General features: G+C 48.4%; 1 protein-coding gene across 2 annotated transcripts; it reads left to right on the forward strand.

Moving 5' to 3' along the window:
- The first annotated feature begins 14,645 nt into the window (after positions 1-14,645).
- Positions 14,646-46,113, forward strand: Thbs2 (thrombospondin 2). Of its 2 annotated transcripts, XM_020186104.2 has the most exons (23): positions 14,646-14,953; positions 17,531-17,602; positions 19,008-19,564; positions 21,255-21,339; positions 23,578-23,774; positions 25,830-25,970; positions 26,664-26,760; positions 28,808-28,978; positions 29,228-29,404; positions 30,340-30,513; positions 31,032-31,159; positions 31,239-31,391; positions 32,207-32,425; positions 34,728-34,835; positions 35,552-35,711; positions 37,416-37,534; positions 38,192-38,426; positions 40,005-40,232; positions 40,685-40,956; positions 41,682-41,779; positions 43,058-43,197; positions 43,655-43,718; positions 44,144-46,113. In XM_020186104.2, the coding sequence occupies exons 2-22, from the start codon at positions 17,551-17,553 to the stop codon at positions 43,699-43,701; spliced, it is 3,558 nt and encodes a 1,185-aa protein (XP_020041693.2). In that variant the 5' UTR covers positions 14,646-14,953; positions 17,531-17,550; the 3' UTR covers positions 43,702-43,718; positions 44,144-46,113. The 2 variants fall into 2 exon arrangements, with proteins under 2 accessions (XP_020041693.2, XP_073926208.1); XM_074070107.1 differs by lacking the exon at positions 43,655-43,718.
- Positions 46,114-71,302: the final 25,189 nt, after the last annotated feature.

Here is a 71,302-nt window from a genome sequence, read left to right on the forward strand (position 1 = left end):
ACCACGGGGAGAAATGGACAAACGGCTTTCCATGTAGCTGAGCAGTGTGTGAGGGTCCAGCTCCCGCAGCCGCTGCCATGCTGGGTCTCACCACCTCTTGACCGCCTGCCGTGGAATTGGGTCTTCGTGTTGGTTGCTCTGAGGATGACTGATGTTCAGCATTTTTCAGCTGCAAATATTCTTCGATGAAGTGTGTGCTCGGCACTCTCTCTCGAAGTTGAGAGGTCTTCCTATGTTATGGACGTGATTTATATTATCAGATTAAAAATTTGCAAACATTTTTTCATCCTGAGGCTTCTTGTCTCTTCATTCTCTAAGCACGATTTTAGCTTAAACATCTTTTTATGAGCATTTATATATTAATTGCACTAGTTAATGAGTTTCACTGTGACATTTTCATACGTGTAGATTTTTTTATGAGCAAAATCATTTCATTTTCATGAAGTCCAGTTTAGCACTGCTTTCATTTATGGATGTCTTTTGAAGCAGGACTGAATTTTCCTCAAAGTCTCAAAGATGTTTTCCAATGATTTTGCATTAATCACTGTATCTGGTACAATGTATGCATCAATTTTTTTTTAGCTATTACATATTGAATTGCCCCAGACTCATTTGTTGGAAAGAGTGTCCTATTTCCACAGAACCCCTTCACAGCTCTGTCAGGAATCAGGTGTCTGTATAGGCATGCTCTATTTTTGGACTCTCTTCCATTCTATTGATTGAATATCTATTTTTCAACAATATCGCATTCTCTTGACTAGCTTTATTCTGAGAGCAACACCTGAGATGAGGGTTAGTCTTCCAATTCATTCCCCCTTTCCATTTTGTCTATTCTACACCATTTCCATACGAATTTTATAACCAACTTGTCCATTTCTACAAAAACAATCTTATCCATGTTTTGATTTGGGTGGCATCGAATCTGGAGATAAATCAGGAGACCCGTGGTGTCTTAGCACTGATTCTTGTGAGGCATGAGCTTGGGCTACGGCTCCATTACCTAGAACTACTTCCATCCCCATCAGCAATGCTTCGCAGCTGTGAGTAGACACAGGCTGCACTCACTTTGTCTGACTGACCTTGAAGCATCTCATATTTCTGTTGCTACTATAAATAATACTTTTGCCATTTCAATTTCTGACGGTTCACTGCTAGTGTATAAAAATGCTGATTTTTGCATGATGGTCTTGCATCCCGAAACCTTGCTAATTCGGTATTTCTGGTAGTTTTTGTAGGTTCCACTGAGTTTTCTATGCAGATGATCATGTCACCTTGTAATGCATGGCTGGTTTTCTCCGACAGTCCTAGCCTGCTGCTCGGTTTTCCTCTCTGTTGCACGATGAAGGATCGAAGCGATGCCCAACAACCTCTTCGCCTGCCTCCGCTGATCCTTGGGACTCCATGACATTGCAGGATTTGGACCATGTTGACAGAGTCCCCAAATCCTGTTTCCATCTTGTGCTATTTTCTTTCTACCCAGTGAGTTTTCCTCCACCTTTTCTATCATGTTCGTCTTCTGGTGATGAAAGGTCTGTGCTTTACTTCTGTATTTGGAAGGGGTCTTTGCCGAGTATGGACCACTGGGCTGACACGTTTGTTTCAGGACTTCAGTGATGGAGCTCTGCTCTGTTCTCATTTACAGCGATTGTTTTTTAGGGAAGTCTCCCATCTCCTTGGCTTTTGTATATAACCTGTCCCCTGCCTTCTGTGATTTTCTCATTGTCACTGGGTGCTGACAATTTGATTACATATCTTTGAATAGTTTTCCTAATTTCATTTATGATTAGGTTTTGGGCTCACTGATATGTTTAGTCAGGGTTGGTCAACACACGTGGAAGTTTGGTCGTCATTACTGCTTTCCCCCTTCCTTTGGGGACTTCAAGTACAAGTGAGTAAGACTGCTTGAAGCTGTCCCATAGCTCGCAGTTATCTGTTCACTTTTAAAACATTCTTTGTCTCTCTGAGTTCTGCGATGGATACAAGTTAGTGCTGGATCTTCAAATTCACCAATGTTTCTTCCACAGTGTCTAATTTACACACCTGTATTTTCTGTCTCACCCACTGAGGCTCTGTTTGGGGTTTACTGAATCTTTGATGGATCTACTGAACTCTCTGAACATATTGAACCCACCTGTAAAGCTGTTTTTAATGACATATTCTGCTAATTCTAACGTCTGCATCAATTTTGGGTCTGCTTCACTGGGCTGAACTTATTCTCACCATGGACTCTGCTCCTTCATCCCCATCACCTGGTGATCTTTGGCCAAATAACAAGGCATCATGAGTTTTAACTTGTGGACTTTTTTTTTCATTCCCATAACTCTTTGTATGATCTATTTTAGGGTGACGCTAGGCTGTGTAAGTGCAGTTTATTCTTATTTGGCCTTGTTTGTAAGACCCATGAGGTGGTGTGAAAGCAAGTAGTTTGTACCTAGTTATTTTCTGTGACAGAGGCCAGGGCTTTCTGGGTCCTCTGCTCAACACTGGAAAAGTGAGTTCCCAGGCAGCAGGGGGTGGTGGGCACCGTGGCTGAGGCACTGTGGTCTCCAGGCAGTGTGCAGGTCACAGGATGCCCTACCGAGGCTGGACTGCACGTCTGAGTGGAACCTCCAAGGGTCTCTGGAACCCTCTCTGCTTGACGCTCTCCTCTTTAGAACTCAGTCCTGTGAATTCTCACCTCCTCACCTCCCAGGATCTCACCTGTATCTGCTCAGCACAAAGTATCCCAGGCTCCCTGTAAGTCTGGGCCCGTCTCTAGGCCAGAGCCTGAGGAGGTTGGGTTTTAGCCCGTTTTTCTTCTCTCTGGGTGTCGCCATCCTTTACTGTTGATGTCTACAGTCTGAATAATTGTTGCTTCATTCATCCTGGGTTTTATATACTTCATATAGTCTGAGTTTTGGTTGCTTCCAGTGGAGGCAAATCTGGTTGCTGTTGTTTAATCTTGTTTGGATGTGAAAGTGATTCCTTTGCTTTTCTTCATTTTTTATTGGCCTTGACAGAAAATCAGTATGTTCTCAGGCAGCTTTTCTTTTTCATGGAAAAGAAGTAGCTCCAAAAACAGGAACAAAGTATGAGCTGCTCCTGACACATTTTGTCCTAGTCGGCTTTAGAAGTCGGGCGCATGGCCCAGTGGCTTTGTCGTTTGTCTGTCTCTTGGGAACAGCCTGGTGGTGGCTAGTTTTAATCCAGCCAGGAACGCAGGATGGTATTTTGCACAGATGTAGGAGGAACCTCTAATAAAAGAATGAGTATTATCAACAGTGCTATAAACTTGAGTGAATGAAGCATTATAAAACACTCGGAAAGGTGGGCCCGAGCCCCAAGCAAGTGTTGTGTACGTGGGCGTAGACACATATTCTATTGTTGGCTTTTACACTAACCTGCGTGATTACATGATCCTGCAAGAAGTCTTGGCTGGCACCTGTGGGAATACTCTGGGCTGCTCTACACAGCAGGATGAGGAGCTGGGTTTGGAGACACTAAACTTCCCGTCCGCAGGCACAGTGCTTGTCTTGTTTGAGTGAGAAGCTGATTCATGGTTTCTGCCTCCAAATTCATAGCTTTCACAGTCATACTAGTCTCTGAATTTTCCCTTCTTCTCTAAGTTCAGCTACCTATTCTGGATTCCTCCATTGTTGTAAACTCCCAGATTGTGAGCACAGGCACTTCCATCCAGCTTCCACTCCAACTGAGAGTCTCCTACCCAGCTTCTTCTCACTTATCTCAGGAAAGCTGGGCTGGGTCCCAGTAGCCAGTGTTTGTCCTTCAGCTGCTAAGCACAGGTGACCTGGAGCACAGTGATGGAACCATGGCTGAGGACTCTGAACTCTGCCATCCCCATGGCAGTCCATCAGGGAAGACCTGGCTCTCCTGGAGGAACAGGTCCAAGTGTCTGGCTCTGCCAGTCACCATCCTCACCGTCAGTCCAAGTCTTCAGGCCTGGTCTCTGTGACCACAGTATTGGCCCACGGTCAGTGGGGGACCGAACTGGGCCCACAGTGGAAAAGACAGCAGGGTTCTGGCCTTGTAGGCTCATTCTGAGCGAGCCCCTAAACTCCCTTTTGAGGTTTCTGAACCAGGTGACAGTGTGCCACCCAGGGCAGATACAGGGACTTCTGTGGGTGTGTGTGCTCTGCCTGTCCCAGGCCGCCGGGCACAGACATGGAAGAAAGAGCAGAAACCCTGTTCTTACGCAGCAATATTGCTTCCTGCAAAAGCACTCTTCACAGACTCCAGAGCTCCGGTGTTGCAGCCATGAGCTCCTCGATGACCTGGTGGAATCCCACAGACCTTTTTGTCCTCAGAGAAGTGGCTGCACATTACATCTGCAGTGTCACACCATACCAGTTTTAGATATTTCGGTGTTGATTCTAACTGAAGAAGCCCTACTGTGTTTTGCTGCTCTTGTGAAGGAATTAAAATGATTTATCAAACTATGATCAGAGAAAATTCTTGTATTTTCCCCGCTTCGATAGCTTCTAAAAACCATAACAAAATAAGCATAAGAAACACTTTCAGAACCAAAGATTTAAATTAAAAACATTCCCTTTGAATGTGCTTTTGATAATCTCAGCTCATTTTGTCTTTCCCAGCCACTGAGGTTTCAAGGTAATCCGGGGGAGTAAATCATTTCAGCATGATTGATACGACTCTTTATCGACCTGTTTCCCCTGGTCCTCACTGAACGCAGCTATCTCCTCTTGCTGTCCCCTCCTTTGGTTCTTGCATTTTGCATATACAAGGTGTCATGTTTGATTTTATGTGTCACCGAGACTGGCCACAGGGTGCTCAGATACTTGGTGAAACATCATTTAGACTAAATCAGAGGGAGGTTCAGATGAGATTATTTGAATCTGTGGCCTGAGTAGGCAGCCACCTTCCCCAGTGTGGTGGTCCTCATTCAATTAGGTGACTACCTGAACAGATAAAAGGCAGAGCCACCCCTGAGGAGGGAGCCTCAGCTTTCCTCCCAACCTCAACTGCAGCAGAAACATCGGTTGTTCCGGCATCTCCAGCCTGCTGGTCTTCTGACAAGAAGGATGCCCTCGGCTCTCTTGGGTCTTCAGTGTGCTGACTGCAGATCTGGTACTTGTCTGCCTTCTTGATCACATCACCTAAATCTCTGTAATGGATCCCTTCCTGTCCACCCCTGCACACACCCTCTTGGTGTGCACTCACTGATGCATATGTTTTGCCAAGCATGTTCCAAAGAAGCCAGAGTCCAGGAGAGATTGAAGAAGCTGGGACATCCTTAGGAGGCTGTGGGCTTCACACATCTGGCAGAACGCAGCCTTGTCACAGCTCAATGACACCGAGAGTAAAGAGGACACTTCTAAACTTTGCAAAAGGTTGTGCTTGCTCAATATTGGAAGTCAGATTTGCCTCTTTGTCATGGTGGCTGAGATGTTTTATGATTACTGGAATTCTTCTGCCCTTCCTGACTAATCGTGACTAAATTGTGGTCCTTCCCAAGGCACACACAACACGCGTGCACAGCCAGTGATCAGAGTGCAGAGGCAGCGGCCGCGTGGCTCCCACTTGCTCTCCATGCGCAAATTCCTGTCTAATGATAAAAGCATTGTGCAAATGTCAGTCGCGTGTGTCTGTTTGTGGAAACCCACTGCCTTGTGCCTATTCTCCCAGGACGCCACGCGTGACTCAGCACTGAGACACTCCCTGCCCAGGGACAGCCCTAACCCTGAGCGAGGCCCTCGGAGGACGAGTCCAAGAGGGCAGGGTCCGTGACACTGCACTGCTCACTCACAGAAAATAGGCTCAGCGGTGCTGAGCCACAGCCAGTGCCTGGCTCTGGATGTTGGGGACACCCCGGTTTTACACCTATATGTCACGTACAGGGAATGACAGCAGAATTCTTGACTGAGTGAAAGAGTGTAGATGTGTTTAAGAATCCTTGCTAGCAATGTGGGCCAGCACTCTCAGCTCTGACAACCGAGGTTGTTCTGCGTGAACCACAGTAAACCGCATCCCATGTGCACATGCTCCAAGACAGCTGTGGCTCAGCTGTTCCGTTCAGAAGGGAAGCGACCAAGTCCACCTTCTCCAGGCACCAGCAGATGCCCTTGTGAGTGGGTGGTGCTGCACACCTGTGCCTCAGCCCCAGGACCTTGGGACCATGGACTCCATTTTTGTTGAGGAAGAGGACACTGCCATAGGATGGCCAGGTGAAAGGACCAGTTGCTGGAAATGTCCCCAATCTGTCTTGCCCTCGATCTTGTTCCTCCTCCGTGTTCATTACCTGCTTCCTCCCAACACCAACAAGCTTCTAGTCATGGGAGTGGCCTAGAGCCTAGCCGTCTTCTACATGGAGTCTGTCTGTAGGTCTGCAGATTCAGCCTTGGTCCCATGGTTTTGCTGCCTCTCAGGTTGGAGTGCTTCATATGACTCATATGAGAGCCCACTTTGGTTTTTCTCACTTGAATTTGGGGTCCTCATGAGGCTTGTTTTTGTCAGCCCTTGTCCTCACTTCCTCTCTCAGGCAGAATCTGGCTCGGGGTCTCCCTCAGTGCAAAACAGCCAGGTCTGTATAACTTGAAGCTTTCCCACTGCCCGAGTTCTCCACTGCGCCCTACTCCTGCTAATGGAAGGCTCTGAGGCCCACACCTCCTACAGGAGGCTGCACTGGTCTGAACTATCTTTTGGGAGGCTCAGGGAGCCTCCTCCCAGGCTGCCTCTCCAATCTCTGTCTGTCTACCTCCAGCTTGTTCTGCCATGGCCTGCTGGCAGGGACAGGCAAGAACCAGAGATCACAGGGATGGCCTCAGGTGTGCAGCAGGTCCACGCTGGTGTGATCAACATCAGAGTGACACCACTCAGGGGTAGGCACCAGGTGGCAGAGGGCCAGCACACCGAAAGAGTCCTCAGTCATCTCTGAGCGAGAGCTGAGTCCTGGCCCTGGGTACAGACGGCATCCTTCCTTCAGGGCCAGCCTTGCTTGTGGGTTGCTGGACAGCTTCAGATGGCTGGCAGAGGTGTGTTATAAATTTACAGAGGTCAGACAGTGATTTCTGATTCCTACCACCTCACCAGTGGGAGTAATTTTCACTTTTTTCTCTCTAGATTCTCCCCTTGATGACTTGATGGCCCTTCAGGACATTGACCTTTGTGTTTCTTTGGACGTTTCTGTCTGTGGGTTATTTTGGGATATTTCCCAAGTTCCTGTGCTAGGAATATGGAGTAGGGGCATGCAAAGACAGATCCTACACTCAGGGGCTCATCCCAATGTCTTGGAGACATATTTTGTCAATCCGGATCAGCTTTAATATTTCTGCCAAAGATTAATGTGACATTTTCCATAGTACATTCTGTCGAAACTGTCCCTAGCATTTCCAGGAATGCCACACTCCACATGGCCTCCAGAACCTGGAGGGCAGGGACAGCCAAGGCCAGGCGCCAGCCCCTACAGCAGGAGACCAGCTCCGAAGCCCCTGCCTGATTTGACCTTGGCTTGACTTGACCTTTTAGGATCTGTAAAATGCAGCTCATCAAGCCCACCCCATGCTTTTGTCCTGGGCACTGGAAGTGACACATTAGATTGTCAATGCTCAAGAAGAGGACGGGGGGTGTCTCTGGGGGGCCTTCTAGAGGGAGAGGCCCATGAGCCCATCTGTAGGAACCCCTGCGACTACTGAGTGGGGAAGGACTGGAGCAGAGGTGGTGGGTTGTACTGCTCTCCTGGTACTTGCGGGTGATCAAGAATTTGGGGGGAGGCAAGAACCAGGGAAGACACAAAGGTCTTGCTTGAGCTTGCTGGCCTGAGGACTCAGGGTGGGAAAGCCTTTGCTCCTGGGCCTAGGAAGGCTGCAGTAGGCAGTTGTACCTTCAGAGCATGAGTTTGGACAGGAGGTGGATAGGTGAGTCCATAGCCAAGTAGGGCGACGTCTGGCTAGAGGTGAAGTTCAACCCACAGTAAGACAAAGTCAATGGAAGGGTGAGGGCAGCAGGACTGCTGAGTCCCACACGGCTGGCCCTGGGGTTGAGCTGGAACCCAGGTCACAGAATGCTTCCAGGTCCAGGCAGAGCTTGATGCTGCCCCACTGAAGGAAGGTCCTCCGGTCATGAGCCCCAGGTCCCCTCATCTGTCCCCAGGGCAGCACTGTCACCACCTTAGTTTCCCTCCATCTTTCACTGGCAAGACAGAGCCAGAAGCCCCGGTGGCCTTCTCTCTTTGAGGCCCTGCAAGAGGGTTTGAGAAGAAACACACAGACTGTGCAAGGCTCAGCCCCTCCAAGTCTCCTGACCCAGAACATCTCACCTGGGCCCAACACCAACAGCTCCAGCAGTCAAACAGCAGGTCCTATCTTAGGCTTTGTGGCCGTCTCTGCCTACTCTGCTCCCAGCCTGAGTCAGCTTCACGAGCCTCTAAGATGACCACATACACATGCAGGCACTGTTCGAGCTTGACGCAGTGGTCAGAAGAGGACAGGGACAATTTCTGTGTGACTTCTGCTGCTAGGGACTGTGCAGACCGTGCCAGGCCCAGAGGCTCCAACTCAGGAGGCCTGGGTGGAGGAGAAGGCCCAGATCCTGCTTCAGGGCCACATTTTAGTCCTTGCAGGCCACAGTACGTCAGCCCCACCTCCGCCCTGGTGGAGGTTTTGCTATTAGGCCTGTATACTGGGAAGCAAAGGCTGCTTGCCGAGACCGTCATGGCTTCACGCTCTGTCGTGGGATGGCCTCGGACTCTGCTTCACCTCCCCCAGAGGAGTCCTCCACACCCATCCAAGTGTGTTTCCCACCACAAGGGGACACAGCGCTGGCCTCATCCCACCTACCTCTGTCTCCAAAGCCTTTTGGGGGTGTTTTCTCCTTTCAGCCCCTACCCCGGGGAGCTCACCCAGGACTCCTATACTGCTGCTGTCCTCCGCTTCTGGTTAGAGCAGAGCTGTTCCTGTAACTCTCACCCAGAGGAGTGGACACGGGCCGTAGCTTACTCACCCAGCTCAGGACAGACTAAGAGGAAACAGATGTCGGTGGCTGTGACTTGCAGCCCAGCAGCTTCTGGGCGCTCAGTGTCTGGCTCTTGAAGTGCCAGGACCCAGGGAGGTGAGGTGTCAGCAACACAGGCTGTTAAGGCCCTCCTCCCACTTCCCTCTAGAGAAAGAGAAGGCACGCTTGTCCTTCAAGTTCACCAACTCACCTCCTTCCTGACACAGGAGCTCTACAGGTCAGACCCTCCCCTAAACAATGGCTAGAGTCCCCAGGCCAGTATTGGTGTCAGTCCCTTTTCCTTTGGTCCCATACAAACTTCACCAACTCAGTGCTCACAGGGAGAGGGGGACATTTTGTTGATTGACTTATGAAAGCTTGTTTATTCTTTTATGAAAAATACTTATTGAGGATGTAATTCACAGTAATTCATACCAGACACAGCTCTGTAGTGCTGACCTGCTGGTAGATGTGACACAGTGTGTCCCTGACCCTTGGGGCTCACATCTGGCCCCACCCCTGCCTGAACCAGGGCCACCTTGGCCACTGGTGGCCACCCAGTGCCTTGCCTGACTCAGCAGTAGTTGCAGTGATGCAGTGAAAGGGCCTGTCTCCTAGTACATAGAAACTGTGTGCGTGTGTGCGTGTGTGTGTGTGTGTGTGTGTGTGTGTGTGTGTCTTTTTTGAGATGGGTTCTCTCTAGGTCACCCAGGCTGGCCTCCAGCTGCCATTCTCCTGCCTCAGCCTTCTGAGTGCTGAGATTACAGGTGGTGTCTCCAGGCCCAGCCTGCTGCTAACAGTTCTTCAGCAGTTGCAATGGAAACCTCAGTCCCATTGCCTGGCCATCTATCTGTACCCTTGCTGTCCTGCCTGTACCCCACCCTCCTGTACCAACAGCCACATCTCTCTTCATCCTGTGTCTAGAACTAAGTGTGAGCACAGGACCATGTCGTCATCACTCTGGATGCCCTGACGGGGCCCTGCCCCATGTGCCCCATCTTCTGCCCAGGACTCCTAGGGGACTTGGCATTTGAAGCTAGCAAGGATTTTTCATCTCACCCCATGTAATCAGCTTCCTGGATGCTTTGTTTTTCCTCTTCATGGCAAAAACCTTTATTTCCAAGGTTTAGACTTGAAAGTCCCAAGCTGCCCTAACTCTGATCTAGTAGCTGGGAAAGTCCATTTGCAAGGTGTTGATGCTGGATCAGCTTTGACCTTGGGTCCCAAAGCAGCCCTCCTGGGCTTTGTGACACACACAGATGGTCTGAAGCTCCCTTTTCCTCCTTTCTTTCTCTTCCCTCCTGTGTGTCATCTCTGCAGGCCTCAGGACCCTTTGTTATTCAGGTGGTGCCTAAGTTATGCCCTTAAGGCAGGCCTGAGTGTATTCTAGATCCAAACCACCGGAGCACTTCTGGCACTTGGAACATCACCCGGTCACCACCTGCCTAGACCCCTTTGCTCTTGCTCCCCGCAGTTCACCATCCTGTCAGGCGCAGGCACTTGGCTTCCAGGTACAGAATTATTGCTCACAGCTGGTGCTCCTGGTGGAGAGCAGACTGCTTGACCTCCAGCCCTGGTGTGGGAGCGATTTGGATGGATCACTTAGGCTCATCTGATAGCCTGCCAAGAATCCTTGCACCATGACCCCATGCCTTAGCTGTCCCTCCCGTGTTAGCGTGAGCCTCAGTCCTGGCCTCAGGATAGCGCAGCTACTTAGGGTCCTGCAAGTCCTCTCCAGTCACTCTCCTGACCCCCCTCCTGGTATGTCACCATCGCAGACCACCCCGCTCCTCCCTTGGGGCTGGACTAGACAATGTGTGTTAGTAGGATGTATACTCCGCTGGGGGATTGTATGACTGGTGTTAAAGTGACATCAGCAATACTGAGGTTCAGGAATTGTCTGCCTCAATTTCCTGGGGCTGCCACAATGAAGCACCAAAAACCAGGAGGCTTAAAACAACATAAATTCATTATCCCACAGTTCTGAGGGCCAGGAGTCTAAAATCCTGGTGTAGCAGGGCCAGGCCCTCTCCAAAGGCTCTGGGGAGGATCCATCTATTGTGGGCTGTAGTGCTGCTGGCAGCCCCTGGTGATCCTTGGTCTGCATAAGTACCACTCCAGTCTTCACCTGCTGCACCACAAGGTGCTCCAAGCAGCTGACTGGGTCCTCTTGCTCTACTCAGAAATTATAAGTGGGTGACGAGTAGCTGTCTACTGTTGAAGACCTGGGCTCTGGAGTGCCCAAGGCTAGCAGACTGGGCTGACAGACTCAGAGGCTTATAGCTCCAAGTCCTGAAAACTACAGGCTACGTTTCCAGGCTCTACAAACCAGAGACTTACTGCCCTAGGTGTTCAGGTTGGAAGCCTATTGCACTGGCCTTTGAGTGCCATCATCCTAGCACTTGGAGTAGTGTAGTCCTTGGGTTTTAGCAATCTCAGCAGTCAGTGCCAGCTACGGTCACAGCTCCTGAGGCTTGGATGCTGGGACCCTTGGCCCTTAACAGTGGCTAGTGTCACAGCACCCAAACTTTGGATGCTGAGACCCTCAGCTCAAGAGGTTTAGCTCATGGGCTTTGCATGTCAGGACCCTTGGCCCTCAGGCCTTGCAGTTCCCTAGAACATTTCCTGCTTCTGGAGCCGGCAGCCCCACACCTTGGCTCTTCACAGTCTTCTCTGTGCTTCTGCTGTCCTGTTGCTCCCACTGCCTCTGCTCTCCTCTCTCTCTGCCCCAGGCTGCTCTCCAGCTCAGTCTATTCTACTTAGGATTAAAATCAAAGTAGGAAAGACAAGACCATTTAGCAGTGCAGGAGAGTGTCTCCTGGCTGACAGGAAGTGAGCCAAGAAGCTTGCTTATGCAGCCAGAAAGGCAATGTGGCCAGGCTGTGTGCACCAATCATGGCAGAGACAGCATCAGTCACAGGCCTGCTTCTGGGCCACCAGAGGAAAGACTCCCCCTCTGGCCTGGTGAGAATTGCTGCAGGTTCATCTAGAGTTGACTGAGGTGTGTTTTTCTTAGAGTGCTGGTGTCCAAAGCTGGTGCAGCCTGTCTGGAGTGGTCATAACTGGAGCATGTCTTCAGCTGAGGTCTGCAGGTGCTGAATTGTCCTCAGAGTGATGGTGAAGTGTGCAAAGTGATGGAGTGCCTTGAGAGCTGTTCAGCTGGTTGTCAGTAAATCTTCTTGGCTGACAGCTCCCTGTACAAGGCTGCCAGGCACAAGGAAAGGCCTGTCAAGTGTCCTGACAGTTTCAATCATTCATAGAAAACATTTATAGGGTGTTTGCAACAAAGAACTGAGGAAAGCACAACATAGAACCAGCAATTCCACCAGCATTCAGCAGTACTGAACAGTATTCAGCAATGCTGGACAGTGCTTCACTCCCACCCAGTGGCCTAGGGAGAGGTGGGTTGCTTCCATCCATCTCATTCCTGTTGCTGGGTCCCTCTTCTAATAAGAACACCAGTCATTAGGTGAGGGCTGACCTTCTCCAGTATTTCCTCATCTCAACTCCATCTCCTGTGTGAACAACCTCTTTCTAGCAAGTGTACACTCATAGGTTCCAGGAGACATGAGGTCCTTGGAACACTCAACCCAACCAACAGATCCAGGACTCCTTTCTCTCTTCCCACAGACCTACGCACATCCCTGCTCCCACGTGACATTCCAGCCGAGTCTCCACAGGCTGGGTGGTTTTGTCATTATGTCCCCCCTTGTCCTTTCTCCGAGGTCCCAAGGGAAAAGGCGTCCAGGAGTCTCCCTACCATGTCACAGTGGGGCCATGGAGTCAGCATCACAGGTCTGTGAATTCCTGCCAGGGGATGTTCCCAAGGCTGTGGCTGGACTCATCTCCAGCCACATCTGGACTCTCACTCCCTCAGTCCTAGAAGGTCGTGGTCCTCTTTACACCATTGGTTCCACACCTTGTCTCTGTCTGGATGTCTCTGGCCCCTTGGATGTCCCACCCAATCACTATACATCATCAGCAGCCCCATGAAGCCTTCCCAAGTGTCCTCACAGAACTCTCTTCTCTGTACACTGGGAGCCCCATTGGCCACCTGCATGCCAGAGTGTAAAGGACCACGGTGCACGGCTCCCTTCCTCCCCAGAACCCTGTCCTCTCCTCTTGTTCCTGGAGCTGTCAGCAGCTGCAGGATTTGGGGCTCAGTGAGCTCGTGAGGGAGGGGAGAAGTGAGGGAGTGTGTGCTCCTCCTGCTGTTGGCATGAGGAGCAGGGGCCAAACCCACACCATTTGGCCACAGGAAAGGCCAGTCTGTGCACAGTAAACTGGCAATTACACTCTGAAACTTCCTCAGTGAACTGTTATGCAATTCTCTTCAGAATTTGAGGTGACAAGCATTTATTCATACAAATTTGAGTCAGGATATTTTAATCCAAGTGATGCCCTTGTCATCAACTAGGTGACCTAAAGCAAAATATCTCTCCTTAAAGAAGAGAGATGTGCTGTTTGAGTCTATTCTCCTTTCTAACTGCATGTCAGAAATTGATATTGTTTATGAGTGATAAAAACAGCATCCGTAAGAAAATGAACAAGCAAACAAAAAACCAAAACAAATGAAAAACAGAAAAAAGAAAATTGCAGGCTTCCCTCTCGTTCCCCCCCACCAGTTCCTTACTGACATGCCACAAGACATTGAAGAGTAGCAGGGTCTTCTCCTGGGGTGGTGCCTCTGCCTCCCTGCCTCTTGCGGCCTCCACCTCACAGGGTTCAGGTCAGTGAATGCCAGGACCAAGACCAAAAGGTCACTAAGTGGTCCTCATGCATTTTCTCTCTAAAGTTCACCATCATGCATCAACCCAGACTAAACGCCCAGCCACCCCAGGTACAGTCTGCAATGAATGAAGCCTGTGCAGGGGCTCTGGGATATGTCACTCCTCCTCTGCACACCTTGGCCAATGGTCCTCCCCTGCTCTATCCACTACTCGCCTCCCCCCAGCCCCCAGTGAGGACCTTCCTTCTCCTCCTTGGTCCACCCTCATTGATGGCCCTATGCCTCCTGTGTCCATAGCCTGTCCATTCTGACCTGAGTAATGTGAGCTGGGGGGAAAGCATGTGTCTTCTGTCCTTACTTTCGTGTTCTTGTTCCTGACTGCATATTACACAGGCCTCCCTGTGGCTGAGAATTTTGCATGTGATCCCAGGTTCTTGCAGCCCCTGGGGAAGTATGTCCCAGGTGGACTGGACAGGGCATCAGCACCCACAGAGAGACACTGTTGCGTAGGCTCCTGCTGAGTGAATAGACGAGGCGTAGATGATCAGTTCTTCCTCTGAGAAGCACTTATCTCTGTGTTCCAAGTGTCGGAAATAACGTCTGTGGACTGTTTCACAGTAAAATTTTTTATCCATGACAAAATTGATTCTTTCACTATAAGAACTTCAGCAGTGCCGAGACTAGTCATTTACACCCACTGACCTCTTTTGTGTCTTACTGATTGCTGTTTACTGAATTTAGAAGGACCAGTATTGCATCGGATAATTTGAAACATATTTAAAGCATAAAACTTGCATATTTTTCTCTTAAGCAAAATGGGGAGTTTCAGCCAATCTTGCTAGTTTTATTTATAGCATTTTATTTCCTGAGAGAAGACAGGAAAAGTGAGTCCCTGCCTTCCCCTCTCTGTCTGGCTCCTCCCCGACCCTGTCTGGCAAGCCCCGGGTGGACGCAAAAGAGGGCGGCATCCAGCATAGAGGAGGCTGGACTTGGACTTAGACACCAGGTACCCAGAGCAAATGGTGGGCCCAGAAGGAGGAATTATGTCATTCCTTCGAAGGAATGAATTAAACGTGCCTCCTCACAAGTCTGATTGACAGGGCCACTCAGGGAAAGGAGCATATAAAGGAGCCGGCTGCTGCCTGGAGGCAGAGCACGCGTCCGGCGGCCAGCAGCGTTCTGCCCTGGCCTGGGTCTCCACTCCAGCAACATCTCCTCGTCCTCTCTGGGCCTGGGTTGGAACACAGTCAGTCAACGCTGGGCTTTCCAAAACAGCAGGTAACGTGTACTTCTTATTTACTGAGTCGATTTGCTGGGCTGTCGTTTTCAGAAAAGGCTCTGGATCTCCATCAGGAAAGTGTGCAGTGCAGATCCACCGTGCCTAACCCACAGAGGCTCTCACCACCTGCTAGTCTCACTTAATTAGTTTACAGTGTTTTTGCTGGAGCCTCAGCCCCGGCTCCCTGCCTGGGTTCTTGCTGGTTTTTAATCTTGTACTTGCCCAGGATGCTAGGCAAACATCTTCAGAATAAGAAGTTTCCAGGCTGAAGTTTGTTACTGAGGGAGGACCATGAAGAAGGAGTTGCAAACAATCCCCTGCATATGACAATAATCCAGGATGACAGAGATTCTAACTTCTCACGTTATTAAGAGCTGACCAGTGTGGGGATATTGCTAGTCGTTTACAGTCAGTCTGTGGGAAGGTCCACACTGCCAGGGTACACAGTTGTTTTTGAACTTTGGGGACACTTTGCATATGAAAGGAGCTGGCAGCTTGCAGGACAGCTAAAGGACAGTGGTCTGGTGGCCAGCAGGAGAGGAAGGCTGATGTCTACTAAGAGAGGTCATGCTTGATCACACTGCCCCTGATGGAGGTACAGAAATAACTCCCAGCAAAGCTATTTTTCATTTGATAGCTCATATAAAAGAATTTTGTATGTCCTTCATAAATTTCAATGATACTCCACTGCAGAAAGACTTTGGACATCTTTATTTCAGAAAAAAATCTAATCATAGATTCCCTAGTGTGGACCTAAGGAAGAAAGCGGCTTGGGGTAAGAAGGGGTTTGCCCATGGAACTCATGCAATTGCATTGTCTGGCAGCACTGGACCATGGGGTGACCGCACAGGGGCCAGCCATGCCTGACCCTTTCCCTCTATGTTTTGGTGTGGCAAGTCCACTACATGAGATGGGACTGTAATTTAACAAATGGCAGGCCTTGATGCTTTGTGGTACTACTACTGTTGGGTTGACTTTGCCCAAAAGAAGTCCAGTCTGCTCGGCTTAAGCCTGTTCTTGCACAGCTGGGCGTCCTGTGTTGTGAAATCCATGTTTCTGGATGCAGCTCGCCTTTGTAGAGCTAGCCATGATGCAGCTGTGTATAAGAGACAGGTGTCCAGCAGCAGGCGCCTGGTCAGGGATGGGTGACAGGGAGGTACCTTCAGATGTGGACCCAGTGGCACTATAAATTCTCCCTGAGGCACTCACTGTTCACATGTATTGCTCTGCATACACCACAGGGGTCTGCCCATAGGATTTAATCCTCTGGGAACTTACCCCACCACCTTGGAAGGTGGTGGCAGGCTCACTCCAGCCCTCAGGTGTGTATAGCCCACAAGCCAATGCCAGCACCCTTGCTAGGCTACAAAGGCTGGCGGGACACTTGTTTGCTTAGTGTATCTTCAAAACAACCCAGCCAGGCAGATGCTTTTGATCTACAGATGAGGAAACTGAGTCAGAGAGGGTAAATAAGTTGCCCAGGTGGCACAGCTGGTGCCCAACTGAGCTGAGGGATAGTTCAGGGCTGTAGTGTGGCTGGGATGCTATCCCACTTCCCACGACATGAACCACGGGGAGCACTGTGTGCAGAGATCCTGTCAGGCATCATTGTCCTCTGGGGAAGCTCTCTTGTCCCCGGAAGGTAACTTTGCAGCTGTCAAATATCTCTGGAGAAGGAGACTGGCTGGATTTCTTTAACAATGAGAAGTGAAGTGGCTTTGATAATCTAAACAGGAGAGGATTTGGGGTGTAAGTCTTAGCTCCCCTTAGCTCAGGCTGTGAGCACTGCTCTGGGTAGTGAAGGGGTCTGGGTGCCATCACCCCACCACTCACAGGGGGCAAGGAGCTGAGAACAGAAGGGCTGGTGGAGGCCACAAGGAGTTAACAGTGGAGCCAGGCTTTCGTCCAGGTCTCCTGACTTCTGGTCCAGTCTCGGGTGCTCCATGCCAACTTAGAATCCCAGAGAATGGAAAAACAGCCTTCAGGAAAATAGAAAAGTAGGGTAAGAATCTTTGCTAAGTAAATCTGTTTTACATAAGAGTGATGCACCAAGTTAAGTTCATTTCAGCGTTAAAATGCTGTGAATATTGACTATTTAATTAAGTTATTCACAACTGTTTCTTTTCTTGGATATTTACACAAAATGTCTTCACAGATTATTTTCTCCAGGCTGATGTTTTCCTGGAACCGACCTTCCTGGAGTTAAGCCCTGGCTACATGTCTTATTAACAGAATTACTCAGAGAGAGCAGCTGCCCTGGCCTGTCCTCCACTTGCTTCTCTGCAAAGTGGGCGTGATTGCAGCCGTGTTCCCCCCAGGTGGTTATTGGGGCTGAGGATCAGGAGTGTTCAGAACGTCTCACACACAGTGCTTGTCAAGGAATGCCGGCCTGGTGAACGCGAGCTCACCCTCGTGTGCAAGGAAAGCCTCTCGTCTAGCGTTCACCTTCCCACAAGTGCCTTTGCTTCTGATTGTCATGTGCAAAGTGCTTGTGAAAGATCACGAGTGCACATTCCAGCCGACGCTCAGAACTGCAGCTGTGTGTTCCTCATTAACAAGGGCTGTTTTCCTCCTAGGAGTCACGGCAGGAGGCAGGATGCTCTGGAGGCTGGTCCTGCTGGCTGTGTGCATGTGGCCCAGTGCTCATGGTGAGTGTGGACAAGCATGGTCAGTGACGAGGAGGGCGTGGCTTAGCCGCAGGCCATGGCAGAGAATCTGACGGTGGAGTCTTCTCAACTCGTTTGCAAATAAAATGTTTATGTACTCTTGAGTCCCTATAACATGGGATGGTTGATTTTTGGAACATGTTAGTATTAGAGAAAAAATACCCCACGGCTGCAGCATTGTACCAGGCACAAGTCAGCCTTTCTCTGCAGGCTGCTCTTAGAACACCCACGGGTCGGGTGCTCGGCGTTTCTTCTTTCCACTTCCTGCTTCAGGTACTTGTAGGAGCTACTGTGCCATGCATTGTCTTCTTCCAACCCAATTTTAATGTCTGTGTAGTATTCCATTGCAGATAAACCCTAGTGTTTTTGGACTGACTCTTCTTAAGACTTACCTTATTTTTACCAGTATATATAAACGATGACATGAAGACCACTGTTGTGAATAAATCTTTGCTAGCATTGGAGAGTCTTTGAATAAGTTATGAAACTAGATTTGCTACTTTTAGTAGCAATAGTCAAAGTTTTAATTATTTTTGCTATATACTGTTGTCAATACTTCTACCATAAGTGGTAAAATTCACTCTTTTGTGAGCAACAGTGGGCATTACAATGTTTTAATGCACTGAGTTTCAGGCGAAGTCTGCTCCGTTTAAACTTTCTTTTCGGTGTGTTATTTTGGACTATTGAAACTTTTACGTTTGGGCAAGAACCGACATCTTCCTTTCAATAGTTGGATAGTGACTTGAAACCTTTCACTTGTAGACCAAAGACTGGTCACAATTTCAAATCCGTATCCGTAGTGTGCATTTGATTTGGAGAGCACATTTTCATAAAAATAAAAAGATGCTGGCTAAATTGTTTAAAGCTGAATAGCCCAGCAAGAGAGCAACATGGAATTTAGTTGCTATCTGAAACTCCATTGCAAAGCCAAAGATCCCCCTCTTTTCTGTGCCCTCCCATGGTAGAGAGGGGAGGGCTTCCCCCACCTCAGCTGCAGAGCAGGAGGCTCAGAGTTCTGCTGTGGAGGAAGATGTGGACGGGGCAGGGGTCAGTGGAGGTGAGGCTTTCTTCAGCAAGGAAGTCATGCTGTGGAGAGGGCTGTGCTCAGATGTGTGCTGGGGACAGTCGATCCACCTCTGGCACGTGGTCCTTCCCAGCCCAGGAGAAAGCAAAGCTGTGCTGTGTGGGAACCATGCTTGGGGCAGCTGGGTGGGGTTTGGGGGTTCCAACAGACATAGGCTCAATGTTCTTGTCCAAGACAGACATGGCCAGGTACTGGGTGTCCTAGGGAGCTTCCTGTGTCCTGGGCTTGGGGCTCATCAGCTTGAGTCCTGGTGAGCCTGGCCCCTGCTGTGATTGACCTGTCCCCTGTGGCTCCCCTTGGCAGCTGGTGACCAGGATGAAGACACTTCCTTCGATCTATTCAGTATCAGCAACATTAACAGGAAGACCATTGGTGCCAAACAGTTCCGGGGGCCCGACCCCGGGGTGCCCGCTTACCGGTTTGTCCGCTTTGACTACATCCCCCCGGTGAACACAAATGACCTCAACAGGATCATCAAGGTCATGCAGCACAAGGATGGCTTCTTCTTCATGGTGCAGTTGAAGCAGGACCGCAAGTCACGGGGCACACTACTGGCACTGGAAGGCCCTGGCCCCTCCCAGCGGCAATTTGAGATTGTCTCCAACGGCCCCAGGGACACCCTGGACCTCACCTACTGGGTGGAGGGCACCCAGCATGCCATCTCCCTGGAGGATGTGGGCCTGGCTGACTCCCAGTGGAAGAACGTCACTGTGCAGGTGGCCGGTGAGACCTACAGCCTGTATGTGGGCTGCGACCTCATTGACAGCTTCACCCTGGATGAGCCCTTCTATGAGCAGCTGACAGCCGACAGGAGCAGGATGTACGTGGCCAAAGGTGCTACCAGAGAGAGTCACTTCAGGGTGCGTATGCACAGCCGTGATCGGGTGAGGGCAGAGCTTGGCCGGGAGCCTGCAGGAGAGGGCATCTCAGGGCAGCTTCTGTGTTGGAGCAGGCAAAGTCTCACCATGGTGCAGCACAGGCTACAGTCACACAGGTGCATACAAACACCATGCATGTGCACACACATTCACACACATGCAATCACACCACATGCAGGCACCCACATTCACATGCACCACACGCACACCCTCACGCCTATGTGCACTTTCACACACGTGTATGCACACAGTCATGCACACCACACATGCACGTGCATAAACTGCAATGCACACCCACACATGTGTATACACACCACACACAGGTATACACAAAGTACACATCACAGATGCATAGCCATGCATAGCCATGCACTTGTTCATGCTTTTGCACACACCATAATGCACACTCACACTTGCACACACAAACACCACGCAGACACATAGAACCACCCAGCATGCACATGTACAAGCACCGCATATAACTGCTTTGCACACACCACACCCCTGTGCACACAAGTTCCTATGCACACATTCACATAGTGTACACAGAGGCACAGAACTTCCTAACACGAAATCAATCAACTCTCTGTGCACGCACACAACGCACATGCTCCTGAGCCATGAGAAGCAGAGCTGTGGTCACAGGACCAGTCTGAGGGTCCAGGAGTCAGACCCCTTCCTGGCAATCTGGAATCATTTTACTTGGACTGCAGCCACTCCTGGGTCTTTGCTTTGGTGAGGAATGGTAGGAGAGCGCACTGAAGCTCTTTCCTAAAGAGGAGCTGCAGGTGGGTGAGAGAATAGCTCATGTCCATCCTAGCTAAGTAAGATGGGGACAGAGCTTCTAAAATTGAGAACATTTAGAACCTGAAGTGAGGAGTCTGTGCACACACCCCTGGCTCACGATGGCGCCCCTGGGTTCTTCCTCCTATGATGGTGAGACGGTCATGCATTTGGTGGAAAGCATGACTTTGAATGTTGATCTTTTCCGACCTGTCCCTGTACCTGGAATCCTCTGTCATGGTGCTGAGCAGGGAGAAGGGAGCTAAATTCACTGTCACCTTGTGATATTTGTAACTTGTGATGAGTTTATCGTACGTCATACTATGGTAGGTCGAGGGACATTTGTATATTCCTGTCTCCCAGGCACACACATTGTCTTGAAAATAAGCATGTTAAAACTCAGCTGTTTGAGTACAAGGCTGGGAGATGCCAGCTGTGTTAGTGAGTGCATCTTTCATGGTGGGTGGGATCTGTGATTGACCCCATTGCATGGCAGGAGGGCTCCCCATGAGTGAAGGGCTTTCTTTGAGATCCAGAGTCTTTCTTCACTGGAACAGGGTTGTTTCTGAGCCCTTAACCACACCCAGGGTCACCCTGCAAGGACAGGCCTAGCATGTCTCTGTGGGCAGAGTACAAAACCCATCACCTCCCTGGCTGCCTTCCTTCTTCTCTCAAGGGCATTTTCTTTTCTAGTTAGCAAGTTTTTCATGTTGAACTCATGTCATGTCTAAAAAGTAATTTTCCAAAGTAACAGACACAGGAAATCTGATTTTAAAGAGATTTCAAACCAGCCATGTTTAAAACAGGAGAAAATATTCTATGGGAAGATCCTGTTCTGCATTTAGCATCTTGTTTTGCTTTGTATCAAACTCTTTGTGTCTTCTCACAGGGCTTGCTGCAGAATGTCCACTTGGTGTTTGAAAACTCGGTGGAAGATGTCCTAAGCAAGAAAGGCTGTCAGCAGGGCCAGGGAGGTGGGTGTGCCACCAATATACCTTTGCCTTTCTCTGACCTGGCTGGGTTTCCTCTAAACCACGTGTTGTGTGTGTGCACTCATACATGTTTGTTGTGTACGTGCATTGCCCTGGGGGATTTAAGTAAACACTAGGAGTAAGTGCTGCTGTTGTCTGTGGGTGAATTTGCTGGTCAGGGTAGACATGGTGACATCTGAAAATGATGAATTATCCAAGGATTAACTTAGACTAGATTTGAATAATAAAAAAATCCATTATACAAGCCAAAAACAAATTGCTGGCATTTCACTCTGAGGATAAAGGTAGGCAGATTTTCTGGGACTGTGTGAAGACCATCCTTGATAAGACAGCACCTGATGTTCGTGAAACTTTATTTTCCCTATTTTCAGAGCCATCTTTTTAGTCACATTAGGAACATGGGTGCTCCTGTTGGCTGACCACATGGGGAATCTCAGTCTAGGGCCATTCGCCCTCATTTGGGGTCTGTAGAACAGCAGGCAGGGAGAGAATGCGTGTGGGATACACAAATATTGTTCTTAGATGGTAGTGTGTACCCTGAGCCAGCAGTGTCCCCATCACAAAATCTCCTGAGCCATGACTACAAGTCAGTTGTGATGGCCGAGAATAAAATCACCTTCCACGACAAACGCAGTCCACGGCCTTATGTGAACAAAGGTCCTCACTTGTTCCTGATACAGACACGCAGCTTCTAAGCAACAACCAAAAGCAAATGCTTTACAATTGCTGAAGCTTTATACTTCTTATAAGGGCTTGTTTTTAAGAAGTCTGTTCCCCTCAAGCTGGCAACGAAGTATGGATTTGTGGATTTATATTCTCACACCCATATGCAAGGGGCAAACCGTGAGTTGGTTCAGTCGAGGCACCAGGGCTGTCAGATCTTTACCAGCAAAGACTTAATTTCACCAACCTGGTTATGTGGAACTTAAGGACATCTGGTCTCATAGAGATAGCTAGCACGGGACTCAGCCCTTGGCAATTGGCATTTCTATTTTTGGTGTTTCTCAAAAATGAGATGAGCACAGAGAAGGGGCCAAGCCATGAAATTTCACAAGTGAAAATATTGGTGCTGTCATGGGAGATGCTGTTTGGGAAATTTTCCTACCACTAGGTTAAACCGATTTATGACAGAGGCAGAGTATAAACAAAGATATAGGCTACTTTTTGCTAAACTATAAACGAATGAAAAATAAAACCTTGGACAAGTGAAAGGTTTTGAAAAGAATTAAATGTGCAGTAAAATCCACTCAGAATCTACTTAAGACAGCGTCTCCTCTATCTACTTAGTCATGATACCTTCCCATTTGCATGGCTTTTATGATTAGAGGTGTAATGAATCTAAGAGGAGGTTCCTAACCTACCATGCAGAAGATCTTAGCAGGACTGTAGCCTGCACAACTCAGCAACAGGATGTCTGAGCGGAACAAAGAATGACTGATATGTGACAGTCTCCCCCCCACCCCAGAGAGAGAGCTGGAGCCAGGATGCAAACGGATGACATTGGCCCATCTCCGAGCCCCTGGCTCCAGTGACTCCATGGCTGGACTTGGCCTCCCAGTCAACTCGTAAATTATGAATTCCACCTACACATGGCATGGGAATCAGGGCATTCAGTGGTTTGCACAGTTTCTGGGGTGGTAAGAGGCAGAGTCCCCATGGTCAGCCAGGATGCTGAGGGTTGTCCATCCATCTTCCCTTTGGGGAAGAACTCAATCTGCAAGCTATGCCTGAAGGCAAGGGGAAGAGGAGGAACCCAAGGAAAGGTGTTCAGGAAGAAAAGGGGGCATAGGAAGAGTTGAGAGGGGGGCTGAAAATGTATGGGGTATGTGGTGGGAGAATGGACAATGGTGGGGTAAGGATAAGAAATGCAACTATTGGTGTGATCCACATCGAAGAGCTGGGGAAATGTCCCCAGCTCAGTGTGACCGATACATGTGACCCAGAATTTTCACGTACAAATGTGTGGGTCTCTCTGCATTTCTCTCTTCCTGAGCTGGAACTCTGTTCTTTCCCTGGACCTTTAAATGTTAAGGACAGTGTTATGAAAGGAGAGAATCCCTTTGTTAGCCAGTGAGTTAGAATCAGCTGCCTCTTGTTCTTGTGTACAATTCAGTACCTTCAGAAACTGTGTGAGCAACCTGGAGCCTGGTGCAGGCATCTGTCTGCAGGTGGGGTGCTGCAGGGGTCAGGGCCCTGCTGACTTTGTTGTCTTCCCCTTAGCTGAGCTCAATGCCATCAATGAGCACACAGAGACGCTCCACCTCAGCCCTCACATCACCACGGACTTCCTGGGCCATGGCGTGGAGAAGAGGCCGGAGGTGTGCACACACTCTTGCGAGGAGCTGAGCAACATGTTCAGAGAGCTGTCTGGACTGCACGTGAGGGTGAACCAGCTGAGCAAGACCCTGGAGAGAGTGGTAGGTGCTCCATGGAGAGAGTGGGGGGTGAGCCAGCTGAACAAGGTCCTGCAGAGAGTGGGGTGCTCAGCAGGTGAAATGGAAAGAGAAATTCTCAAAGGTCACCCTCCTCCAGTCAGCTGGGCTTTCAGGCAACTAATTGTTCATTGGTTTGAAACTCCATTAAGAAGCCCACCATTAAGGGGAGGGGCAGGAAGACCCTTCGGGGATGCTGGTTTATCACACAGGTAGTAAGGGGGAAACTGAGGGGAGACAAGAGGGAGTGTCAAGAATAAAAACACATCACAGCATGCACATTCCCCAGAGTTAATTCTTAATTTTGGGAGATTCATCTCCCCAGAAAACAAAGGTGTCTATGCAGAGGGAGATATTTCACTTGAAGGGTAGACTGCTGCGAGAGTAGCACTCAGGTCTGAGAGGCACTGCTGCCTTATGGACAGGAAACCACGGAGAGGCTGCCAAGGTCAAGTCTGTGCCTCTCCGGGAGCATGGAGAAGAGGGCAGAGCTGTGATGCTCCAGGGAAGCTCAGAAAGAGAGAACAGGAAGAGTGAGGCTGTCCTGCCACGTCCACACGGCTGAGCGATACACAGAGGAAGGCTGGTGCCTGGAGCCAGGGGACACTCAGTAGAGGTCGGCAGGAGAGAATCGAGGAGGGAGTGGGAAAGAAATGCAGGAAGGAGGCTCCCGCCTGCGGTTCTCGTGCTAAGCATTTGGGGGGAGCCATTCTCAGCAGGTGGGGTGCAGGAGGTGGTTTAGAGTCCCCCAAAGCATGGGAGTTGTGACCCAGCTCAAATTATTAGGGGACTAACTTGATTTGTACTCCTTTGGGAGGTGGGTGGAGGAGACACCCAGAATCTATCTCATGGCAAAGGCCACAGCACTGGCCCAGGAGGCACCCCAAAGATAGAGCATGCATTCTAGAACCTTTCTCCAGGAATGTGGCATGGGCAGGGCTGGGAAGAAATGGGGCAGCTCTTGTCTGCTCCTCCATGCACAGATTTCCTGTTGAGTTTTTATGCTTGCTGAGGAGCAATAGAAATAGGGATATCTGTGTGCACAGATGGTCCAAAGGATTGATGCTTCTGTGAGGCCTCTGCTGTGAGGTTGGCTCTTTATCAGTGCTGACCGCTCTGTGGCTGAATTCCTCTGAGCATTGGGAGGACGTTGGCTGGGGCCTGGTGCACCTGACAGTGACCTAGAGAGAGCATGGGAAAGAGAGAGAGGGGAGTAGGTTCATGTCTGGGTGTTCCTCACTCACTAACTGAAATGTACTCCTGGGACAGAGTTACTAGCATGAAGTCAGAGATTACGGAAATCTGTGGCTTGGAACAGGGACATAGCAATGGTGTGTTTCAGTGTGTTTGTACAAGACTGGCTCCATGTCACTCATCAGGTCTCTAGAGGGTCTGTGACCCCAGATCAGGAACTGCCATTGAAGTGGGGGGGGGGGGCAGGGAGCTACACACATGGCATTCAGAAGGAGAGAAAGAGCAACCATTTGGTGCAATTGAATTCATCTGAATTTTAAGCTTCGAATCTTTTGTATGGTCTATGATCCCCACGATGGCAAGAGTCATGGCCACCATGTCCTTGCATTGTCAGAATGGTACCCATTAGATCTGCTATCAGAAGGAAGAATGAGTGGATACCTGAGTTTCACCTTAGTTTTGGCTGCAGTGGACTGGCCTCCCCTCCCTGTTCTTTCCCCTACCTCTGAGTCCTGTTCAGCCAGTGAGCAGCCTGGCTTCCACCCTATGGCACGGTCAGCACTTTAGAGCCTGTGCATGTTACTTTCCCCACTTCAGTGGAGTGGGGAAAGGCAATGGTAATGGGTGAAGACAGTGTGCATGACTCTTCTCTGTGGTGTGGTCTCCTCTGTAGAAGGTTCACTCTAGCCTGTCTTTACCAGGCTCTGGTGTCCCCACGTAGGGTGGCATGAATCTGGATTGTGCACCTGACTTCAGAGCCCCTGGATTAGGGAGGAACCTTCTTTAGGCCTTAACAACCGATATGTCCAACTCTTGCCTGTACCTAACCTTCAACTCCATTTCCAGTTGGACAACAACCAGCTCCTCTTGGAGCTCATCGGTGGCCCTCCAAAGACAAGGAATGTGTCAGCCTGTTTGCAGGATGGCCGGTTCTTTGCAGAAAATGAAACCTGGGTTGTGGACAGCTGTACCACATGTACCTGCAAGGTGAGGCCAAGTGAAGCTCCCCGTGGGGACACAGCTCTCACCACTGTCGAGTACGGGCTTTATTTTACCCATGGGAAAGGACGTGGTCAGTGGCTACTCATAAAGAAAATTCAGGTGCACAAGGAAGGTTGAGTCTGAGAGCTGTACAAGTGGAAGTGACCTTATCTGCCACTTGAATCAACCTCTTTGTTTTGCCCATAAAGAAACCAAAACCCAGGGGGTTAGAGTGGCGAGGTCAATGTCACCAGGTGGTGAGAAACAGCCAGGATTTTCTTTACTTTATGTTTGATTCTGTTCAGTTGAGACAGGGCCTTGAGGCTCAGCAGAAATGTCTGGGGAAGCACAAGTCATTATCAAAAATACTACAGGTGATGTAGTTTCTTCTCATTGCTCAGTTTCCACGTGACTGCCTCAGACGATGATCGATGTACAAGGGTACTTTGCCTGTCCTTTTTCTTCTCCTGCCAGAGCAGGTTGAAGTCCTCGGCTGTAGTCCCCTTGCTTAATGGTGGGAGAAGGGAGCTGTGGGGTGCACAGAGCTACCTCCCTCAGGCCTGCTACTATCACATGTTGTAATGTAGACTCTGTGGACAAAAATGCCAACTTCACTATTGGCCTTTCTCAGTCCAGCCCCAGTACCAATGTCTGCTGCTTTTAAACGAGTGCTCTATGAATACTTTTCTCTACTTACAGAAATTTAAGATCGTTTGCCAGCAAATCTCTTGCTCACCAGCAACTTGTGCCAATCCATCCTTCATTGAAGGCGAATGCTGTCCTTCCTGTTCCCATGGTAAGTCCCTTTGCTGCCCCCACATCTGCACTCTTGGGGTTTGGACTGTTTGTTTATTCCTTTGTTGGTTTGGGCAGAGGACGGTGAGGTCCAGACTCCTGGGGACAGGCAGCTGAGGGAAGCAAAAAGGACATCTCAAGACCTGGTCATGTAATAACCAGGGACCAGGAAGCTGTTTGAGAGCCTGTCCTGTGCTGGTATTCTCAGAGGAGGCTGAGCCCCTGCAATCCTGCAGGACCCAAACCCCCAACGTCCTGGCCCAGAGGGAGGCCATGTGTGGGAACCAATGGTGTCAGAAGCCACAGATGGAGCTGGGACTCTGTGAAGACAGAGGGTAACTGCTGCACACTTTTCATGTAGAAAATAAACACACAGAAAGCAGAGGTCATTAGTGAAATGACGTGTTCTAAGTTATAAAGCTACATCCCAAGAGTCAGAGACCAGGATTCAGGGGGGATTTAGCTGTGTGCTAGCCTCCCTGGGCTCCTGGCACTCTGTGGAGATGGGGCTGAGCTGGCCTGAGGCATCCCCGGGTCTCTGCTTCACCCACGCCTACCTGGAGCGCCCTTCCACAGCTGGATCTCCTGCCCAACCCTGAGTGCTTTGTCCTGGGTTTTCCCTGATCTGTGATGCTGCACGTGTCCAGAATCCCAGTCACCCACTCAAATCTAGTGGTGCCACCACCCTGTGATGTGCACCCGAGCCCTGCCTCTCCCCTTCCTGGACCCGAGTGGTTTTGTATCGCTCTCAGGACTTCTGTCTCTTCTGTGTTAGGAGCACATCTTGCCTGTTGGAACGTGCATGCTTCTTAGTGCTCTGCTAAGTCCCCTGCTCCTTCCCTTCCCCAGTCTCAGCAGGGCTGATTGAGTGCTCCTTCCCAGGGCATTGGTGCTAAAGGACCCTGACCCATCCTTGCTAAGAGTCCCAGATTGGTCATTGAGGTGCTTCCATCTTGACACTCTAGTGTGGTACCCCAGGTGGAGGTGCAGGCGAGGGCTTTGGTGGCTGCCTTATGTGTCCAGCCCCGCCTTCCCCTGAAGGACCCAGAATGAGAGACTCACTGTGTGTTGTGCCTGATGGGGACACAGGCTGGCAGCTGTGTCCCTCTGCAACAGCCTCAGGACTTGTGCATCTTTCTTTGTGTGCCCAACCTCGAGAATGGGTTTGGGTGGGTCATAGGCTGTGCTGCTCTATTATTTCTAGAGTTTCCTGAGTTTCAGATTCATTCTCTGAAAAATGCAGACAAATTACCCCCAACACACAGAACTAGTCTTATGCTTGACGTGAATGGCACAATTCACGTGAAGGTGCTTGTCACCTGTCCTCAGAGCTGACTTCTAGCTGCCTGTGTAGAACAGGGACAGTGATGGTCTGAGGTTTCAGAGGGATCAAAGGGCAGCTTTTTAGGGCTGGGGCCCAGAAGGGCCTTCCTGCCTACTGGAACTTTCCATCACTTCTCAGTTGAACATTTCCTGGCCACAAGTTCATAAGCGTAGCTTGTATTGGTGATCAGAAAGCTCTCTTGAAGCCACAATTAGCTGGGAAGAATTTCTGGCCTTTTTATTTAATTTTTTTTTAATTTAAATTTTCTGGAAATAAATGATGTGACTCATAAGTTATTTCAGCCAATGGTTGAAACATTATCGCCTTATATAGCTCAGCAAAACAACGTTCAAATGAAAAATACATCAAATGAAAAATGACTTTAATAAGACCCGGTGTAGACAAGAGTCAGGATTCTTGTTGGCAAACATTTTTTTTTAATCTGTGGACCAACTTTTCTGGACACACCTGCATTCAGCTCTCCTCTTCCCTTAGACAGTGGACTCTATAATTCACTTTTGTTCTTCCCTTGGATGTCCACCCCCAGGCTCCTACCTATGGCTCTGCCCAGGACACCTACCAATGTCATCCCTGTCAGGAAGTCATGCTCAGCCTCCTAAGTCAGGGGGTGGGGAGGGGAACAGAAGTCTCAAGATCACTGCATGTGCCCGTTCTTGCTGTGGGAAGTGGGGTCTGATGTCAAGTGTTGTGTTTCCTTGGCCAGCGGAAGACAGTGAGGAGGGCTGGTCTCCATGGGCAGAGTGGACCCAGTGCTCTGTCACGTGTGGCTCTGGGACCCAACAGAGAGGCCGGTCCTGTGATGTCACCAGCAACACCTGCCTGGGCCCCTCCATCCAGACGCGGGCATGCAGCCTGGGCAAGTGCGACACACGCAGTGAGTGTCACTCCCTTCCCCACCCTGGGCACGTGTGTTCCCGCAGGGTGTGAGCTGCCTCTGGTTCCTGGAGGCATCAGCTTTGCTGAGTACTCTCGCCAGGCGAGGCACTTTCTCCTTGGTAAAGGCAAAGTGCTCTTCCCTCTTCTCTCCAGTGTGAACTGCCTGGCTCAGAAGGCATTCCCCAGGGGTGGGCCAGGCCCCGGACACAGCCCAAGGAGCTCACCTCTCTGTGCTTCCCCGTTTCAGTACGGCAGAATGGTGGCTGGAGCCACTGGTCACCCTGGTCGTCCTGCTCTGTGACTTGTGGAGTCGGGAACATCACTCATATTCGTCTCTGCAATTCTCCGGTGCCCCAGATGGGCGGCAAGAGCTGCAAGGGCAGTGGCCGGGAGACCAAGTCCTGCCAGGGTGCTCCGTGCCCAAGTGAGTGGGTGATGCCGGGGTTGGGGGGATGGGGGGATGGGGGAGACCAAGGCTTGCTGGGGCACTGATGCCCAAGCAAATGGGTGACATGTAGGGTGGAGGGGCTGCACAAAAAACTTGGTACAAGGAGGAGCTGGATCAGGGCTACCACCACCAGGGTCTGCTCCAGCCCAGCCACATCACTAAGCAAAGGCCAGCACAGCTCTTGAGTAGTGAGGGGGTTGCTGCCCTGGTTCTTTGGGGTTCTTGCTGAAGGCCTGCATACAGCACTGACCTCCAAGTTTGCCCAGCTTCCTTTGTGTCCAGCACAGAGCACAGTCAGGCAGTGGGTACATGAAAGAAAATGAGCCAGAACTGTGCACTTGGGCTGGGGACACTGGATGAGCAGAACATGCTCAGTACAGGAGTTGGCCTTGTCTGGGGAGAGACAGTGTGGCTGAGTGAGCCCAAGGCTCAAAGCTCCATGTCCTTCTCCAGGGAAGTCTTGTATTGATGCAGGGTGACATCTTCAGGGGTGGGTTATCCATGCATGACTGTCTACTGAGTCATCCACATGCACCTGTTTTTTGCATGGTGGCCATGTCCGAGGAGACTTGGTCTCACAAAGCATTTCCTGATGAGGCCAGCATTCAGCTCAGGTGCCGGCTTGGCAAAGAGTCCTGTGCTTCTATTTATGAAAGGTTGTGAGAATTTTCTTTCAAAGGTAAAAGCAAGTTCTGTCACTATTGCCACTCTCTGAATTATGGCCAGGGAAGGACGTAGTGGCCCCATCCCTCCCTTTTCAGCTGTAACTCAAATGAAGGAGAACAAACCAACTTCTCCTGCCTTGGAGGAGCGACCACTTCCTCACTTTGCTCTTCCCTCTGTGCCCCTCAGCGCACATCTTGTCACCCTCCTCACCTCCTTTCAGCCCTCTTTCCTGGTTCTCCCCATAGTTGATGGCCGCTGGAGTCCCTGGTCCCCATGGTCAGCTTGCACGGTCACCTGTGCCGGAGGGATCCGTGAGAGGACGCGGGTGTGCAACAGCCCTGAGCCCCAGTATGGAGGGAAGGACTGTGTGGGGGACGTGAAGGAACACCAGATGTGCAACAAGAGGAGCTGCCCGATAGGTGGGTGCACATGGGGGGGGAGGAGGTGTCAAAGGGGCTGCCCTAGAGGTGGGTGTGTTGGTTCATTAGCTTCTGAAGGAACCACTTGCTTTTATTCTGATGCAAAGTGTAAACATTTTGGGGAAACACAGAAAAACACAGAAACATAGAAAAGAAAAATGTATTTGTGCACAGAGAGAAGTGCTTTTAATATTTGTGTTGCATTGCTTTTAACATCTTGTTTATGTAAAAGCAGAGTCTTTATGTAAAAAGCAGTGTGAGTAATCAGCAGTGAATAGACAGCAGTCGTAATGTGTGTGTGCCCTTGTGACCTATCACGCCTTTCATCATTTGACAGTATTCTTGGTGAGGATAGGTTTTGACGCCTGTCTAGCAGCACACTGTGTGACCCCCCCAGAAAATGCCTAACAGCACAATCTTCAGGCAGCTAAAGCAGGAAGGGTGACAGACACAGGGCTCTGTGTTGAGTGAGGCCAGTGCTGTGAGCCCTGGGTCTTAGTTTGCCCATGACCCCACAGATGGATGCCTGTCCAACCCCTGCTTTCCTGGAGCCAAGTGCAACAGCTTCCCAGATGGGTCCTGGTCCTGCGGCTCATGCCCAGTGGGCTTCCTGGGCAACGGCACCCATTGTGAGGACCTGGACGAGGTGGGTCACCTCTCCCCCCGGGTCACAGGGAGCCTGTGGAGATCAGGAGCAGTGGCTCACGTGTGCTCATTCCCTGCAGTGCGCTGTGGTCACAGACATCTGCTTCTCAACCAACAAAGTTTCCCGTTGTGTCAACACTCATCCTGGCTTCCATTGCCTGCCCTGTCCGCCGCGCTACAAGGGGAGCCAGCCTTTTGGGGTTGGCCTGGAGGTGGCCAGGACGGAAAAGCAGGTAAGCAGGACCGACCTTCCCTGTATACTAGGAAAGGCTTTGAGAAGAATCAGGTGAGTCCAGAAAGGTGGAAAGGGTATAGGGAGGAGAAAGGGGAATTATTTTTGGGCTGGGGGGTCATGAGATGTAGCTACCTCACAGAAGCTCTCTGAGCTGCTGTCCCCCTGGAGTCACTGTATTGACATGGGACTCAAATCTGATCTTTCACGATGAGTCCATTAAACTTCAGGTAACAATGAGTTGATCTTGTGCTGCTGTAGCATAATGCCTGAAGCTGGGTCTTTGATAAAGAACAGATACCTCTCACTCTTCTCAAGGCTGGGAAGTGCAAGGTCAACAGCTTGGCCTCTAGTGCTGTGTCATCCATGGTGGGAGGCAAGGACCAGAGAGAACTCCAGAGGGGACAAGAGACTGAGCTCACAGCTCTAAGCCCTTTGCATTCTGTGTGAGTCCATTCCTGAGGGCGGAGCCCTGGTGACCTAAACACCGCCCCTTGGGCTCCACCTCCAGTACCATTGCATTCATCTTCCAATGTTGCCAATGTGCACTTTTGGGGGACACATTCAATCCACGGCGAGTGATAGGACAGCACATGGTGACCACAGGCAGGCTCAGGAATGATGTTTGCCTTGCTCAGAGAGCCACTGAGAAGTTCCCTAACCATGTCTAGAAATGGCTAGACTCCTTACATCTACACCTATGCACCTGCCATCTCCCTGCTAGGCCTTCTGCATCCCCCTGAGGTTGCCCCAGTCCTGGCCTCAGGCCTTCCTGAGAAGTCCTGTTGGTGGCTCTGGTGGCCCTTGGTTCTGCAGGTATGTGAGCCCGAAAACCCATGCAAGGACAAGACTCACAACTGCCACAAGCATGCAGAGTGCATCTACCTGGGCCACTTCAGCGACCCCATGTACAAGTGCGAGTGCCAGACAGGCTACGCGGGAGACGGGCTCATCTGCGGGGAGGACTCAGACCTAGACGGCTGGCCCAACAGCAACCTGGTGTGTGCCACCAATGCCACCTACCACTGCATCAAGGTGAGACTGGCGCCCATGTGTGACGGGGATGGGCTCCATGCTCCAGCCCCTCCCATCATCAGTGATTCTCAGAGGGGCTGGGGCCAATTTGGAAATAATGCATTGGTCTAAACAATGAGAAACTTCTATTGTCCTGTTCCTTCCTGCACTCCCCGTGGATTTCCTATTTCAAGACTGTGACATGCCAGAGCCATGTACTTTCCCATAATGGGGATGAAGGGAGTGTGGGTCTTTCTGGCTGAACGTTAGCTGTGTGTCCAGGTGTCTTGCCCGGAGGATGGCACTTACGGGCTGAGCACTCCCCGATCGTCATTCAGAGCAGCGTTCACTCACACTGCTTGTGGCTGGGCCCCGCAGTTCATTTCGATGTTCATGTGTTGGATAGTCACAGGCTCCACCACAGTGAGGGAGTGAGGGGGCCAGGAGATGGCCTAAGGGTCTCCATGCCTGGCCCCAGGTGTGGGTAGGCTGAAGTGTCCCCAAATGAAATTACTCAGCAAGTACGTAGAAAAGATTTCTCTTCACGAAGACCCAAACACGCCACGGGATGAAGAAGGCAGCCAGCCACCTGAGAGAATGAGCTTCCAATCCACACAGATGGTCACTGTCCCACGGCCGCTGTAACACACTGAAAGGACAGAGTCATGTCTCCTCGCAGTTCTCAAGGCTACACACTCAAAATTAAGTGCTGGGCGTGGGGTGGTGGCTCCTTCGGAGGCTCAGGGGGCAGCCATCCCACCCTCTCCAGCTTCCTGTGACTCCAGGACTCTGGGCGGATCTCACAGCTCCAGTTTCTTTCTCTCTGTTCACATGAGTTTCTCCCTCGTGTATCTGTTCCTAGACTTGCTCTGTTTTTCATGTCTTGGTTGCAAGGCCACATGTCCTGACACAGAGCTGACCCTCTTCATCCATATTGGGGACATTGAGGGCTTAGGATGGGGACATGTTTAGGGACCCAGTACATGGGTGTTAGTACAGTTTTATGGTTCAATAATCTCATCAGTGCAAGTACTGAAATCTTACAACGAGCATCAGTTAAAGAAAAATTATATGTATGTATACTACTCATTACTGTAAATTTTGAGTGATCAAGTTTTAGCTTGAATTTCCTCTTTTATTCCCTCTTGGTTAAAGATGGCATATGTTCACCAGAACAAGCATTGCTTTTAAGTACATAGGCAGTGACTGTCAACCACACTGTGTCCTGCCCGCCATGGCCACCATTGGGCAGTGACTGCAGACTGGGTTATAACCTGCCTGTCATGGCCACTCTTCCTTCACAGTCCTCATGCTGCTTCTGTGACGTCCTAACTCTTAAAACACTTTTGCTGAATTGCAAATAGGAACTTGATTACTTCAAACACACTGGACTTCCCATATTTTATAGAGATGTAAACTTTGTGAGGACAAAGGATCAGAAGTTAGGCCTAAGTCAGAGTCCTGCTCCCTGGTGTGGCAGTCAGGTCTCTGGTCTCCCCTTGACCAGGTGCCCCGTGGAGTCTGAGGCCCCACTGTCTTTTCATCATGGCTAATGCAGGGGCTCCAATCCTGACTCTGGCAGGTGTGGTCCCTGAGTGATGATGGGATCATTTATGTCGGGTCCATTGGCAGGGGCAGCCCCTTGGGCTTCTGTGAGGTGTATGTCAGCATGACTGAAGATAAGGCTGCTCTCATCCTGCCCTGTGGTTCCCAGTCCTGCAGTTGTCAGGTCTGTGTGACCCAGGTGTAAGCTGTGTTGCAGAGGACTGAGAGAATGACCTTTTCTGCTTCCCCGTGTTTGTCATTGGCTCCCTGTGAAGAGCTGAAGTGCAGCAGCCTCCAGTTCTAAGTCTTGGTCTGAGCAGAGCACACACCTGCGAAAGGCTGCTTTCTTCAACTTGCGGACCAGGCAGAGCTCAGACTGCACACTTGGGGTCATTGAGTTGTGAGGGAGGCCGCAGGACACAGAAGCTTCTGTTGTGTACTCCCCTCCACCGCCAGACCTATGTTCTCAGAGCTGTGACCTCATTCTCCTCGTGTCTCTGCAGGGGTTTGGTGACTTTTCTGGAATACTGGGTCCGAATACAGCTCCTTTGGTCTCCACTCGCTGGTAGTGGTGACATAATTCCTAGAACAAGACTTGAAAGGAAAACAGAAGCCCTGACCAGGGGACACAGGCTCTCCCTCCCCTCTTCTGCTGTGGGTTGAGGATGGATGCCTGATGTTTATGTGCTGGGAGTCATCCCTCTTGTTACAATTCTGTCATTGTGGAGAGCAGGGCAGTTCCAAATGTCTTCACCTTGTCATCCTTTCCTAATCACAGGACAACTGCCCCCAGCTGCCCAATTCTGGGCAGGAAGATTTTGATAAGGATGGAATCGGTGATGCCTGTGATGAAGACGATGACAATGATGGTGTGAGCGATGAGAAGGTAAGGCGGGCTGTGCTGGGTGAACCTGCTCGTGACCTCAGGAGTGGAGAGGTCAGAGGACACCTGTGCTCCCCACTGACTAGTCCTTGTAATGCCATCGTTTTGACAGGGTATTTGTGCAGGATTCCCTGAAGTCACCAAGAAAGGCGGTCACTTATGAAAGCAGATTAAACCAGAGCATGGGGGCTACCTGACATGCTCTGCAGAAAAACACACTTAATCATTCCATTCACTTTTGGTTGCGTGACAAGGGCTTGTCTGCTGCCCTTCTATGAGGCCAGGTGCCCATGAGAGGTGAGGCTTGCACCAGAATGAGTGTTGTCTCTCTGACAATCATTGCAAACTCACAGCACACAACATAGCACTAGAGAGGACGGGTCACCTAAATCTGAATTCAGGGCTTTCCTCCATCAGATGTTCCTCCATCCTTGGAAGCATTCATCTGTTCATTCATCCACTCGTCTATTTGACTTCACAAGGAAGTATAGACAGAATGTTTGCTGTAGAAAATCTCAACTTTTCTAACAGAGGATGGGTATATAAGTAATTGTACACAGACCTGATATGAAGCAAGTGTGGGGAGAGGTGAACTGGCTCTTGACATCTTTGTTGGTCATTTGATCTAATCGGAAGGCAGCACTTGTAAGTGCATTTCTGTATTGACCCGGGGAACCATTTCTGTTACTCTTCCTGAAACTCTTGTCCTGTGTTTCCAGGACAACTGCCAGCTTCTCTTCAACCCCCGTCAGTCTGACTATGACAAAGATGAGGTTGGGGACCGCTGTGACAACTGTCCCTATGTACACAACCCCGCCCAGATCGACACAGACAACAATGGAGAGGGAGATGCCTGCTCCGTGGACATTGATGGGGACGGTCAGTTGCTCTGTTCGTTTTAGTGATGCATCTTAAGGTTCACAATTAGGAGTCCTGTGCCCTCTGTGTCCACAGGTTCTGGGTTCGAAGATTGAAACCAGCTGCAGATAGGTATTTGGAAGGAGGCTGCATCTGAGCCTGGGTAGATTTGTTCCTTGTCATTAGTCCCTAAACTATGCAACACAATGATCTTGGTTATTTGTAAATACTACAGCTTTTTGTGTAAGGGACTTGAGTGTCCTAGAGTTTTGTGTCCATGTGGGTCCCGGAACCAGCCCTCCATGGATACCAAGGATGCCTGAGTGTACAAGATTTATAATTTGTTCTGAAGTTTTGGAAGGGATCAACTTCATCTGAATAGTAATACGAGATGAAGTGACTCCTCAAATAGCTTCATTCTCACAGGACACAATCCTTATTCTCCCTGTCTTCTCCTACAAGCCTCAAGACTATTCTTGGAAAACCACTATTCTGGAATCTTCTTATCCTAACCCATCCTTGTAGCCCTGCACCCTTGCACTTTTCATGGTGATTTTCTCCATTCAAAAATCTCAAGAATCCAGTCCTCTTAAAGCTGCTCTGAGAAGAGTCTCAGAGCAGTTTGTCTTTCTAGCAGCCTCTCCTGGAACTTTTACATCCATGTTCTCTTTTTTTTCATCCTTCCCTTCCCTTATAAGCTCCACCCACAGGCTCCTCAGACAGGTGGAGTGAAGCAGGTGTATCCTGTGACCTGTGACACTGCTGTAGGTTGACATTTTGGCCTGAGGCCAGGTGGCCTCTGTGAAAAGTCCAGAGACCTAAAGAGCCCATTGCATTTGGTCCTCCTTTCACCTCTCCTTCCTCAGAGTGTCAGAGACCAGGCGAGCTCCTGCAGAACAAGCAGCAGCTGACAGCACTGTCTCTGCTTGGCTCCCCACACCCCACCCTGCTGTGATTGTCCTCTCTTCCTCCTTCCTGCCTAGCCTGGGGTCAACCCAGCCCTTGCTGCTTTGTCCCAAAGCATATTTCTTAGTATAAGTTTTTCAGTCCATTTCTGCTTCCACCCTTGTCCCCAGGACACATGGGGTCTGGACTTTATGACACTGAGACGGCACCTCATGTCCACTCTGAGTTGGAGTGGCATTTGTGATGTGCTGATTGATCCCATTCTCACACCCTTTATTTTTACAGGTTCTGTCTCTCTTGACCTTGACCCCTTGTGTCACCTCCTCTTCATCAGGCTCCACCCACTTGCGCAAGGCCAGCATCTCAACCTGGTCCACTCCCTTCCTCTGACTGAGACTTGATTCTTTGCTTTCTCATTTATTTTGTCACTGCTGATATTATCTGGTCTTCAGTTACTTTGTATTCACAACTCCAGTATGGCTAGGACTCATTCTTTGTTTCAGATTTTTTGAAACAATGTCTTATGTCTTATTGGGTGATGATCAATTCAGCAAGCTCACTCACCCCAGGCCTGCACACTGACCCTCATTGTGTGACATCACCAGGGAGCTCAAAGTAGCTTCTGTTTTAAACTAAGAGGGGTTAAATTGTGGGAAATATGTCATCTGCTCTTCCACGTATCTAATTTCCATTTTGCCATGTTCCTAGCTTTTATTATGATTAAGTAAAACATTGCGTGTATGTTATCTAATGTGGTAGCAAAGATGGTGCACTTTCTTAAGCTCAGCAGGCTACTTCTTTCCCTTTGGATATCAACAGATGTTTTCAATGAACGAGACAATTGTCCCTATGTCTACAACACTGACCAGAGAGACACAGATGGTGATGGTGTGGGTGACCACTGTGACAACTGCCCTCTCATGCACAACCCTGACCAGGTGACTGGGCGTCTGTGAGCTGGGCTCTGTAGGTGACTGGGCGTCTCTGATTGGGGCTCTGTAGGCAGTGGGGCATCTGTGATTGGGGTTCAATAAGTGATGGGTTGTGTGTGATTGCAGCTACATGAAAATGAGCCTTGTGGTTCCCAGCAACTCAGCCAGGGCATTACAACAGAGAATTTTCAATCCATTTCTGCTTCCAGCCTCAGTTGGAAACATTTGCAGAATCCAAATCTAAGCATGATTCTTATATCTCAGTGGCTTAAAGCCAAATGAGGACATGTTCCCTCTCACTATCTAAAGGGAGACTGGCTCACTTCCAGGTTAGCCTCTGGAAGGGACAGGGGAACATGTCCCACAGAATGTTCCCTGGTGAGTGGTGTGCAGTACAGCTGCTTTATGTGCTGTTCTCTTTTCTCAGTGAGATGCAGGAGCCCCTTACATTACATGGGGCACTCCTTAGCCAGGAGGACACACAGGCGGAGGAGGTTCTTGGGCCCAGGTTCCATATCTAGGCCCGGGTCTGAGGTAGACAGTGGAGGAAGCCCAGACAGTCCATTTCTCCACAGCCCTCCGCACTGGTCTGTGAGATGAGGTGCTTGGTTCTCAGTCCTGAACGTTGCTCACAGGTCACTTGCTTTGTGCTCTCTCTCCCAGACGGATGTGGACAATGACCTCGTTGGAGACCAGTGTGACAACAATGAAGACATAGATGACGATGGCCACCAGAACAACCAGGACAACTGTCCATATATCTCCAATGCTAATCAGGCTGACCACGACAATGATGGCAAGGGAGATGCCTGTGACTCTGATGATGACAATGATGGAGTTCCCGATGACAGGGACAACTGCCGGCTTGTGTTCAACCCAGACCAGGAGGACTCAGATGGTGGGTGCATTCCTCATGCCCTGTGGGCTGGGAAGCTGCCTGGGCTGCCCTGCAAAGGCAGAAGCATTCTTGCAAGAATGTCTTAAAAGGTCTGATGGGACACTGCATTACTGGGGCCATCTGAGGGCACAGGGCAGGGGTGCCACTAGTCTCCTGCTTACCCTGCTCCTTGTTATGGGTCTATTATTCAACCAAAAACAGGTGTCAAGTCTGTATTTGTGCATGCTGGGGTGAGGAAAAAGCTCAACATTCATGCTATTTTTAAAACTTTGACAATCCCATAGAAGGAAATATGGTTTGTTGTGAGGCCAATGAGAGGATGAGGAGTATTTATTGTTTTGAGAGGAAAGCACCCAGAATGGGGGAAGTGTGACAGATAAGATAAAGGACCTGTTTGCTCAGCAGCTAAGGCAAATCAGAGGACCATAGCTGTGTAGGCTCTTGAGGAAGCAGACTCCAGGAAGGATGGCTGTACTTCACGTCACCAACTCTGAATAATAAACACAGTGCACAGCTGTGCTCACTGGTGGGCTGGATGTGAGTGAGCAGCTGGAGGAGCTGATCCCTGGGTCCAAGTCCTCTGGAAGACACACATCCTTAGGAAAAGGAGATCAGGAACCCTGGGGTGTTGAGCTCATGACTCCCCAAAATCTTATGGCATCTCCAGGCCCTCCCTGAGCAGCATGTAGAGGCCAGAAGAAAAGGACAAGTTTCATCTGTACTCAAAGCAGCCAAGTTCGGCTTCCCAGACTCATGTGGGAAGAGGGCTTGCTGCTCCTGGACAGGGAAGCTTTCACCCAGGAATGGGTCTGGGATGGGCCAAAGTTGGAGGTCAGAGGAGTATTTTAATACTTTTTAAAAGCGAACATGTGCCTGTTATACAGACAGCAAATTTATGAAATTGAACAGACCTGTGATGAGAGAGAGTCAAGACACCATTGAGGTCAAATTTGGTACTTTTACTTCTTTCCAAAACAAGAGACCGACTTGGCACACTGGGCTCTGCTTGTGGCATCTCACTGTGGCCATGGGCTGGGTAGTTAACTGTAAGTTCACATGGTCCACCTCCCTTCATCTACCAAGGTGGATGTGGCCAACTGAGACAGCTGCCACAGCCTTACTGAGAATTTGACAAGTGTCTAAACAAAGAAGTCCAAATTTCCTTAAGAAAACTCATGTCTCCTGTAAACATTCTGCTTTAAGTGCCAAATTGATTAAAACAGCGCCAATAATTAAGGAAGATAAATTTTAAAAAGCCCAAGTTCAGCTCTACATTCCTTGGCCAGTGTCCAGGTTTTGCACCCCAGTTTTGAGCTGCAAATGAAGTGAGCAGTGAGTCCTGTGTGGGTCTTACTGTGCTATCCTGTGCTGCAGTATTAATCAGGAGGGTGTTGGAAAAATGATTCCTTGTAGCATCCAAGCTAAATGTTTGAGCAACGGCACAGCCGTGATCCAAAAGTAACTGCAAAGTGTTCGGTCCCAGGCATCAGAAAATCCTGAGCTCTCTTTTCTTGCTTAGGAAGAACAGTGGCAAGTCACCATGTTGTGTCCTTGTTTTTGTTTGTTCCCTGTGAACAGGTGATGGGCGGGGTGATATCTGTAAAGACGACTTTGACAACGACAGTGTCCCAGACATTGATGATGTGTGTCCTGAGAACAATGCCATTAGTGAGACTGACTTCAGGAACTTCCAGATGGTACCCTTGGACCCCAAGGGTACCACACAGATTGACCCCAACTGGGTCATTCGTCACCAAGGCAAGGAGCTGGTCCAGACAGCAAACTCAGACCCTGGCATCGCTGTAGGTGAGCCTGGAATCCCAGAGGACTCCACCATTGGTGTCCACAAAGGACGTGGATGACCGTGTGTGGTCATGGGGCAGAATTTATGGTGATCTTTCTGGTAGCTCTGTCCTTCCTTGGTGTGTGACACTGTCTCCCTAAATAATATTGACAGGAGACTCTAGGGAAGGATAAGGTGGCTTCGTCTATGTCTTTGAAGTTTGGTATGCAGTAAGTCATTTCACTTGATGGACTCAGTCTAAAAGTATTATGTCACACAGTAAAAGCTGCCATAAGTCTGTAAATTGAACCAAAAATATCCCTTAACTTTTAATAACCTCACAGTACAGAACATGGCTTAGGTACAGAGAGCCAAGCTAAGCTCTTGGGCCTGCCTCAATGACCATGGGTCAAACTGGGGGTTCCCTGCAGACTCCTCCCTGATCCTGGAGACCTCCTGTCTCCTTTGCATCCAGGTTTCGATGAATTTGGGTCTGTGGACTTCAGTGGCACGTTCTATGTCAACACTGACCGGGATGATGACTATGCTGGCTTTGTCTTTGGCTACCAGTCAAGCAGCCGCTTCTATGTGGTGATGTGGAAGCAAGTCACCCAGACCTACTGGGAAGACAAGCCCAGCCGGGCATACGGCTACTCTGGGGTGTCCCTCAAGGTGGTGAATTCCACGACAGGCACAGGCGAGCACCTGAGGAATGCACTGTGGCACACAGGGAACACGGAAGGGCAGGTGAGAGACCCCACAGACTCCCCTCCATGGTGTCGGTCTACCCCAAAGACGCCCCACTTTGGTTTTTGTTAATTTTAACTCAGGCAACAATCGTTTTGATAGTGGCTGTTGATAATCCACTTTATTACAGATCACAGCCTGGTGCTTTTATAAACACAGCTGGGAATCCTCTTGCAAATTCAACATATTTCTACTCTCACAGAGATGGAGAGAAGTTGATTTCAAAATATTTCAATGTTTTGCCCACAGTTGCATGTGGAAGAAGTCAAAAATCCTGAATTTGGATCCTACCTTCTGGGTCAAATGCCCGTGGTCTTAACACTGAACTGCAGTGCTCCTCCCTAGTGGATTTTGCTGTGCACTGTAGTAAGGCAAACACAGTACGGTATAAGACATATAGTACTTGTGTACCTTAGAACGTATCCGAGCGATGTCGCAGTGTAATAAGACAAATACAGTATGGCATGAGACATACAGTGCTTGCATGTAAAATATGAGTACCGTAAAATGTTTCAGCGAGATGTAGCAATGAGGTAAGACTTACACGGTACAGAATAAGACACAGAGAATAATTGTTGTACTATAAAAAGTGTCAGAGAGACGGAGCAAAGTGTGCAGAGGATCATCTTGCAGAGCACCATTTTTATTTCCCGTGGGATGTGAGACAGTGGAGGAGATACAGGTGCCCCCTGCACTCAACAGAGCTGCCTTCTTCCCTCCCGCAGGTGCGCACATTATGGCACGACCCCAAAAACATCGGCTGGAAAGACTACACTGCCTACAGGTGGCATCTGATCCACAGGCCGAAGACGGGCTACATAAGGTAAGGCAGAGCGGTGCCAGCTACACTTCTGCCAAGTGATGCCTCGTTCAGGACCAACTCCTCATTGGGTGGCCAGCTTGAACGTTGGTGGACAAATATGCCAAAGTGAATACTAACTTTTATGCTTCCCTCTGGACTCTTCAGCCTTTAGTTCTCTTTTATCTTGTATCTCTACTTTACATTGCTTATTAGAAAAACTGTTAACAAGGAGAAAATAAAGTGTGTCTTATTAAGATAACTTACAGGGTGGTGGGCAGCTCCCCTGCTAATGAACTCCAGGGCAGGGGAGAGAAGCTGCACAGAAATAATACATCTTGGGCCTCATTTGAGAATTGACTCCTATGCACTTGTGTGAAAGGCTGAATTTACTGCACATGTTTGAATAAGACTTTCACAGCTACCCGATCAACAGAATTTTGTTTTCTTGGCTTAAGAGTATTTTTAAGTGATTTTGATTAAAACAAAATGTGGGCAACTGAAAATTAAAGCTCTTTGAACCAGTAGGTTTTTTTCAGTGCTTTGGGTTAAGCCCAGGGTTGTACATGCTAGAGAGGCTCTCTACTGCTGAGGTACACCCCCATCCTTCATTGGGTTCTTTATGGATCAGGATTGGGCAGGGCCTTTGCAATAGTAGGCAGATCTGGTGCGTGAGGTGCAGACAGGTGCAGGACAGGATGCCCTGTGCAGAGGCCCATCTACTCTCTCACCCTCCCACTGGGCAACACTGGAGCACCCCTTCTAGGAGGGTTGAGCCCTTGTTCTCTCATGCAGCAATGAGACGGGACAAAGACAGGGGAGGCCATGGTTTTAATGCAAGAGGAAGGCCTTTCAAACCATAATGCAGGGGAGGCCCTGGGATCCAGGAGGAGGAAGGGGCACTGCTCTCCTGAAGGAGAGCAGGAGATGGCCCCTCCCCCACCTTCTCTTCACCCTGTGCTTTGGCTCCTAAAGGTACAGATGTGCACACTCCAAGTGTGGTGGCAGCTTGAGCACATGGGAAGGGGCACTTGGACCATGCTGCACGGGTGGGGGACTGCATCCTTATGGGGAAGGCAAGCTCCCGCCCAGGACGCACTGAAACGCTGAGCAGATATGGGATTCCAGGTCCCTCTGGGTTGGGCTGGGTGTGTAGCTCAATGGGGATGAAGCCTTGGGTTCAGCTTCAGCACCAAGAAAAAAAAATAGATCCCTTTTTGTCAATAGCTAGCACCAGAGCCAACCACTGCCTGGTGAGTATGTCAGAGTTCAAGCTCTCTTTTCACCCCTTCCCCCTTTCAGAGTCTTAGTGCATGAAGGAAAACAGGTTATGGCTGACTCAGGACCAATCTATGACCACACCTACGCTGGCGGGCGGCTAGGTCTGTTTGTCTTCTCTCAAGAAATGGTCTACTTCTCAGACCTCAAGTATGAATGCAGAGGTGAGTGCATGCCTTTCCGAGAGGCTGTGCAGGTCCAGCAGAGGCGGGCATCCCACGATTTCCTCATAGAAACTGAGCACCAGTGCATAGGGCTGTGCATAATGCCATGTGTGAGGGCTGCTGCCTGCTCCTGGCAAGGTTTCATTTGAGCAGCTCAGGTTGGATTTTGCTTGTTTCCTGTTGTTTGAAGTTGAATTCGAGTGCTTAAGGCAGGACACTTTCCAATATTCACAGGCTTCTCCTCACTGCACTAGATGCTGTATTTCTTGTTTTTCTATACCTTCTGGACTTCTTTTAGATTACTGTCTTTACTAAAGATTGAAGAATGGAAAGAAGGAAGGGAGGGAGGGAAGAGCATTTCATTTTAATATACCAGTAGGAGTACATTTTAATCAAAGTATTATAAATCTGGAAAAGAACTTGACTCTCATCTAGTTTAATCCCATGTTGTCTATAGATGAAGCAAGTATTCCTCAAAGATCATACAATGAAAATCACACATGAAGCAAAGAAAAGTGAAGGCAAGAACATTTATCTGCTTGCTTCTAGTGAAGTTTCTTTATCCTTTTATCCTTATAATAGGATGCCTTCGAAGACATTTCATGTTTCCATATATCCTCCTATCCACCCACCCATCCATCCACCCATTTACCTATTCACTCATCCGAACACCCATCTGTCCATCCATTCTTCATCCATCCATCCATCCATCCAATCATCTACCCCTCCATCTACCCAGCCATCATCCATCCATCCATCCATTTATCCAAACACATCTATCCTTACACCCATTCATCCATCCATGCACCCCTCTATTCATCCATCCTTCTACCTATCCTGTTTGTGTCATTTTAAAATTTAAGGGATGGTATTTGAGGTTGTAGGAACAGAGTAGAATAAACCCTTTGGTGTAGTCATCCTAACCGTGTGCTTTCTTTTCTTCCAGACGCCTAGACAAGAGGCACTGCATGGTTAGCAAAGTGCTGCAAATGTGACTCCTAGACCGTCGGACTCGCAGCTTCTTTCCCTCTTAGCAGCATTCCCGTTCCTCGACCTTAACTCCGAGTGGTCCTTTGCCTCCTTCATCAACCCAAAGCCCAGTGCCTTCCAAGGAGAAACAGTGATGGACATCTAAGCCCCTGCAGGAAGACGGCTCGATGACGCAGATGTCACGTGGAGAGAAAACTGAGCATGTTGCACCACTTTTTTAGTTTGTTTAAAACGAATGACGTTTACATATAAAATGTAATTTCTTACTGTATTTATGTGTACGTGGAGTTGAAGGCAATATTGTGCTGAAGCCATTGTCATAAATTAATCATGAAAAACGTTGCTCAACTACTTTCAGTGCTTAACGTTGTCACTGTCCTTGGATTAGGGCTCACCTACAATAACACACAAATCCTGTTAGGTTAAGTCAAGTCTGAAGTAATGCCCATGGAGGAAGTGGTTCATAGATAATTGTCACACAAGACTGTGAACCCTCGTCAAATGATGTAAGGCATTGACAATTGGGGACATATGAAACAATTACAAAACTAGACGGGTCCCTTGCTCCCCTTTCTCCTCTGGTCTCACAATGGAAACCCTCAGACCCGATAATGATGAAGACAGCATATCCCTGCCAAATGGCCCTCGCCAGGTTCCAGCTGTGGACTCCTGTAGAGCCTTGTTGGAGTAGAGGCTCAGCAGAGCAAGAGCCTGCATGCCCACTGGGCCCCTGGACAGCACGCCTGGCCAGGGCATCTGATTTTGTATTCTGACCTCTGGGATTTTTGCTTGGGCTTCTTTCCTGATCTCGGCTATAGAGAACAGACAGGCAGATACACAGATCAGCAAGTGCACTTTGGTACAAATTCCTAGTCTGGGCTTTGGAAACTGAGGGGAATTTGCTTTTGCCTAGTTTGGTAACATTTCATTAAGGTTCCAGGTATAAATGTTTTGTTAATATTTATTAAAAGAATAGAGAATGCAAATGAGCTCACTAATAACTTATTTTAAAACAAGGAACATGTATGTAGTATAATTTCTAGAAATAAATACCTAACAAGGATATAATATAAAGATACAGTCACAACCAAATATCTGCCAGTTGAATACAAGGCTTTGAGATAAATTTTCCCTGTGAGATGTGTTAGGGTGAATAAATAGTAATGAAGAATTTGTAATGGAACCTTAATATATGCTGTTGCCAGTGATTTTAGTTCAGTATTTTTTTACTGTTATCTATCTGCTGTATATAGGATTTTTTTCTTATTTGCTGAAGAAAAACCAACATTTCCATTCAGACACACCCAGTAATCAGTCTCACAGCAATAGACACAAGTTTATTTTTGTTTAAACTGCAAGATCTCTCTGCAGGAAATATCAGTCACTCCCGCCCCACATACGGAGTTGAGTAGGAGAAGTTTGTCTGTCTGACATGGGGCAAATCTGTCTCCCTCTGTTAATAGTGATCCCATTTCTGTGTCAGATGGGAGAAGTCACACCTTTGGTCTGAATTCATGTGCTTCCTTTGCGGTTGTTTTTCTTTGTGTTTTGTTTCGCTGCACTTTTAATTTTCTTGTGGAACTGTATTTCCAAGACCAACACAGGGTTGGGAGTCTTCATTAAATGTGACAATCGTGAAGAGTGTGCAGGCTTCTGTTTTGGGTCGTTTGGTCAAACAGGATGATAGCATGGGATGATGATGTGAGTACTTACAGTGTAACATAATTTCTGTAAATTATTTATGTCATTTTAAAACAAGCTTCTCAGATAGCTTAATGAAACTTTGTTTTGCTAAAGATTGTAAATACTTATTTATTTGTTCACCTGGTCAGAATTTCACCCCTGAAACCCTGCATTTAGCTCAAGCCTCACTTTTATACTTACGATTAACAACGGGAAATAAATTATGAAAAAGGTTTCTATAAATGAATCTCTCTCCCTTTTTTAAAAAAGAATGAGCAGGGTTTCTGCTGGGGGGAGGGAGAAGGCTCCACCTAGGGGGAATGGAGTTTTGTTTTCCACAGCATCAACCAGCATGGTGCATGGTGTCAGCTTTCCCCAGCTTGTTCACAGGTTCAAGGGCAAGTCTCCCCTTATGGTGGAGAAAGCATTTTTGTGTGACACAGGTCTGTATTCCATGAGGACCCAGTGCTGGGCCTGACACAGGAGCCCCCAGTGATGTTGCCCACTGCTGGTTCTGACTGTCAGCGGGGAATAGGTTCTTGCTCCCACCTTGGCAACATGGCTGAGACAGTAGGCCCCTCTCACTGACAGGCTGGGCTCCCTGGCCTCAGCTCACTGGAAGCAGGAGAGGAGCAGAAGGCTGGGGAGCTCTTTTCTAGTGCTCAGGCTGCATAGAGCAAGAGTCCTGTGCGGTGGGGAGGGGAGGTCACAGCACAGCAGCTCAGGCTGTGCTTAGCAGTCCCAGCAGATGTGATGGGGGGATCTCCAGGTGTGACAGTTGAGTGAAATGTTCAGGCAACATGAGAAAGCACGACAGAGGAGAGGAGGAACAAAGGGAGAGAGGGAGATGGAGATGGAGGTTGAAGATCAAGCAGGTGTCTTGGGCTGCAGTGAGCCATCAGAGGTGACTGCATATGAACCCGAGGCCCTGGTACGGAAGTGTGTGTGGGTGGGGTGGATGTGGTTTTATCATCATGGCAGAAAAGACCTCATCATTCATAAATGAGGGAGACTTTGCAAAGTTCAGAAACAAAGAAAGAAAGGAAGTGACTGGCTGGGCTGTGGAGAGCTACTGAAGGACGTTCAAGTCCATTTTACTAAAGACATGAAAAATTCATGTGATCTGCTTAATTACACTGACCAGTCAGGCATTAACATGAGATCCACTGTTCACAGCTGGACTGGGAACCAAGTGCCTTCCACCAGTTCCATGACCAGGGCTTTGCGAGCCACAGTGAAATGGAGCTGGTAGTGTGTACTGCTGTGGATTCTGCAGAGGACTGACTGAGAGCTCAAATGCACATCCCATGCTGGCCCTTCCTTCCCTCTTACCTGGATCCTCAATGTCCAGACACAGGTCCAGTGGAGCTGCAAGAACAACTCAGATGTTATGGGTCACCTGTAGAGGAACAAGTTTTCTGACATACTGCAGGTTCCTTTCAATGATCACCGGCCGGTCACAGCTCCTGTCTCCAGGACAAAGGTTTGTGTCTCTGTAACCTGACCTGGAAGAGGGGTCCTGTAAGAAGGAATCTGCACCAGCTCATCCTCCAGGCTACACCTCAGCCATTGGAAAGAGGCAGAGGAGAAAGTAGACATTATCATTCCCAGGTAGCTGGGTTTAAACTTTGCAATTGCCAGGAGGGGAGAAGGTTCCAGAATAGAATCAGGACTTTGATCACCAACCCTGGATGACTGTGTGTCCCAATCATAGTGCAAACCAGGGCCCCTTCCAGGGTTCTGCAGGCTCCAGAAACTCAAGCCGGTTGTGCTTATTTGGTGAGACTTCACAGAGGGATCTTTCGGCCATGGGAGAACAGTGGTCCCTGGCTCACAGGAAGCCTGGATTGGAGGAACCAACAAGGGCTACCTTTCCCCATCTCCAGGGCCAGGGTCCAAGAGCTACAGTGAAGCAGAGATGGCGATGTGTAACTCGGGGAACAGAAAAAACTCAGACGTGACATATTGCTGGTCCTTCCCTCTCTCCTGGACACAAGGGCCAATAGGCTGGGGCCCAGTAGGTCAGCCAAGAACAAGTTGGGCTTTCCCTGGGACACCACCCGCCTCCCCAGGGATTAGTGGCACTATCTGGGGAAGTCGCTTGGCAGAGCACACACTCGGGGATGACAGCAGTTGGGGACAGTAGCTTGGGAACCTCTGTGGGCATTCCTGCCAAAAAGACTGAGTGGCTAGCCGCCAAATGTCAGTGCCAGCAGCCTCTGATCCTTCATGCCCTTGCACAATTGGGGGCTGCTGCTCGATCTTGTGGCATGGGTTAGGGCTGAGCCCCAGCAGCTTTCCCGCTTGGCCACCTCAAAGGCATCCACTTTTCCTGGCAGCCATGGTGGGACCCAGGCACTTCCACCCTTGGTAATGAAAATCCCTCTATTCCTTGTTCTCAGCCATAAGAAGCTTGAAAACTTCCCTACTGACCAGACGTCATTTATACTAGCTCATGGCTATTTCACCCCAAATACAACATAGACAGAAGCAACATTTTGACTTCCAAAAAAGACACTCTGTTCACATCTTGGCCCAGCAGCTTTAGAGGACATCAGGTGGGCAGGATCCAAAATGAACATCCTGAGGACAGTTGTGTCACATCTGTCCTGTGAACCGGGGCCTTGGAATGGGAGGTGGAGGTGGAGGCGAAGGTGAAGGGGGATGGGCACAGGAGACATAGAGGTTAAGTGGCTGCCTGTCACTCTCCTGTGATGGCCCTGTGTTGACACCCCCACTTCAGCTCTCTGGAGCTCAGGTTGAGGCTCCTTTTCTGTTAGTAACTCATGTCTAGAGTGCAAATTATTGAGGACCTCCAACAGGTTTACGTGAAGAGTGACAAAAAGTACTAGTACATGAAACTCACTTGCATGCTACTTCATGTACTGTTCTTTATCTACGAGTTGCTTATTTTTTAAAAAAATAAATTTGTCTCTTTTCCACTATATTTTCACAGAATGGCTGGGAACAGTGGTTCACACCTGTAATCTCAGCTAGTTGGGAGGAAGATCGTGGTTTGAGGCCAGTCCAGACAAAAAGTTCGTGAGATCCCATCTCAACCAATGACTGTACACTGTGGCACTTGCCTGTCATTCCCAGTTATGCACAAAATGGGGCCTCATGGTCCAGGCCAGCCTGGGCATAAAGTGACCCCATCTCAAAAATAGCCACACAACCTGGGCTATGGCTCAAGAGGCAGGGTGCCTTCTAGCCAGCGCGAGACCCAATACTGCCAAAAGATTAATTAGAGGAAGTGCTGAGGACTGGGAAGAGTGGGATATGACTGTGGCCAGCTGGGCTCCTGTCACTGAGGGCCAGAGAAGCAGGCCAGACACAGAGCAAGGCTGTGCTGTGCTTGGACACAGATGTTCAGGGGCCTCCTCTGCCTTCTCGCTCTATCTGCCGCCTGCCAGGCCCCGGGACTGTGAGAATAAACATGTCATTTTTCTCTGGGACATGGGTTCTAGGCCAGCCAGCCAGGCCTGGACCTCCCCATGACAGATGATGACTTGTGACTCTTGATTTCTGCTCATTGCTTTCATTCCTGCTCAGCGGGGTCCATGATCTTAAAACTACGGTGTAGGATAAGATGCTTCTAGAAAACATACATAGGGTGTAGTCTGTGGGGACACGTGTATACATACATGTGTGCATTGTGTGAATGAATGCATGCGTGTGAGTGTATTGTGCATGTGTGTGCCTGTGTGCTTGCACATGTGCACACATGAGTGTGCATGCATGGAAGTGTGTGCCTGTAAATGTGTGTGTATTTAACATGTAAAGACCGTGCTTTCTGCTGGCAAGTGCAGTACCCATTACATTTGCAAGTTGTTCCTGTGTGTACTGTTTGGGTCCTGTGCACTTGTGAGGAAGTTAAGCTCAGAATAGCTGAGTAACTTCTCTGAGGTCTTGCAGCGCATGCATGGCTGTGACCACACAAGAGTTCGGAGCCTTGCTGTGGGCGCTACAGGAACAACACGACCATACTGAAAACAGAGCGAGCTGAAGTCATCTGGGATCTTCTTATGAGGAATTCCATCTTTTGCCAGTTTGGATTTTGGAAGCTGATCTCTCCTGCCAAAACAATTGTGCCTTTTCTTGATAGGAAACGGGAGATGTTAGCACCCAGACTGGCCTTTGGGATTCAGTGCTGCAGGCCTGGGCCTGGACTCTGAGCACAGCTCTGCAGAGGGCTCAGCCTCCTGCCTCCCTGGGCCTCTTCCTCCATGGAGGGAGGGAAGGAGGGCTTCCTGGCGTCAGGCCTGTGGACAGAATGCGCCTTCTTTGCCAGAAGTCTGGCTCTTCTAAGTGTTTGTTCGTGGATCTCAGATCACCCACGGGCTTATCCCAATTCAGTGGCTATCTGAGCAGAGAGGCTGATGGCTGCGATGCAACGTGTAAAGCATGGAAGACGCAGTGTACGGAGTTAGACTCCTAGTCTGCTGGAGGAAGACACGAGTCAAGCGTGTTGGCTCTTTGGCCTTGGCTAAGTTTTTACACCTGGAGCTCCAACTTTGCTGTGTGTGAAGTGAGGACATTTATGTCAGTACCCTACGTGAGTGGTTTGATATTTAAGCGACTTGCTGTACTCGGAGTTCTTTGAGATGGCCTGGCATATACTAGTCAGGCAGTGAAGATTAACCATTTTTCATCATGTGTGTGGAAGGGTGCTACCGACTTTGAGGAAACTGTAAACTTTTTGGAGGAGTGCATGATCAGGGCTGCCACACAGGGGCTCTGGGATCTCCCACAGTGTGACTTAGCCATTGCAGCCTGTGTGTCTCTGGGAAGGTCAGTTACCCATTCAAAGCTTATTAATCTCATTATTACATATCAGAAATAACATATCTGTCAAGGCAGGTATTGTGAGAATTGCCTTAACAGTTATAAGATAAATGACAGTTCTAATTTAAGATGTGTTAGATAGATCAAGACAACAAATCAAAGGATGGCTTGAAAGAGGAGGGGGCTGAGTAGCAGGGATTGTGGGCAGGGGGACCTTACATCTTATTCAGGGACAGCTCACATTGTGGGCAGGAGACCACAACTTGGGCAAGGAGCTCTCACACAGAAGCAGCCAGAGGAGAAGGAAAGTCTAGATGAGAAGGATGGGGAAGGAGCAATGGAGAGTGCTGAGAGAGGAAGCCAGCTGGATTGAAACCCCAAGTGATGGTGGTTGTGGGAGGCAGCGGACACTGCCACAGAAACTGAGCTCATGGGTTCTGAGGAGGTGCTCATGCCTGCCCCCCATTCTTACCCATCAGCTGGTAGGGACATCATCCATAGGGAAGGGAATGGGAGTGGGACTAGAGGGGCAGAGAGTCAGGTCAGAAGCCAAAGATGTGAGGGGAATAGAAGGGTCAGCAAGCTGCATGGATGGGCAGCCACTGGGGCCTGGCCACCTGGAGATCTGCCTGCTGATCACACCTCCTGTTTCAAAGTGCCGTGAGGCAAATTTGGTAGAATAATCGTGTAGATCCTTGATGCAAAATGAGGGACTGGATCTCCACTAGGAGTTAGGCTCAGAGACAACAGCATTTGTCCCCTTGGGTCTAGGGTCCCCGTATCTGGCCACGGGCAGTGCTGCCTGTGTTTACAGACTCACGGGTGGCCTCACTTAGGAAGGTTGGATCCCAAGGTCTACAAACTGGTTGAGAGAAGAAGGGACTGGACAGGCATTCCCAGTGGAGTAATTAAGATGCAGAGCCAGGGGTGTGTCTGAGGAACAGTCACTGGTAGAAATTAGGTTCACAGAAGACAATTATCAAACCCACAATGGCAATCAACAATTCCTTGGCAGAGGTTCTTGTGCCAACAACCTTTAAACACACTGTCACCTCGACAAGTGCAAGGCATGTTGATTCAGCCCTGAATCAAAAGATGTCAACAGTGGATTGTTCAGGCCTTTCTGTCTCAACAACCATACACGAGGATAGAGGACTGGTGAAGGCTCACGTGCAGTCACTGATGAGAAAAGCAATAAGCTCAAATTTATAGTATCTTTGAGCAAAATCTTTTAATCAAACAAAGAAATCAGACCATACTTTGAAGCCACTCCATTTCCTGTGAAAGTTGTCTCAGTGTGGATGTGTGCGTACAGCACTGGTCATTAGCAAATGGAAATCTTGTCTCAGACAGCCCTTTATAACATAACCTCCTCAAAGTTAGACTTTTCCTTACTTTGCGGCAGGATAAGACTGGGCCAAGGAAATTTGGAAAGTCCAGTAATGCACCTCTCCACTCCGAGTGGAGTGGAGACCTCCACCCTCCCCAAAGGACCAGGCATCAATGCCTGTCCTGGCCAGATTCTGGGGTGGCCCGAGAAGCACTGGCTGGCTGTGGGAAACTTCTCAGCATCAGTGAAGATGAAGTTGGGAGGAGCTAGTGCAGAGGGATGGATGAGGTCAGCCATCGCAGAGGGTGACCTCTCCATGCAAGAATCTCTGAATTGGATGCTAAAGAGTTTAAGAAACACCCCAGATCTAATCAAAATAGCCACGGCGTAAACTTCCAGACAAGTGCATTTTTAAAAGCTTAGTGACTTCCACTGTGGGTTAATGTACTTTAAAAAATGACTCTTATAATAGATAGAAAAACCACAGTGCTGAGGGCTCCAGGGTGGTGGAGAGTGGGAACAGCTGAGATGCTGGGGAGGGGGCTTCCCTTGGAGCGTGTGAACACCCAGATGGGGTCATCCTCTGGTGACTGGAGGCTCGTGGTCTCATGTTTGTCAAAGTCTGATGGAGGTAGCAGTCACTTCCTTGTGTAGGCTGTCTCACAGCCAGAGGCTGGTGTGGTCTTAGGGGGCCTTCCCCAAGCTGAGTGTGGATATCAGCTGCATGGCACCCTTTGGTTTGGAGGTGTCTATAGGAAGGGGACCATGCAACTAAGAAAGTGTGAGAGGGAATTGAGGTAGCATCACTGTGACAGCCTCACTGTGGGGGATTTGATTTTTCCAGGACACACTCGAGGAACGGGGAAGGGACGTTCCCCCAAAGAAAGCAGCCCTGGCAGGCCATTGTCCATCATCTCAGCCCCTCACTCCATGCCTTAAATTGCCCGTAGCTCTGGGCTGCCTCCACATATAGGCTGAGCAAAAAGGAGAAAGGAGTGAATCAGAAAATGTGAGAGACACTGCCCACTTGAGGTGGAGCCTTCAGAGTGTGAAGGGATGTCCCATGTACCACAGGGAGCCCAGGCTCCACAGAGGTCCCTGGTGAGACAGAGATGGAGAACAGGACGCTGAGTGCATCTGCATAGGCTCCTGGTGCAGATGCTCCTGCAAAAGGAGAGAGCTCCGACTTGCAGACTCCGTCCTGGGCAGAGCAGTGTGAGTCCACACACTTACATCCTGGTTTCTAAGCAAAAGCTCTTAAGAACACATGGAACTGTGCTGTGAGCTGGCGTCCATCTTTTCTTTCTACCACTTTCATCCGAAAGAGCTGGACTCGTAACATACCTGACAAGGAAGAGTCTTTGGAAAGTCTCACCATTTTGAGTTCAAAGCTCATATACACATTGGGATTCCCAGGAAAGTGTAGAATCAGTTTTCTGAAAGGAATCCCTGATTCTTGTTGGAGACTCAACATAATTTGTTGAGAAACAGTGACCTCATGAATACGGGGATGGGATTGATTACAAGCAGCGAGAATTGTAATGCTGCAAGTATGCAAGAGTTTGACACCAAAAACTGTTTTTTTTTCCCCCTTTCATTTCGTAAGGCAAACTCCAACCTAAACCCTTAAAGTGCATGACGGCCTTTATAATACAAAGATATGAGCAGGTTTGTTTAACACAGGTTTGACTACCTTTAATGAACACAAAGCTTAAGTCCTTTAGCAAACATGAGTGAACTGGAGCTGGTGGTCCCCACCATGTACCTAGCTGGGAATGGTTCCTTGTGCTCTTCTCTTCCCTCCTCTCCTTCCCCCAGCTCAGCATCCTTTCCTTGATGGGGCCTTTGGTTCAATTCCCACTTGGACACGGTGACAGAGATCTTCATGCCCACATATTACTTCTCTCTGAGAGTTGAAGGACATATGTGAGGTCAGAAAGCAAACAAGTGAGAACCAGGGTCCCTAATCTTGAACCTCAGTTTCTTAGGCTCCTATTTTACAACATTTTTCTTAATAAATGACTCTTTCATGCATGAACAAAATTAACTTTTGTAAAAGGAAGCTGCTATTTTGTCATAAGAAGCACAGATTTTGGACACAAATTCTATCTTTTGTTAGTTGTGTAGCTGGCTAACTCCCTCAGCTCTCTGGAAATTCAGTTTTCTCCTTGGTATAATGGAGAGCCCCTCCCAACCCCCAGTTAGCAGCCACAAGGGTCAGATGGGTCAACTTGGCCTTTCATGTCTCTACTCTTTGAATTCCCTCAAAATTCCACATCAACTGTGTAGTATCAGGGGCCATCTTGAGTTTCAGAGACCCTGCCCACTCTTTCTGCAGCCAGGATTTCAAAGTTTTAAGCGTTTGTGTTTTGTGTTCTCAGATCCTTGGCAGTTGTAGACCTGACGTGGAGCTTATTTTGAGTTTTGGTTTCCCTCGTAGTGTAACAAACCACAAGTTTTGCACATTTAATGCCTGTAAGTTATCTGCTGCCGTTCTTTTCATAATGTTTTGTATACTTTCTTACTCTTTAGATTGAAGTAACTTTGAAAATTTAAAATCCAGAGTCCTTATTCAAGGAACGCTCCCAATCCAGGAAAAGCTATGTCATTTCTTGCCAAAACATGACTTAAAATAATTTCTTTGGAAACAAAAATCAGCAAATCATTTGTGGTTCTCTTAATGCCTTGCAAGAATGTATCTAGCCTTTATTTGGTTACGAAATGGAAAGTTTGTTTCAACATTTACCTTCAATGTAACACGAACTTCCTCAGACTCAGAGCCCAAGCTTCCGAGAAAAGCTCAAAGAGACGATCCAAGACAGGAAGGACCCAGGCCCAGACTGGATTTCTGTGGCCACACACCAGGCTCCCACAAGCCTGTCCAGACAATGGCCTCCTCATCTCACCCAGGGCTGTTGGAGAGGGAAATGACCCCCCCGGGGAAAGGCTGGGGGGACACTCCAGACTGCGGTAAGGACTACCCAAACTCAGGGGCCTAGTGAAACATTGGGCAGGACCACAGGCTGCCCAACTCCCCCGAATGTGTGCTTCTGGACCACAGAGCTCATGAAACAGAAGTGCACCCCAAGGTTTGATGTTAGTCTTCCCTGAGGAAGCCCTGCTTTGTGTTTTAGATGGAGGAGTTCAATTATCATGAGGTTAAATGCATCCAACAGTGGATAAGAACTGCATTAGCCGGAAAAAATCTGAATTCATCCATGCACCCACTGAATACCTACTCTAGGAGCTTGGGGCATGGCATGAAGACGCAGCAAAGCCCTGCTGTCTGGGGTCTTACGCTCACACATGCTGAGAAGGCATGATCTCTAAGCAGAGCAAACAGAGCTCCCAACTCACGTTTCTGTGTTTTCTGTAGAAAATGTTTTTATGTAAAAACATTCCAACATTTGACAAACTGCAACATTTGATAACCACAAAGCCGAGGAATGCTTTGATAAGCATGGCTACACAAATTTGTTGTTGTTAACAATAAACACCATCCCACATCTGTGTTTGTCCACGAAAACCAGAGCGTCATCAGATGTGCAGGACATTGAATAAAGACATATTGTGGTCCTCGTAGGTAGTAATTTGGATGCTAATGCAGACAATAAGCTTATCCTACCTTACCAAAAATACAACTTTGCAGTTTGGAAAGCATTGCACATGAAGTTATGGAACCCTCAGAAAAACCCTGGCACCCCTGCTCTCTTCAGACGGGACCAATGGGTTACTGACACAGGCTCCTGTAGGTCCACCTTTCCCAGACCTGGGACCTGGCTTCGTGAGATTTGGTTTGTTGATGTGACCCCCACATCCCATGTCTAACGGGACACCTGAGGGTCTATGCAGGCAGTGTCCCTCTGGCCTGCCCTCTGGCTGAGACCCAGTAGGTAACGGTGGGGCAACACATTGGCCATGGGTGTCTGATGTAGTGTTTTCTTGTTGGTAGCCCAGCCTGTCCTCAGTCTCCACTATTTGGAGACCTGGTATTCAGCCTGTAATTGAGGAGGGCTCTCCCCAAGTCCTGGCCTCTGTGTCCTGAGCATCTGTCTCCCACCAGGTCTGCTCTGGTGTGGCTTCCAGGCTGCCTGGTGGTACCCTGACCAGACCCTGCAGCATTCTGGGAATGTGAACCTTGGATGACAGGAAGACTGTTCCTTTTCTTTCATTCTATAGCTGAGGGAGGCTGAGGTTCAGAGGCCTGGGGACTTCTCCCTGAGAGACAGAATGACCCAATTCTCCTGAACACTGTTAAATGCTGTTAAGAATGTTAAAGTCAATGTCGGGTCTTTAGTGTCAGCTCCCTTTAAAGTTTACTCTTCTTTCTTTTTTTTTTATTTTGCTGAATTTAATACTACTTTTTCCTGTGCACCTGCTACGGTGTAATCAGTGTTTTGTATTTTTTTTTAATTTTTATTGTTTTATTATTCATATGTGCATACAATGCTTGGGTCATTTCTCCCCCCTGCTCCCACCCCCTCCCTTACCACCCCCTCCACCCCCTCGATACCCAGCAGAAACTATTTTGCCCTTATTTCTAATTTTGTTGTAGAGAGGGTATAAGCAATAATAGGAAGGAACAAGGGTTTTTGCTGGTTGAGATAAGGATAGCTATACAGGGAGTTGACTCACATTGATTTCCTGTGCGTGGGTGTTACCTTCTAGGTTAATTCTTTTTGATCTAACCTTTTCTCTAGTTCCTGGTCCCCTTTTCCTATTGGCCTCAGTTGCTTTTAAGGTATCTGCTTTAGTTTCTCGGAGTTGAGGGCAACAAATGCTAGCTAATTTTTTAGGTGTCTTACCTATCCTCATTTAGTTTTCTTTCAAACATTAAGAACCTAACTGATTTGCCCCTCTGATTGACAGTTGTCAGATCCTTCCCTTATGCCCTGCTCCCTTGAGCTGGGAGCTATCAAGAGAGTGGACCCTCTTCTGACTTTCAGCCAACTGTCATAGCTTGCAGGTTGCTTTGGACACTTCACAGATGCCTTGAGGAAATCACACTCCAGCTGCAATGAACCTTGAAATGACCCCTGCAATGACAGTGCTGCTGAGGCCACAGACTTTTGTACCAGAAGGCTCTGCTCCAGACACAACTGCTTCAGAAAACTTGCACCAGCTTCAGTTATCACAAGGCTTGGTAAACTCTAGATGACCCTCTCACTCTGCAACCTCTCTTGCTACTCTCACTCAAGACCAGTAGAGTGGGAAGGAACCTCCCCAGTGATTTATAAAGCACCCTGGGATTGATGCAATGTGAAGACTATGATTGGTGAGAGTATGCAAGCTTGGGATGATTGGAGGAACTGGAAGCTGTGCTGTGTGATTTGTGACATTAAAATCCATGCACAAGCATGCCACATCCCTCTTCTGTCTACATAAGCAGAGCATTTGTCACTCTTTTTGGATCAGATCCAGAGGCTTCTCCTGTGATCTTCCTGCCAGTATTGGAACATTAGAGCCCAATAAAGGCTTCTCTCCCATGGTTTTTTGCCTACTTGTGGCTTTTATTATGGGTAGAGTGGGCTGAGCTGGTTGCACAAAAGCCCCAGGCTTCCATCCCTGGCAGCAGCAGGAAGGAGGCAGTTAATGAGTTCTAGAGATCCACCAGGAGCTAAGAGATCTGAAACTTGAAGCTCTGCACTGAAATCCCAGGAGGAGGCTGAAGAAATCCAGAAAGCAACTGAGGGCAGACACTGCAAGAAGCTAAGAAGCACAGCAGGGAAACTGAGCCTGCGGGAGCCTGGGCTGTGAGAACCGCAGACCTGGTCGCTAGAAGAGGCTGAGAGAGAGAGGACCCACATCTGATCAAATTCAAAGCTCAGGACCTTTGTCTCTGGGGTAAAACTGGCACACTAAAACCTGAGCAGGGAGACTCTGTTTGAGGACCTACAGTGATAAGCTTTTGGCTTTTACAGCTTGGAAACATAACCCTCTGGTTCTCGGGGCTTTTTAGGTTTGCAAGCCCAGCCTGTGAGCCCCTGGAACTCAAGGCCCTCTGTAGCTGCCTCTTGCTGGTGTGAGATTTCTGTCTGGATGGAGCAGAAGAATCCCCGGCACTGCTTGTAACATTTCCAGGTCTGGTACTCGAGCTGACACTCTTGTCACAACAAACATCATGTAGAAACCCTCTCAGAAAGATAGCTAGCATCTGTAGTAGTCAGTCTTTCTCACTGCTGTGACTAAGAACCTGAGAGAAGCAACTTAAAGGGAGAAATATTTATTTTAGCTAGAGTTTCAGATTTTTGAGTCCATAGTCCTTGGCTCCATTAATTCTGGGCCCATGGTGAGTGAGGCAGAACTTTATGGTGGTGGGAGTCTCTTGAGGAGGAGGCTGATGGCTTGTGTGGACAGGTAGTGGAGTGAAGAAGAGATGAGGGACCAAGTGTCACCTGCACAGGCACTCCTCCAGTGACCTGCTTCCTCCCGCCAGGCCAATGTCCCCATCTCCACCTCCTCTCACAATAGCACCACCAGCTGGGGGCCACAGGTTCCACACAGAGAAGCCTGTGAGAGGCATTTCATGTTCAAACCATAGCAGCACCATCACAGGACATAACACAAGTCATGAACAAAACCCAATTTCTTGGATCCTCATTTCTTCATGTTTTAACAATCAGCTCTTGCTCTAACTCTGCCTTTATACAAATTACACTGTCTGAATATGTATAGATTTTCTTTATTGAATTACATCAAATTGCCTTCATTACTCTTTTCCTGGAAACAAGCTGTCTTAGGCAGCAAAATGCCTTTGGCTCCAAATATACTGTGTTTACTTTTAGAATTCCTTATAGAGATGGTTTCACAGTTCATCTGAGGTCCTCTTTTGTATCTCAAATATATTGTGCTTTGTAATAACAGGGCATTTCTGCAATATTTGCAGGCTAACATTTTCTACACTTGGAGCAACAGTTACTGGTGTAAAAATTCCAAATGCAAGTGCATATAGACACACAAAGTGGAGGAAACACCCACACATAATGTACGGAGTTGTCAGTGTAAGTGTATAAATATGACAGTTTTCAGTTTGGAGAGTATCTGGGAATAGAATACGTACCTTGCACTTTGAAAGACAAATCACAGGAGTGATTCCCTCCTAATTTCTCCTAATAAGAAAGAAGAAATGAGTTTTACATTTCCTGGGGGTTCAGAATCACTAAGTAATATGTGGAATGGACTTAAGAATTCTAGCCGTTGAAACTAAGAATCAATAAATCAATAAATGGTGTGATTTCTTTGGTCCTCAAAAGTTTTTCCAAACTTGAGCCAGGACCTTTGGCACTTTCCCAAAGAAAGGTTCTCTGGGGGAGGAGTAGCTAATCTGTGCATGCTTACAAAAGGACTTGGTTTTATAAAACAATGTGACTATTCGTATTCAGGTTTTGATAACTCAAAAATACATTCCCAATTTCCTCTGCAATTTCAGTTCTTTCATTGTTTTTTATTTGTTTTTCACAGTACCGGGGTTTGAACTCAGGACATTGTGCTTGGTAGGCAGGCGCTCTACCACTTAAGTCGTGTCCCCAGCCCTCTCTGAATTTACTACACAGGGAATTGCATAAAATGCTACTCAGTCCTTAAAGGAGACTGAAAAGAGTGGCTTGCATAAGAGCAATATTTATTCAGAAGCAATATTTGTATTGCTATGTATTTTCAATTTTTCTTATTTTTGTGATAAACCACTAATAATTCTAGATATCATTAGTAGGAACAAACTATGCATAATTTGTTCATTCATGCTAATTATGATTTTTGTCTTCAGAATGGAATTAAAAGGCTGTCACTAAAATGGTGACAGTACTGGGGACTATTGACATGAGCTTATAGTTCTCTACCAGCAACTCTTGTTTGATGATTCTGAGACTATTTTATTTCCACAAATTCACCCTACACAACACTGACAACCTTCCTCTGTGGCCTGTTCTTCCATGAAAATCAACAAGAGAAGGAAGGCACCTCACCTGTACTTGTGTTGCATTATTGCTCTGGCTACCTCACAGAAATAGGTGTTGCAGAAAGGTACAGGGCCACCGGGTCACTAGGCCCAAAAGGTGCAGGAGATCAGGACCTGGAAGGGGAGGCAGAGAGGCTCCATCTTCTGCACTCGCCTGCCATTGTCAGGGTGCTTCAGCCCCACAACTTCACATTCCTAACTTTAGATGCTTTCCTTACGGAGGTTCTAAGAGGAGTGTTAAAAACGGGACGGTGTGTCCCGAGCTCCACGGGACGGTGTGTCCCGAGCTCCATGGGACGGTGTACACTAACATTTCCCATTATGGTAGTAGAAAGCCTAGTGGTAAGAGATTTAGATTCCGGATATGGCACAGGAACTGTTGTAGAAATTCAAACGCTTGGTGTCGTGAATGCTTTTTTAGTTATTTTGTTGACATGAAGTCATAAACTCCTCCGAGAGAGATGGTCATGGAGTCAGAGGAAAGGAGATCATTCAGTTCAGCCTGTGGTTTACAGCCCCCATGCAGGTCTGGTGAGCAGACCCACCCTGAGGACTTCCGTCTGGAAGGCTCTCTGCAAAGCTGCAATGCGTGGCATCTTTAGAACAACTCCAAGCTTTGCAACCATGCTCAATGGATTCTCACCAATGTGGCTGCTGAACGGCACGAACTAACCTAGAGATCATTCAGTCATTGCCTTAGCAAACCCTGCGTACAGAGGGGAAGGTATTGCGTCAGCTGTGCTCAGAGAGGTGTCCTCAACAGCATTGCTTGCAGGCTGCTACACAGGCATGTGTTGGATAAAGTGTTTGCAGTGAGTTTGCCAAATCCCATATGCTTTACTTCTTACGGAAAAGATGCCTGAGTTGAATGCAGCTGCTTGACAGTCTGTAAAGACAGTCACCCTGTTTGTCTCCACATTTGGAAGACATAAGAACCAGGTGGAACACAGAGAAACCCAATTCATGGAAGACCAGGAGCCAACTCTAACTGTAGCTTCTGGCACACCAGCATACCCAACCCCACCACAGAGGGTCATGTATCACACACTCTGCTGACGAGGAGGACTGCAAAACCAGAGCAATAAAACAGAACGAGCTCTTTTAGAGGAGTTGACAAGCCGCAGAAATGATATTTCACTCTAGCTACCGTCACAGGGCCCCCTTCACAGGAAGCCGGGGCGAGGCCCTGGCAGGCGGCTCAGGAACCACTGACTGCATTTCCATCTTCCTTCACTACAGATTTCTGTCCCCAGTGCTTTGAAGAGTCTGTCTTTCCATATGAGCTATGTACAAGAACTAAGCACAGGTGCAAGAATTTCTGAGAGGGGAGGAGTGCAACAAACCCATAAAAGTCTACTTCCGATCATCCAGGATTAGAAAGGCTCACATTCCAGGAGGTTGTGGAATTTTTCTGTTACCCTAACCATAGTAATGTGTGTTAGTGTGGCATTTCTAAAGCCCCCCAAATAATGGGAATCAGTGAAGCTAGTCTTGTAATATATACTGCGCCTCCATGCAGTGGAAGCCCTTGGGAGGGACTCAAGGTCATGCTCAATTAAGGAGTGTCTGTTTCCTGTAGCACTTAGTGGCCAGTTGTGAGTGGGGGGTCTTGAACTTCATCACCCAAACCTCTTACCTAAAGTGTAAAGGTTTATCAGGAACTGAGCCATTGCCAGACTCCATGTGATGTGGATTTTATGAATATAAGTCTCAAAGAAGATCTTTACTGGTGTCATGCTTTGTGGTTTTTGGGATACCTGTAGGTGGCACTGGAGTGACCTCATCACCCAGTGCTAAGAGCCCATGGACCCATCATCACTAACACCCTGGACGGAGTCATCTCTCCTCTCTTTCTTCCCACCAATCACCAAGTCTATGAACTCTGCTTACCAGCGTACCTTGCCTCCAAAGCTGCCTCTTTCCCTCCTCCACCTGAAAGCTAGAGCAAGCTTATGAAAACAAAACTCAGATGATGATTTTTGTTTATTTAACCCTTCAAAACCTCCATGTGATTTGAGAGACTCCGGGACATCCCCTAGACAGCTTCATCCTCACCCACGGCAGCTGACCACATGGGTCTTCTGTCTGTTCCTGGGGTGTCCGGAGACTTCCATATCTGGGAGCTCCTGTACTGTCTGCTCTGTCCCCCATACCTCCCTCTTTGTGTTGCTAACAGGAGGCTGTGGGTGATGGGCATGCCCTTCTCCCTAGACATGCTGGGGACAGCCTGTTTGCAGAGTGGTGGCCATGTGGAAGGGCCCCAGACTACAGAATTCATGTGTTTGGTAGGCACTTTAGGACATTTTTGACCCCCAAATCCTGCACTGAAGAAATTTTTCATCCTGGATAACAGCAGAGATGAGGAGCTTCAAAGACAGTGGACTCACACATGGAGAAGAACATTGTGCCTACATGTTCAGCTGATCAGAAACCCTTTATCCAATCTGTGAGGGGATGGAAAGCTGACTCCAATGGCTTGGGCCACTGAGACTTGGGGTTCTTTACTGTGACAATTCTCTGAGTCCTCCCCATTTGGGGTGAAACCCTCATACCTGGTCCCATGGTTGTCTGTTTCTTCCTCATGATATTTAGTCCATATTTCAATTCAATAATGATTTAAGAAATCACTTATTTTTCCCTCTACTGTGAACCATGTCTAGTACAGTGTCCTACATGACATAAGGATTTAATGATGACCTGTTAATATCTTAATGACTACCTTCCACCTAGGGAGGTCTAACTGTTCTTTGCATCCAATGATTCTGGGGTATGTCTGTTTGCTTGTAAATGGTGGTATCATATACAATAGATAATTGGTAGGTGGTAGATGATAGATAAATGATAGATAAATGATAGAATGGATGAATAGCTAAACAGATGATAGAGTGGATAGATGAATTAGACAGATAACAACTGATAGATGATACACAGCTAAGTAGGCAGGTCAGTATGTAACAAAAAGTTGACAGTTGATGGATAGGTTGGTAGGTGATTGATTGATAGATGATGCATAGATGATAGATACACAACAGATGAATAGCTGATAGATTTTTTTGCTTTTCTACGGCAGAGTCTGCAAATTCTATCCCATGCACAATGCATGTGGCACGTTTGATTGACAGTCCTCTCCTAGGTAAGTCTTGGATGAAGTTGTTCAGTGTTTTAGTAATACGGTTCTCCCACAGTGTTGAGTTCTATATGTGCTGATCCAGAAAAGGAATTCAGTTTTTCCCACAGTTTCCACATCCCACCCCAGCGCAGCCCCCACCCCACTGCAAAGCAGTCAGACAAACAGAAACCAACAAACAAGAAGGCCATGTGGACACCTTCATGGAGGCATCAGGTGACAGCAGAGATTTGGGAAGGGGGATTATGTTAGCACTCAAGCAAACCCAGATGCCATACAGACGTCCTGTCTGTAAAAGTCCTTTGGCTGTGGTTACAGTTCTCAGACCGTCTCTCTTCTCCTGCTCTTCTTGTTTCTGTTACTTCAATTCTGGACCCTCTCAGCTGTACCCTGTGTCACCTTGTCCTTCCTAAATCATCTCTCTGTGGAGCTCCTTACTCCTTGAGTCATTTATAAAATGTTTTCCTAAACCTAGGTCTCTCCTGGTCATTGGGAGTACAGTCAGGAGAAGGAAGTGACACGTTTTATTGGAGAGGAGAGGACTTTATGCCAGAATTGTCAACAAGGAATCAGTTTTTAAGGAGGTAGAAAAGGCAGAGGAAAAGAGCATGAAGGGTACACCACGGCAGCACATGCAAGAAGTGTAGATAACTCTGGGCCACAGAAACAAAAGGACAAGGTTAGAATCCTTGAAGTGAGAGGAGGCTGCAGGACTGCTGCTCAGCCTAAAAGAGGAGACTGCAATCCACTGGCCCTGGCATTTCTGAGCTCAGACAAGGGCTTTTGCTGGGGTCCCCAAAGGAGGCATGACAAAATTCTGCCAAGGAAGTAGCTGCTGCTGAAGCAGAGAGTGGTGGTGGGGCCTGCCACAGAAGCCCACTCATTGCAAACAGAAAAATATGGCTCTGCCCAGCCCTAGTCTCTGAGCCTCCCTCCAGAGCCCTGCTGGTCTTCCTAACAGTCTACTGCAGAGCTGACTGCAATTGCAAGGTCCTAGACCCAAGGTCACAACATTTTGACCAGGTAAGACTGGTCCAGGTGAGGTGAGGATCAAGGTCTCTCACTGGTTACTCTGCAGGCCCTGGAGCTGGTCCAAAACCCGCCACTCCACACAGTGGGGCAAGTGTCTGATTCTGGTTGAGAAGCAGTCACATGTCTGCAACTTGCCCAGGTTGCCAGCCCTCCCTAAATTCTGTCACCCCTGATTGTCCTCTCCCAACTTTTCAATACACCAAGGCAGTCTCTGGCATCATCATGGAGAAAGCAGAAACTGTGCCAGTGATCCACCCTTCACTGCCGGCTGAGACTTCCCAGCAGCCATCTTCTGGTGCTGTTCCCCACCACTTCTTCCTACAGGGGAGGCATGTCCACACAAGGGCTCCACATCACCACCCAGCATGGACAGCCAAGAGGGTATGGAACGCTTAGTGGGAGTTTGTAAAGTAGATGGTAGGAAGGGCAGTGATGAGGGTGATCTGATCTGTGAGGTAAGAGGAAACAAAGGATGCATCTGTCTACACAGTGCGGCCAGCATCATTGACAACACAGGTGAGCACCCATCCTGAAGGGTATCATGGTGGTTCATTTTGGTGATGGAAGGGAATGGGTGAGAATGAGGTGTCTCAGAAGAAAATGAAAATGGAGTTGTCCTCACAGAGGGCTGGTTGACTGCTCTCAATGGAACATTTAACCCTTGTATTTGACAAAGGAAAACTAAAATTGTCTTACTGGTCAACCACTTGCGGGGCCACCCATCAGCCTTGCTTGTCCCTCCCCAGAGGGAGCTGGAAGTGTTGCAGTCACAGCTTCCAGCGCTGGCATGAGCCTGGTATCCTGATCCTTCCCTAGAAGCCGTTTCTCTTGAATGACATCCCAGAACTATTAATTCTGAGAGCTTGAAAACCACTTTCTTCAGAATGATATTAAGGACTACATCCACAGAAGAGTCTGAGCCATATTTATACAGGATTCCACAGTGTTTCAAAGGTGCACTTGCATTTGGGGTGGTCTTTGTTAAGAAATAACACCTCATAGCTTGGAAGAGGGAAGGATGGGGAATGGAACGTTCAACCTTTGTGGTTCTCTATGAAGATTTCCCTCCAAACTTCCCTGTGAACTTTCCCAGAAAATGATATCAGTATATAGAATCAATGCACAAACTAATGCATAGGATATTCACAAACCATGGAGAGAGAGATTGGTCACTCCAGAAGCGTGCTGCAGAGTGAACGGTAAGGACCAAAGTGCTGTCTCCACTCACCGACTAGCCTTTGCTTAATTTGGGGACATCTCCCTCGATCTAAATTGATGAGGCTGGAGTTGCTAGTGGAAGGGAAAAATAAAACATAACAAACGTAGAAGAGGCTGTCATTGCTTGCTTCACAGTGACTGTAGCGCCCTTCAGAAGTTGATCATTGGAAGAAATCTAGGCAGGTTTAAAGGAAGGAAAAGGTCACTAACAGTTTTTTCCAGCATAGATCCTTTCAACTCAACTGTATGCTCTTTTGTGTAAGCAATGATCACTAATGTATATTACACCTCCTATTTGTGAATTTTGTTTTCACGGAAGATTAACAGATTGGGAAGACACTGCCATTTCCAGGTATCCTCAAAAGTAGGACCCTGTGAATGGTCCTCTCGTTTCTCGGCTGTGCAGAACTACGACAGCCATTGCTATGGCTCTGTGATCCTGGAATGAGAAAATGATCGGCTCTTGCTAAGAGGGTCGCTTCTCAAATGCCATGTTGCATCCTCTCTGTTTCAGACGGGGTTGCTGGGGTGAGCCACTGTCTTCTGTTTAAATGTTTAAATGATTAAATGATTGCCTTGTGTGTATTAAAGCATGTGCTGTAGCATAGATTTACAGTGAAATGGTTGCTCTAGTGGAGCAAATTAACATACAGACCACCTCATGCAGTGACACATCACCCCCCCTTGGCAAGAGCAGCTGTGATCTCACTTAGCAAATATCCTGAATATACTTCTTCCTGCAATTGTCAGGGACAAGCATATTGTGTCTGCATGCCAAAATCAGGAACACTGATAATACGAATGCTAACAAGCAGACACACAGCATGAACCTTTAACTTCTTTCACACGTATTCCTTTACTTTCTCAAAACTTGGCAATGCAATTGTGTCATTTTATTACATGGCAGTCACTGTCGTTGACTACACAGAAAGAGAGCTCCTCTGGATGTGCTGCGTGGACGCAGCCTCTAATGTCACAAAACTGTGTTTTAGTGATGCAACAGTCAGCATCACTGTGTTTAGATGTGGTGGAATGAGGGGTCTCGACACTCCTATACCTCCACAGGTAGAGTGAGCCCATAACACACCTAACACCACTGCTAATGTTCCTGATCCGTGCTTCTAGACAAGGGCTTTCCTGTTTTGCAAGTATATGTTGAAAATCACTGGTAGTCATTACCAATCTCTTTGGAGTGGAAGTTAATACAATATTTCAGTTTCCACGGGAGAAAAGGACTGTCAACAGCAACAGCTTGTAAAATGTCTTTTGCCCTGATGGAAAGAGAACACTCTGTGGCTGCAGAAGGCCCTTAGGCATTCAGGACCTGCAGGGTAAGGACCAGGCGTCGATGCTGTTTGCTACACTGCCCTTGTATGAGGGCAACACAGCAGAAGAGAATGTCTTCCTTCATCTTTGGCTACCCCGAGGATCCTCTTGAGTGATGGTGACAGTGACAATGACAAGGCTGCAGCCCCAGACCACTGAGCTTCCAATTGGTCTGACTGGGCCACAGGCCCTTCCAGTAGAGTGAGAGACAGGTGTCCCCTCTCTGCCTCAGTGGAGCATGAATGGAAGTCAGATTCGAGCAAAGAGTGTAAGCATGACATAGGACGTCTAATCCCAGTAGGAAGAAAGAGAGGGAGGGAGGGAAGACAAAGGGAGGAAAAGAAGGAGAGAGGAAGGAAGAAAGGGAGGAAGGGAGGGGAGATGGAAGGAAAGAGGGAGAGATTCCACAATTTTAACTAGATTTCTGCAGCCAATGTAGAAAAGGGTCATATGGATTTATTCTCATTTTAGAGTCAAAAATCTACTATAATTACTACTTTCCAAGTTGTATTGTGCTGTCCATTTTGTACTTTTTTTTTAAGAGAAGAAGCTTAGATGGACTCACTGTGAAGTTCCAGGGAGTGTGCTATGTGCACCTGTTTTCTGACAGACGTGACCTGACGTAGCGTAGGTTTAGAGACATTCGACGTGCTGGTTGAAATACTTTAGATACAAGGAGAAGTGCTTGATCTTCATGTCTAAAACACACTTGCCTTACCACAGAGTCTTACAGCCCCTCTGTCTCTGGGTAGGATGACATGACTCTCTCTCTTAAGAGAAATCTGTGAATTTTCAAGAAATAGCAAATGTCAGTGAAGGGGACTCTCTGTCTGAAGTCAGCTGTGTGGAAGTTGAATATGAGAACTCATTCTTTGCTCATTTGGGAGTGGCTGGGAATATTTCTTTCCGACTTCCCTCCCCCAGGTCTCCTGTCACCTGAGCTCAGCATCTCCACGAATGGCCGAACACAGATGCTCAGTGTGATGAGGGCATCCCAGAACTGTGCGAGCATTTTATCTCCACAGAACACATTTAGAATGAACAACTATTTGCTTTTCTTGGCTGGGTTAGAAGTTATCTGTGAGATAAATCTTCTGGCTTAAGCATGATCTTTAAAGACTTTCAAATGTCCAAGTCTTCATTTATGCAGCAATGAAATTAAAACAGAGCCAGTATCTCTGAGAAAGCTCACATGGCCTCCACTTTGGAGGCCATTCCTCATTATGTCACCCAGTTTACATCCACCCTCCTCCTTGGCAGGGAAAGGAAAAATCCAGTGGATAAGTGCACAGAATTTAGGTCTCAGGTCCAGCATGTAGGTTTCGGACTCTGAGCAGGCATTAACTATTTCCACCTGCTACGGTTTAAGGGTTCATGTGTTGTCAGTCTGGCTCCAGGGTGATGATGTTGGGAAGTGATGTGGATCTTCTGGGAGTGGGGTGGGGGGACGACTGGAAAGTGTTCAGGTCACTGCGGGAGTTGCCCTCAGAAAGGATTAAGGCTTCTCTGCTGGGAACCCTGAGTCCTGGCAAGAGTGAGTTATTGTAAGAGCAAACCCAACCCCCAGAATCATTTTCTGGCTTCCTGTTTTGAGATATGATCACTTCCTCCCCCCATGATGTGATCTGCCACATGGCACAGCCAGGGGCTAAAACAGTGAGGTTTCTCAGCATTGGACTCTCAGCTTCCAAAACCGAGATAAATGAGCCTCTGTTCGTTTTGCTCAGGGAGTTTTGCTCTCGTGACACAAAAGTGACTGACTCAGTCCTGTGGTCATCATTGTCCCAAGCTTCTCTGAAGCCCAGTGTCTCCATCTACAATTCGGGGAGAAGATCACCTGCCTCAGAGCCCTGCTGAGCTGAGCGACAGGACTTGCAGCCATTAAATCTTCTCACTATGCAAACTGCTTAAAGGGGACACATAAAATAACACAGTCATTGGGCTCATCTGGACAACATTTAGTTATTTACCCAAAGGGAGAACATGTCTTAAAATATTATGAACAGTTGCAGACATGGTATTGAAAACAAATGGCAAGATAACATATTTTCAGGAGATTATAAATAATTTGAGCTTTTAAAATATAAAGTGTAGCCCCAAAGTATAATGTGACCAGAAAAATTTGCTGGGAATTTGCCTTTTCTTAACTCATTTTGCAACATAAAACCAGCTTTGCTTTCCACTTTTCTGCCCTCCCTTGCCTAGGGCTGGGCTGATGGTGAGGGTGCCACGCCCCTGCTCCATGCTGACTTTGCAAGAGGAGACCATGCCCCAAGTGCTTCCTGAACCCAGGAATTCAAGATCCAACCCAAAGATGACTTAAAAGGCTCACCATCTGACTTTTGGTAACATAACCAATGTCATGATACTCCTTTCCAGAATGACTCTTTGGCAAGAAATTTTTCCAGGATTCTTTCATCCAAATTCAACACAAACCCCAAACTAAAAGCTACAATGAGACCTTTAACCTCATGCTGCCACTAAACTTCCATTCTGCTAACCTTCATTTCAAATTCCTTCATGTCTGTCCCTGCCTCCTCACCAGTGGCTTCCTCCTTGCCTCATTAGATGAACCCAAGGTCTACACTGCTTTCCTGTGGACACTGCTCTCTGCAGCCTTGGCCCTGAGGTGTGACCCCCTGCCAGCTCTGTCAGCACCTTCTGGAAGCTTCTTAAGGGGAGGAGATCCAGGTGAACCCCAGGCCCACTGAGGCTGACTGCATTCAGGATGTTCAGGCAACTTGCATGCCTCTTAAAGTTTGAAGACTTGCCCAAAAAGCATCCATTTTCCCTCAGTGACCATCACAATAGGGCTTCACTATGCTTCCTTCTCCTTGGTCACTTTCTAGAGGGCCACCATAGTGACCTCCTTCTTTAAATCCTCATACTTGGGACTCAAAGTCTTTTCCAGGTCAGTTTTTTTTCTTCTAGTCACATCACATCCAAAGCTTTGATAATGTCCATGGAGTTTTAATCCAGGTTGCCATCTCTAATTTCAGCTGTTCTCCTGGATCTCTGGGGGATGTTTCAATCCAGACACAATCAGATTGAGAGACTCGGTGTCTCTCCAGTGAACATGTCCCATTCCCCTCACCGCGTTTGCTCAAGAAGTCACCATGCTTCTCAACACCCTCATTCTGTTGGTGAGACTGCATCCTGCTGGGCTGAAAATATCTTCTTGTTCTATTGCTCTGCAGGGATCTTTGCTTGGTCCTATTAACTGCTCTTCATCCGTAAGGCTTGTGCAGAAACCAGGAGGTGAGCCATTTCACTGCCCTGTCCTGATCACATCTCTGTAACTCCTGGAGTCTCCATTTCCTGGTCTGTGAAATGAACACAGTGGCAGACCTTCACTCTTGTCTTGCTACTTGAGGTTGCAGCACGACGCTGGAAACCTTGTCAAATGCAATGCATCTCAGCACACTATACCCAGTGGAAGGTCACATTTCTTCTCCTTGTTGCCAAGACTGAGTTGCCAGGAAAAGTACAGATCTGTGCACAGATGGCTTGAATGTCCTTTTTGTCTTTGTTTCATGAATTGATGACACCAGGGACTATGCATCTTTCCACTTCACGTGTCTTCTTGGTTTCAGAACAAAACTTGTATTGCATGAATCTTCTTTGGATGATCAATGACTCCAGTAGATGTCAACCAAGGACTGTTCTTAACCCGGGAAGAGCATCAGGTTCTGTGGAAAGAGCGGTGGGAAAGGGAATCACATCCGGGGTTCTCTCACAGCTTCAGATCTAGTTGGCGGCTGAGCTACTGCAAGGAGACATGCACACTGAAAGAGACATTCAGAGTGACATGTTCCATGAAGAAAGTGACAACTACATGGAGCACAGGGGAGGACAAAAGCTCCGTGCAGACCAGCGGCCCAGCTGCCAGGCCATGCCAGACACTGAGTGTGGGTGGAGGAGGGAGGATTGGGGCAGGAGGGGAAAGAAGGTGGAGAAGGAGTGGACGTGGGAGTTAACTCAACCCATGAGAGAGAAAGGAGGAGCTGGGGCCCAAGCAACTTGTGTGTTTCATCTGCCAAAGAACAAAAATATGGCTGGAGGTGACTTAAGGACACTCAGCCCAGAGTACATCCAGCTTTTTCTGCATGTCAAAGAAGCAATCATTTTCCCAGACAAGGGGTTAAGAGCTGTGGTCAGTGGTCCTCCACCTTGTCCATCTGTGTCTGTCTTTCCTTCTGCCCTACCTTCTTTCTTCTTGCATTTTCCACTACTGTTTTTCAATTTCCTCCGTCCCTTTCCCTGAACTTCGTCCCTCCTTCCCCAAAACTGAAGAATGTTGGAATATGCTGTATGTCTCAACGAAGTTTGAAGTGGCAACTTTACAATTTCAAAAGAAAATGAGCATTTTTCTCTCAAGGGAAAGAAAAGACAGTACCTTAAGAAGCCATTGTTAGTTATCATTCATGATCCCTCTGCAGCGACCATACTACCTGGGGGTGTGGAGTGTAGGGTGACTTGCACTGTCTTAGGTCTGCAGGGCCTATGAACCCACAGGGAAAGTGCTGTCTGCCAGGGACCCAGGACTGCTCGCACATTTCCGTCTCTTTGGGAAACAACTAAGGACACACTTAATAGGTGGTGCCCAGCACATCATAGAGAGGTACTTGACACACAATGGTTTGGACTCCTCGGTCAG

This window comes from Castor canadensis, chromosome 1, assembly GCF_047511655.1.
Source record: "Castor canadensis chromosome 1, mCasCan1.hap1v2, whole genome shotgun sequence".
NCBI classification, from domain to species: Eukaryota; Metazoa; Chordata; class Mammalia; order Rodentia; family Castoridae; genus Castor; species Castor canadensis.

What these genes read in the sequence shown, in the direction of transcription:
- Thbs2 (XM_020186104.2), top strand. Translation starts at nt 17,551, where the DNA reads ATGCTCTGGAGGCTGGTCCTGCTGGCTGTGTGCATGTGGCCCAGTGCT. An exon ending in CCACCTACCACTGCATCAAG is followed by an intron (nt 32,426 to 34,727) that starts GTGAGACTGGCG and finishes TCCTAATCACAG; the next exon opens with GACAACTGCCCCCAGCTGCC. An exon ending in TCATGCACAACCCTGACCAG is followed by an intron (nt 37,535 to 38,191) that starts GTGACTGGGCGT and finishes TCTCTCTCCCAG; the next exon opens with ACGGATGTGGACAATGACCT.